At 40.8% G+C, this 61,579-nt stretch overlaps 2 protein-coding genes and 1 pseudogene across 3 annotated transcripts; 1 reads left to right on the top strand and 2 right to left on the bottom strand.

Moving 5' to 3' along the window:
• Positions 1-32,376: 32,376 nt before the first annotated feature.
• On the top strand, positions 32,377-47,350 carry LOC308700392 (uncharacterized protein). The gene is made up of 7 exons (XM_081381999.1): positions 32,377-32,653; positions 35,729-36,055; positions 36,145-36,471; positions 45,221-45,268; positions 45,414-45,494; positions 46,290-46,365; positions 46,458-47,350. Exons 1-6 carry the CDS (start codon positions 32,593-32,595, stop codon positions 46,343-46,345), a joined length of 900 nt encoding a protein of 299 aa, XP_081238125.1. The 5' UTR covers positions 32,377-32,592; the 3' UTR covers positions 46,346-46,365; positions 46,458-47,350.
• A 565-nt stretch (positions 47,351-47,915) lies between these two features.
• Positions 47,916-52,705, bottom strand: LOC308695208 (nuclear factor 7, ovary-like; annotated as a pseudogene). The gene is made up of 6 exons: positions 52,309-52,705; positions 52,135-52,230; positions 50,702-50,932; positions 50,602-50,624; positions 50,402-50,520; positions 47,916-48,415 (listed from the first exon to the last, which is right to left on the bottom strand). The product of its transcript is annotated as a nuclear factor 7, ovary-like (transcript).
• A 1,689-nt stretch (positions 52,706-54,394) lies between these two features.
• LOC308695216 (GTPase IMAP family member 8-like) lies at positions 54,395-60,340 on the bottom strand (the record flags this gene model as incomplete). Its single annotated transcript, XM_081373261.1, has 3 exons — positions 54,395-55,401; positions 57,250-57,909; positions 60,313-60,340. 3 exons carry the CDS (start codon positions 60,338-60,340, stop codon positions 54,395-54,397), a joined length of 1,695 nt encoding a protein of 564 aa, XP_081229387.1.
• Positions 60,341-61,579: the final 1,239 nt, after the last annotated feature.

Below are 61,579 nucleotides of genomic sequence, written 5' to 3' on the forward strand. Positions count from 1 at the left end.
GTCCAATATATTAACTATTCAATAAATGTGATCAATGACATGATAATCTAACGTGATATTACCATTAAAATATACAATACTGCCATGCAATGACAGTTAGTTGGCACGTAGTTGCAAAGTTACTTATTGTTCGAAGAATGTCTAAAGTGGACTATCTAAATAAAGTAGTACTAATGTTTTAGTGTACGCATGTGATTGTGGACACCAGAAACACAAGCTCAACCCAATTTAGATGCGAGGAAGAACTGAATTTTGCAGTAAAGTGCAGTAGATTGTAGATATTTTTACATTTTGGAATCATTATTATTTGCTATACTGTAAATGTTTGTAAGAATAAGACGATGCAGAGTGTGAGGGCATAAGGGCTAGCTAGCATCTTAGCTTAGCACATCATCAAAGCGTGACAATTTTTAAGATCTCACTTTATAGAATAAGTTGAGAGATTTAAATAACTTTCTGTGATTGGATGTGGCCTTGGAACAAAAAATAAGGCTATATAAGAAAATATGTTGATTAGTATTGCATCATAAATATACTCTATTGTTATTTAAATCCCCAACAGGGCTTGAAAAACACAGATAAAACATATATTGCCTTCATGTTTCTCTTTCTGCATGTTATGCAGCCATAGCTATATGATTTATGGACTTTCTGGTCTGGACTTAAAGGAGAACTTGGTAACTTTTTTAACTTAATAAAACTGTCTAGAAATCATTTGGATGGTTAAACAAACTGTTCTGGTGATATTGGTGACTTTCCCCGCTCCCCCCAGCGTTCCCAGGCGGAAAACAAACCTTGCAACTTGTGGACTACCGTCCCGGCAAGATAGAAATTTGAAGTCTCGTGAGAAGCGAGAACGAGAACGAGTGCGAAACATGAATTGCTTTACGGCAATTCGACATAAACACACACGCATGTATGATGTATTACCAGATTACCCACCTCGGTAGACATAGCTCCACACGATACAGTTGGCTTGCTCCGATCAATACAAACGCACATGAGCAGCGATAGAGAGGGGGAGGAGGCCGCCGCAAGTGAGTTTTTTATGACCGTGTTGTGAAATATACACCCTCCCACAGCTGTAGGGGGAGCTCGTGGTGAAAACATGCGACAACAAAAGGGAAAATCAGCGAAGAAGTGACTAGAGTTCGCTAGAGTTGCCGAGTTCTCCTTTAATGGAATTTATGGACTCACTCTTGGACTTTCTACGCGAGAGCGCCCTCTGGCTTCCAGTATGAATGAAACGGACATTACATGAGAATCTTTCGTGCTCCACAATGCTCACATCTCCTCATTTTGGGTAAAAATTTAATAAATATTACTCCTCTCTATAGAAATTTTACGTAAACATATGAGAATTTATCAATAGTTCTAACTAAAAACCATGAGGGACATTGTTTAGTCAAGCACTTTCATGACAACCATGCAGCAGTTTTATTCTCAATAGATGCAGATATAGTCTCATAATTCATATTAAAGGTGTGGACTCACTTGGTTTTACATTTTCATAACTGATTTGGCATCAGATTTAGACATTACAGTCACTATAATATTTCAGAATAAAATCGAGGTCAAATATTGAATCTTGAGTCTTATAACTTTTTAATGATGTAGTTTGTCGAGGTAATTACAATATTTTACATTACAACTAACAGTAACTCTGAACTAATGTAAAAATGTGAGCCAGCGTCCTCCCGCAGGTTAAAATCATATTTAATGTCATCTGATGTTGACAATCAGTATGAAAATTTCTCAAACCTCCCTTTGCTGACCATTTGTTGAAAAATAAAAACAAGAAAAATGTGTACCAATTTCATAGTGTAACTGCATATCTAAATGTGAAGAAGTGCTTAAATCTTTCTAACATGAATGTTTTTCAGCATCATGAATGAAAGAAGAATAAACACCAACCTCTTTGTTCTTCAGGATCTTCAGTGTGTTTCATTCTGCAGGGTTCTGGATCACTCATGTTCTCACTCTCCTCTTTAATAAACTCAGTCTTTACAGATTTCAGCTCCTCCTGATGCATTGTGCTCATCTTCACTTGTAGCTGATGGGAATATTCCAGCATTTATTGGAGAATTACAGTGGGAGGAGCTTCACTGACCATGTGAATGATGTAGGAGGAGCTTCACTGATGATGTGATTGATGTGGGAGGAGCTGATCTGCAAAAATCAAAGTAATCAGTTACTGAGTTTGTTTTTATACTAAATGACACATCTAAGTTATGTCTTTATCTTTACATAGAAACCAAGCTTCACTGATGATGTGATTCCTGTGGGAGGAGCTGATCTGCCTAAATAAAAATTTGTTTTAATAATAAATTACACTTCTAAGCATTTCTTTCTATCTATTCCTCATAAATTAACTGATGCTAATTCCTAAATTATATTTATTGCTAATCACTGCTTCTTCATTAAAATACAGATAGATGACTATAAAAATAATAAAAATATATAAATAGTGACCGAAAGGACAAGATCCCGGATACAAGCGGCCGAAATGAGCTTTCTCTGCAGGGTGGCTGGGCGATCCCTTAGAGATAGGGTGAGAAGCTCGGTCACTCGGGAGGAGCTCAGAGTAGAGCCGCTGCTCCTCCACATCGAGAGGGGTCAGTTGAGGTGGCTCGGGCATCTTTTCCGGATGCCTCCTGGACGCCTTCCCGGGAAGGCGTTCCGGGCATGTCCCACCGGGAGGAGACCCCGGGGAAGACCTAGGACACGCTGGAGAGACTATGTCTCCCGGCTGGCCTGGGAACGCCTCTGTGTCCCCCCGGAAGAGCTGGAGGAAGTGTCCGTGGAGAGGGAAGTCTGGGCATCCCTGCTTAGACTGCTGCCCCCGCGACCCGGCCCCGGATAAGCGGTAAAAGATGGATAGATGGATGGATATAAATAGTGTGCATTCTTCAAAATATAAATAATTGTAATAAAAATAGTTGAAAGCATAAACACAGAAATAAATGTACATATTTATAATCAACACATTACTCTCAGTCTGTTGACACCAATGAAATGAGCTTTAAGTGTCAATGTACAGGAGATCTGAAGACATCAGCATTATAAATGAGGTGAAAACAGGAACTATTGTCATGAAATAAAGAGTGTTTTCAGCAGATCTGTTAATATTGATGAGCCTCAGACTATCAACACTCATTCAACAAGCCATTCAGGATCATTAGCAGATCATCTCACTTTATTCTGAGTGTTTGCTGTTAGAAACACATTAGAGTCAGGATAGATGATAAAAGCCTATAAAACTGCATTATTAAAGATGACACTGTTATTTCTTTCAATATGACATGGATAAAACATCAATACTACGAAGACAAACACTAATGGCACTCATCTTCAACCCCTACAGCAACATAACTATGAACTGAAACATGGTTTGATTTTATGATAACTACATTCATTGTATTAAGGTAATTAGATCTCTAACACGTAACAGTTTTTACACGCAGAAACTGACAATCATCAATGACAATTAGAAGATTATCTTTGTTTAATGTTGCGAACAGCAGCTTAGCTAATTATATTCCTTTTGCTTCTGTTTTATCTCGGGATGCCCATCCTGAGGTAACTAGAGAGTACGTCAACTCCAGTCTGGAGCTCTTATGAAGACTTGAGATGCCCAACACCTGTGAAGAAACCAACTCTTGACAGGACTTCAGATGACGCTAACTCTGAGTCAACATGCACCAATGCAACGTGATCTCATGAGAATACGTGTGCATTTTTACATAAAGTGTGGTCATACCACACGTACATTTTCTTACGTTTTCATACACACTAAAATGTAAAAATAAAATGTTAAATATTTACGCATTGACCGCACTAAAATGTTATATTATGTATGGGTCAGAGTGTGAACGTGTACCATGAATTCCCATGTATTAATAGTAAAATCATGGCATTAATGTTTGATTATGACGCATTAAATTGTCATATCAATACATGTTTTCATTCGCATTTATTAAAGGCTTTACTCATTTATTAAAGTTTACTCATCTACTTAATATGAAATAATTAAATTTCGGTCGGTACGTGACTTGTGCTGCAAACTCCTTTCGGAGGATTACATAATGTTAAACAAGACTACATTTTAAAACCTTTTAAAATCGTTTAACCATTTTGTAATATTTAGTTTGCCATGAGACACAAAAGGTGTTTTCTCCTATGCAGCGACTGACAATATAACCATAACATACACCAAAACACATCAATTTTATTCATTCACTGTAATCCAGATCTTTAGAATCCATTTGATTGCAACAGTAACAGTAACAGTAGTAGTAACAAGTAACAGATCCAAATTCAGCCCTTTATCCAGCGATCTTCATCTCAATCCTCAGCAGCGACTGTTAAAGCATTCGTTATGAATTCAAATTTTAAGAATCGTGCCATCAAGAAGCGTTACGACATGGTTTACGGCAGTCATATCGAATGCCCATTGGCTCTCGCCTGCTTCGTCACAGATTGTGACACAGGAATTTTCTTAGTGTAACCGGCAGAGTAGTCGCTGTCTGGTTGAAGTTTGTCCCTCTGCAGCTACGGTAGCCCCCTGACGTCACCCAGCTAGCCGTGAGTGGCTAAACAACTCATTTGCGTCTAGGCCAGTTTCTATAAAACAGTCTGCACTGTTGGGCTTAGAGAGATTCTCTGGTGTCCAGATACATTTTCAGTCTTGTTACTGCTTGGGTATGTGGTTCTGTGCAACGAAGGTGTTTGACTGATTGCCAGACGCTTCCGGGTAATCGTGCTGTGTATTACTGAAGGTCTTGGGCAAAGCACCCGCCGGGTAGCTGTACCGCAATATCAAGAAGGATTGTGAAGACTGGCGCAAAGGGCTGTTTTTCCACTGTGTCAGTTCTTATGTCAACACTGAGGCAGATTGCTCCTGCTGCTTTGCCTTGCCTAAATTAAGTTTTATATATATCTTTTCTTTTCTTTATTGTGGTTATTTTGCCGTAGCCTCCGTCTAATGCTCTGTCTGACTGATGTGGTATTGGCTGTTCTAGTAGTGTATAGTTTTACATTCTCTAAGCACTCTGCTAGTGATAACTTTCTTGTCCTTTTCTTCCTTTTTCTAGAGTACTAGAGTAGCTGCTCACAAGAGAGGATCCTGGTTCCGTCCTCGCGCACTGCACCACGTATTGTAGTGGTAACCTGCACTTCACAATATTGATTGAATCATTGGCTTGTAGTGGTTGTGCCTGTGTGTGTGCGCGTGTGTGTGTGTGTGTGTGTGTGTGTGTGTGTGTGTGTGTGTGTGTGTGTGTGTGTGTGTGTGTGTGTGTGTGTGTGTGTGTGTGAATGCATGTGATCGTGGGCACCAGACTCCAGAGCACAGGCGGTGAACGTCACACGTATCCCGGACAGGTAACCTGCCTTGACAGTGAATCAGTATTTTCCAGTTAAATTGTTAATCGTATTGTCCCTTGTAACAGCCAATACCAGGTCTGGTCTCTCGCTTTAATACTGTGCCTCTAGTATGACGGTGTGGCTCTTTTAATTATACCATTGTACAATAAAGTTTTGTTACTGTTTTTCTACTGAAAGCACGTCTCTGTCTAGTTCATCTTTGGTGTATTTCTACGAACCTACGGCACCAGGTGGCGTAGTCAAGAACCTTTAAACCTAGATCTGGTCAAAGTTCCATAAGGTCACATTAGCAATGCTAAAATGCACATCAACCGATCACTGGTTTAGCGTTCATGTGAACACTACATTCATACTCACCAATCGGAATGAATTCAGTCCGATTGAAACAAGCATGTAAGCGATCCATCTATTTTGGACAGATTGGCTCCAAGTGAGTCAATTTTAGCGTCCATGTGTGAAATCATATCAAGCTTCATTTGCTGCATCATGTCCAAAATGTTTTGGAGAGTAATTGTCTCGTCACCATTGAGCCTCTTTCCACTCACACAAAGAGAAGGATGTGTACTACACACAATAACTAGTTGGTTTAGAGCTTAAGATTGGTTTAGTTCGCCTTCCTTGATAAACCACTAGTAAATCATTTGCACAAAAACAGTTTTTAAGCGGATACAATGACCTCAGTAAGCAAAACGTTGGGCCAGAAACTGCAGCTTGCAGCACACACTCACACCACGGCAGCCATCTTGATATCCTGTGTCTGTCATTGTATCCAGAAACAAGTATATAAGTGGCTGCTATTTTACATAAGTTTATTTATAATTGCCAGAAAGAAAGAAAGACAGAGAGGGTAGATATAAGGTTAGGAATTAAAAGTCAAGGCCTAGTTTCTTCATTCTCTGTGACCTATACCTAGCCTGGTTCTACCAGATTCTCGTACATTTCATTTGTACAGAGAGTCTGGCCTCTCTCCATTGACAAGCGTTAACTTCCTTGTAGGCGGGTACTCTGTTGAAGTTTAAAACTATTGGATCTGACCAGAGTCACTCTGGATCTGCCATAACCAATCGCTAATGTTTGGTCATGACGTAACCCTATACTCAAACTAGCGCACGACCTCAACGTCATCATTCTCAGCCACTCCCTCTGTTCGCTGATTGGACCGGTAAAAAAATGATCGGAGAAATCCAAAGAATACACCACAATCCCAGACGTAGTACTGAAGGGAAATAAAATTGAGCAGAAGTACGCAGGAGGGCGGAGCCAGGCTAACCTATACCTGCACTGGATGGCCACTTTCACATGTATTTTGTGTATTTTAAAAATACAAAATACTGTATTTGTATTTAAATAATTATTTTCACAGTATTTTGTATTTACATTTTTAAATACATTTCCATGTATTTATGCCCATCTTCGCCTGTTATGACGTGATGTTTCAGGACAGCGTGAGCTAGACGGTTAGCGAATCACAACAAAGACTGGGCCAAGCTGACCAATCAGAACCCGTCGTGTATTTCTGAGGGAGAGGCTTCTTATAACCAGGAAATCGTCAGACCGGTTTAGGAGAAGGAACACAGCGGTGCAGAATAAAGGTAAAGGTTTTTTTTTTAAATGAAGCATTTAGTTATCTGACTCCAGTATAAGTAATCTGACTCCATTAAGTGTGTGTGTCCTGTGTAACAAATGGCACAGATGTGTGTTAGAGGTGTAAGAGACACATCAGTCCTCAATCTGCATAATGACGATTCCCTGCATACATTAGCATACTGTGATGATGAAGGCCATTGTCCCTCGTTTAATTCACATGCATACTTCTAAACTGATAACTGTTGTACTAGGGCAGTAAATAGTTCTACCCATTTCACGTCAATAGTTCCTCATTTCACCTCATTTATTATGCTGATGTCTTCAGATCTCCTGTAAATTGGCACTTAAAGCTAATTTTCACTGGTCTAAGACTAAGGGTATCTGTTGGTTACAAATATGCACATTTTCTGACCATTATTCATATTTATTTTTGAATTTACAATATATCATTTGTTTTCTTTTCTGTATTTCTAGATATCTGCCTATATTTTAATTAGCGGTGGGAATCTTTCGGCACCTCACAAATCCGATCCGATTCTGAGAGTCACGATCCAATTACTTTTTTTCTTAATTAATTAGTTTACCAACTTGAAAATCTTAAAATCTTTTTTTATTTAATCACATGTGTAATTATTAGTACTTTTAAAAATAATTACAATTGAAACATTTAATTGAAATGAATAAATTTAGCTTGAAAGCATTTAATCAAGTAGTAAATAATAAAGAGGAACAAAGAAACATATTACAAGCAATAAACAAAGAGTGCTTTTAATATTTAAGATTATCTGAACGTTTTCCAGTCAAGATCTGTGAGTGATTTTTCTTTTTCTCAGCTTTACTGTTGTTTGATTATTACTATGACATCATGGACAGCAGGAGATATTCACTAATGCACTAATGAAATATAAGATGTGGTTTGTCGGTTTAATCCATTAAGACATAGGCTAACTGACTGTCTTTACACTAATTTCGCGTCAGAAATAATTTTGAGATGCAAAAACATTTCACCACTAAAGAGTCTCTCACAGCCTCAGCCGCGAGCGCTCTTCACCAAGCCCACGTCAGCATTTGAAACTGAAAGCATCCTTCTGTCAGCGATTTTTAATATATAATCCCACTTTATTCCAAAAGACATAAATGATGTCTTCGTAGAGCATTTGTAAGGAAAATACGGGCGGGCGGGCGAGACCGTGCACTGCAAGCGTAACATCAAGCAAATCGCGATGCATCGGAGTATCAATTCTTTTTTTCCACCCTTAATTTTAATGAGGAAGCAGGATAATGTTCAGGTTAGCAATAAAATAAGTTGTAAATTAGCATCAGTTACTTTACAATATACAGACAAACAGGCATAAATGCTTAGATGTGATATTTAGTACAAAAACAAACTCAGTAACTGATATGTCAGATAAGCTCCTCCCACACTGGAATTCATCATCAGTAAAGCTCCTCCCACAACAATTACATCATTAGTGAAGCTCCTCCTACATTAATTACTCAATAAATGCTGGAATATTCCCTTCAGCTGCAAGTGAAGATGAGCACAATGCATCAGGAAGAGCTGATATCTGTAAAGACTGAGTTTATTAAAGAGGACAGTGAGAACATGAGTGATCCAGAACCCTGCAGAATGAAACACACTGAAGATACTGAAGAACAAAGAGGTTGGTGTTTATTCTTCATTCATTCATGATGCTGAAGAACATTCATGTTAGAAATATTCAAGCACATCATCACATTTAGATTAACAGGTAAACTATGAAATGGTACAAAATGTTCTTGTTTGTTTTCAACAAATGGTCATTAAAGGTCATAAATATTATTTGAGCTCTTTTTGTTGTTATATTCATATCTGGTTCAACAATTTTTTTGCAACAATGTTGCCGTTATTTCAGACATTTTTCAATATAGTTATTATTATTATTATTATTTGACCAATAAACAGTTAATGCCAAACTGTATCAAGTACATGAACTTTCCAGAAAGGCTGACATGGTTGTACTCATAACTTAAGCAAACTCTGATTTAAAGTTACAGATTTTATTTTATTTCTCATAAATAACAGAAGTTATTCATATTTATTGAGATTCTTCTTCTTATAATAACCTTACAATTCGGTCAACCCTGTACAGTTTGTGTAAAAACTGAGGCAATGGATTGAGATTATTTTCTTGTCCTCCCATCATGTTGTAGCCTGGATGCCAGCCGAACTTAGCCCCGCCCACAAAATTTGTAGGTCGGGAAGTTCGGTCTGGACTCGATCCGTTGAGGAGCTATTATGCCCGAACAAAAATTGTTCGGACCATTCAAATTGTCAGGGGCGGGCTTTATACGATGATGGACAGATGAGCAACGGTAACGTAATCATCCACGTCATCAACGAGTGCTTGGGTTGAATACAAATGACTGCCGCTGGAGAATTGAGATTTCACGAGTTCACGCTTACAAATAAGTCAGATAGAATAAATCCATATTTGACGTGCTGTCCGAGGAGAGGCTCCGGGCTCGGTATTCGGACCAAACCCTAGGCTACTCCCCCCGTATTCCTGGCTGTGGAAGAACAAGCTGAGAGTGAGTGGAGGGATGCTGAAAACTGTCAAGGAATGTTAAGTGAGTTGACAGAGTGATATATGTTTCCTCTCATGCTGATAGTGTAGACATTGTGTTTGATGACAAGTTGATTGGATTGATTATGTGAACGTGCTCCTGCCGAACTTTGTTTATGAAACATCATGTGTAAATTCCGCCATCGCGTCTGTTATAGAAGATATCGAAAGCGCATTAATTTTAAAAGAGGAACAGAGAACCGCGATCAAGGCATTTGTCGATCGGAAACATGAATGAAAACTCTGTTGTTCTGATTGGTTGTAGGTCTATCCAATTGAGTGCAGAAGCATTTTCTTTCCTGGTTCGGTTGTAATCAAAGCTCAATGGACCAGTATCAGACTCACATTCTGACTAGAATCTGAGTATGACGACGTCAGGCTAATCATGCTGTAGAAAGAGCACAGATGATGTCACTTCCTTGGTGCCACAGTTTAAAGAAATGCTCTGTTTTTAAGGGAGGAGGAAAATCATGTGAGAAGTAACAGGGATGAGAAAAACATGTAGGACACAGATAATACACTATTAAAGAAAAAAATTGTTAAATTAGAACAAGTTAAAGATTGTTCTGACAGCAACATAATGACATCATAAGACACCTGACGAAAAGCATGACGCTTTTCTGGATCTTTATAAGGAAACATCCAAGCGACCAAAACAATATAAAAGTGAATGGATACATTAAATGTGCACTCTTTCTTTTTTTACATGATTGCCAATCATATATCGATTTCTAGGATTTGTACAGGCTTTATATTTTTATTTTAAAATTTGTAATGAGCAATTCATTTAATTTCTTTTTTAAGCAGATTTGTCACGTGACAGTATTAATTAAAGTTTCTTAAGTAAACTGCATCAAGCCACTCCCATAATATCAGTCACCACTCAAATGAACTGAGTAGGTTGAACATGGGCTGTTCATTTGAAAATCACTGTAAACCTGTGTGGAGAAGTCTGTGCACGCCAGTATTGACACTGCAATGGTTGTGATATTATGCTTTCATAAATTCAAGGTATAGCCAGGGCTCTAGGCAAAACATTGTTGAAGATTAAAATTGTGTTGTTTTGTGTTATTTTCAGTATTTTTATTTGTGTAATGTATTTTGTGAAGTCAGGGTGTGTCTGTACATGTGTGCTAGGAGAGGCATGGGAATGTACGTCTATTCTAAACATAGTCATCATGTGTTTCTACCTCGTAAGGAAATCTCTACCTAGAGTTCCTTTGTTAGGAGTATAACATCCAAATTGAGTGTGTTACCCGTTATATATATTATATACATTATATTTAATTTGAAGTGTCATTTTTAACCTTTAATGATAATACCAGCTGACAGTGCTCTCTGTTTACAGTATTAGTTGAGTTTCTTGAGGAAAATTAACATTCTGTACCCAATATTTATCCAAATGATTGAATATTGAATCAAGATCGGAATCAAATCACAAGATAAGTCTAGTGTGACCGGCCCTTAATAATTAAAGTTTTTCGTAAAATAAATGAAATATCAGTCTAAAAGTTGGTGTCAGAATTATGGCACTATTATATATTTTTTTTAATGTTAAAATTAGGTTAGATAATTGAGTATATTATATTTAATAGTTCTCACTACAGAAACATGGTATTTGTGCCTATTAATGCTTTGGAAAACAATAATTGGAATATCAATGTACCTCATTTATCATAAAAAATTTCAGGGATGTATAATTGATTCATAAAAATGCATAAAAGTGGTTGTAATAGTTTATAGCTGTTGCCTACTGTCTTACATCAGAGCTCACTTTTATGTCCTTTCTATTTATATTTCTCTTTTTGAAATATTATGTACTAAAAATTAATTAAAAAAAAAATTTTCTTTCTTCGCATTTCATTTCAGACCTGATGGAAGTGAAGGAGGAGAGTGAAGAACTGAGTGAAGTGAAGGAGGAGAGTGAAGAACTGAGTGAAGTGAAGGAGGAGAGTGAAGAACTGAGAGAAGTGAAGGAGGAGAGTGAAGAACTGAGTGAAGTGAAGGAGGAGAGAGAAGAACTGAGAGAAGTGAAGGAGGAGAGTGAAGAACTGAGTGAAGTGAAGGAGGAGAGTGAAGAACTGAGTGAAGTAGAGGAGGAGAGTGAAGAACTGAGTGAAGTGAAGGAGGAACATCATGTCAAACCTGGAGAAAAACCTTTGAGTCGCTCAGAGACTAAAATCACATTTTTAAAGAAAAGAAGAGCCAAGAAATCTTTCACCTGCACTCAGTGTGGAAAGAGTTGCACAAGCAAACAAAGTCTTGAGATTCACATGAGAGTTTACACTGGAGAGAAGCCGTTTACATGCAATCAATGTGGAAAGAGTTTCAGGCAATCATCATCCCTTAATGTTCACATGAGGATCCACACCGGAGAAAAGCCGTTCACATGTGATCAATGTGGCAAAACATTTCTTAGGTCATCAAACCTGAAGAAACACCTGACAGTTCATACAAAGGAGAAGCCACATTCATGTTCTGTGTGTGGAAAGAGTTTTTCACTGCTGAAATCTTTACGAAGACATCAGAAAATTCACACTGGTGTGAGAGAGTACATGTGCTTTGAGTGTGGGAAGACTTTTATTAAAGCTGAACATTTAAAACAACACCAGAGAATTCACACTGGAGAAAAACCTTACAAGTGTTCACAATGTGACAAGAGATTCAGTTATTCAGCATATCTGAAAACACATGAGAGGATCCACACTGGAGAAAAACCTTACAAGTGTTCACACTGTGACAAGAGATTTATTCAGTTAGGACATCTGAGAACACATGAGAGGATCCACACTGGAGAAAAACCTTATAAGTGTTCACACTGTGACGAGATTCAGTCGATCAGAACATCTGAAAACACATGAGAGGATCCACAGCAGAGAGAAGCTGCATACGTGTGATCCGTGTGGAAAGAGTTTCTCTTTTAAAAGTCACCTGAAGATCCATACAGTGGAGAAACCACATCACTGCAGTCTGAAATCACAGTTCATCTTTATGTGCTGAGAAACAAAAGCTGTGTCCCAATTCAGAGTGGTGCGGCGAAGGCTGTCCCAATTCGAAGGATCCTTCTAATGCGGCCCACTGTCAATGTTGCCAAGTCTGAGGTTTTCCCACAGAATTGAGCTACTTTTAAGTTGTTGCCGCAGTAAAAAAAAATTCCGCAGGTTGATTTCCACCCTTGTAAGTATGATTTCGGCACTCCAACACCCCCAAAACATCCATCAGACGCACAAATCCAGTGGAGAATTCGGCCGCCCGATGGAGAAGAGCCGATGGGTTTTTTGGGCTACTTTTGTTCTTCCTGTTACTTCCGGGCCGCGAAGGACAGAACGAGGAAACAGCAACAGCCGAGACGAACAAGGCCGAGAGGATGAGCTGATCGAGCTAGTTTGGGAGTACATGAAGTTTCAGAGAGAGACAGAGGAGAGGAGATCACGGGAGAACAGGGAGAGAATGAACGGATTGTTTTCTCTTCTTGACAGTTTAAATAAACTTTTGCTTATGTGAATTAAAATTTGTAAATTTAACAATCGTATACACTATTTTTATGCGAGTTATAGTTTACAAATGAAACAAAAAATATTGTTTATTTTTGTAATGAAAGTTATGACAATATTCTGTAATTTTCTTGTCACTGAATTTGTTCATTTGATGCTAAATAAATTGTTCTATACATTTTTACTTACAGTACTTATACAACTATTTACAAGATACGTTACGTTTAAAATACGAAAAACTAAATAAGAGTATGAAATTAAATAAAATTAACAGTATACATAAAACAGATTGTAAGAAAACATTTTTCTGTAGACTGTTATTGAGCCGGGATGAGCTGCACAATAGAGACGCTGGTAAAGCCTCTGCCGGTGGGACATCATCTGGGATCAGTGCTTATTTACACTGTCCACCAAAAGGTTTGCATGGCTGACTCAGTCGACGGCTGCCAGTCACTGAGATGTTCTCAGAAAGAGGAGGAATAAAAGAAATTAACCCGCATATTCAAAAATCAAACCATAAAATATTTGAACGTATAGCAAAACTGTCCTATGAGCTAAACTCTGCAGGACAGCGGCCCTCCAGGACCCATCCCTGATCTATAAGACATATTTTTAGTGTTTCTATTATATACTGTTCATATTTTTTTTAAAACAAAATCTAATATCATAATCTAATATCCATGTGTAAAAAGTCAGTTCCCTTTCATCAGCAGGGAACTCCGACGCCTCGTCGGGGAGTTCCCCTGACGAATTGGGATCAGGCTAGGGAGCTAATTGCCTTCGAGAGAGTGAACAACGAGCCAATGAAAGAGAAACTGAATTGGCATGCAATATTTGCATTCCGCGGCCCGCCTACCAGCGCGGGTATAAAAGGCGGAAGTAAACATGGCGCAATGCTTATCGCCTCGGAGCGAACAGGATTCAACACTGAAGTTTGCTGCTGTTTCCTTCGCCTGAGAGTTTTCAAAAAGAGTTTTTCAACGAGTCCTCTTCAAGGAAAGAGTCTTCTCTCTGCCGGTGTTACAGTTCTCATCAGCGATCGCCGCTTCCTGCTGCCAGCCATGCTAGTTTTGAGTAAATCAAAAGCCGTTTTCACGGCTGGTATTGAGTGCCCACACGGGCTTGCAGTTTCCCCGTGTGTGGCCGCGGTGGGTCCCTGTGTGCTTCGGCACGTAAAAAAAAGGGGTGTTCTCTTTTTCCCAAAAGAGCTTTTACGGGCGCCCTGCGTCTTTGTCTACGTGACAAAGATGTCATCTCGTCCGTACATTTCTGGATGCGGTAGACTTCTGTCGCAGGGTGATGGTCACAAATACTGTGTCTCGTGCTTGGGCTTAGCGCACGCAGAGGCAGCATTTGTGAACGAGTCATGTTCTCATTGTGGGAACATGACTCTGGCGGCGCTCCGCTCAAGACTAAGAATCCTTCAGCAGAAACTTGCTGAGGGTGTCCCTTCAGTCTACACCCGGTCTAGTTCGTCTGCTGGTTCAGTCCAGCGGGCGGCTACATCGGTTGTGCCTGTTGGTGAGCGAATGAGGGTTACAGTGCGGAATATCTCGCCAGGTGAAAGATCCTCACGAGGTTCCCACTCCTCAGTAGCGCCGTTGCCATCAGTGCTCCCGTTGGAGCCGCTGGAGCCGCCCCGTGCGGTTCCGGTAGTCTCCTTCGGGGCGCCACCTGACGATGCGATGTCTAGCGCTGCATCGGAGGGAGAGCGGTCATCCTCAGGTGACGACTCGGCGGGTCTACCCCCTTCGGGTGTGGTGGCTGCGGCCGAGCTGGATCCTGAGTTGGCCGCTATGCTTGCCCGGGCGGCCGCGAATGTCGGGCTCGTGTGGAACCCTCCACCGTGTCCCGAACCTTCGCGGCTTGATGATTGGTGTATCGTGGCGGCCCGCGCTTGTTCTCAGCGTCCCGCTCCGGTCCCATTCTTCCCGGAAGTGTATGAGGAGTTGACGAAGTCATGGATGGCACCTCTGACTGCCAGACATAGACCGACTCATTCTTCCTCCCTCACCACCCTGGATGGTGGAGCGGTGAAGGGATACGAGGGAATCCCCCCAGTGGAGCGATCGGTAGCGATGCAGTTGTGTCCGAAGGTTGCTTCCACTTGGCGGGGTGCCCCTTCACTCCCCTCCCGCGCCTGTAGATTCTCTTCCGGTCTGACCGCAAAGGCCTACACGCCGTGTGGAGAAGCCACTTCCGCCCTGCATGCCATGGCGTTGCTTCAGGTTCACCAGGCCAAAGCACTTCATGACGTGCAGCAGGGTGGTCCCGACCCAGGGGTGCTGCAGGAGCTGCGTGTGGCAACGGACTTCGCCCTACGGGCGACGAAAGTCACCGCACGTTCTCTGGGACGGGCGATGTCCACTTTGGTGGTCCAGGAGCGCCACCTTTGGCTTACCCTCGCGGATATGAATCTGAGGCGCTTCGGCATGTCCTGCCCAGAAAGCGGACTGCTGCTGGTCCGTCTTCTGCGGCCGAGGAACCTCAGACTGCTCGTCGCCGAGGGCGCCCTCCTGCGGCCCCCTCTGCTACTCCTCCTGGACAGCAGTGTAACGGAGAGCAGGTCATGAAGTCTGCGTGACGATTAAGTTAATGCAGTCTAATCTGCAACAACCTCTATCTTGCACAGACTGAAGCCATTCAAACATTCCAATCAACAAACAGACTTTGTTCCTCTGGAACTGTCTACAAGCAACAAATGGTCATTTTGGCTCACATGATCTGAATCTTCCTCTGATTAGTCTGGGTCCTAATCAACTTCTTGAAAACCCTATGTACAACACCTCTATTGTCTTAAGATTCGGCCACGTAGACCTAACGGCGCCTCGAATTCAGATAAATCATCGACTGCCTATCGGCAGGCACAGATCCCCCACTACTAAGTCAATAAGAAGCCTTTTGTTTATTACCCGGCAAGCATTCGTTGACCAATAAGAGCAATCTCAGAGAACCCTCCCGGGGATTTGCTCTGGACATTTATTTACATTTAACCCTGATTTACACTTCAGAAAACAACAGGACTTTGTTGACCACATGTGCTGACTGCTAATCTCATTAAAACACCCCGTGAACTCTTCAACTTGCATGAACTCTCCATACGGAGCACATACACACACACACACAGAAACTCATCGTATTCAAACCACGTGTAATCAAAAATCAATTTGTAAATGTTTAAAATGTATTTTCTTGAAGTGTGCATGCTCCCTTGTCCCAAATATTATGCTTATATAGCTTTATTCGTTTGTAATCAATTTGATGTGATTTTAATCGCAAGAAATCATAACTCAGTGTGTAATTCGACCAGAAAAGTGTCATTCTTGGTACCGTTTTGTTCCAAAAATTCCAATCGTTACGAATCTGTGACACAAAATAGCAGAAAATGTGTTATTTGACTAAATATCCGCAGTATTGATGATAAGAACGGAGTTATAATTCCACTAGCTAGTAATAAAGGGTGTATACACCTCGCGACGTCAGAAGGTTGGGACAATAAGTTGTTAAAGATTGGCCGGCATACACCAGAGGGCGTGGAGCTTGGCTCCTTCAAAATCTCGTGCATCTCTCACAAACACTGCACTCAGCCAGAGAGAGAAAGACGCCACGCCTTCCTTCCTTGGAAGCTTCGCTTCGCTTTTATTTCGTTTTATGTTCAAGTTTTACTTTCTTAAAACTACTTTACTTCAGTTGATAGTCTTCTTCAACCAACCCACGAAATCAACTTAAAGCTAAAGATCAACTTTGCTGCGTTTCCGCTTGTCTCAAGTCGCCATAGCAACCAGACGCACCCACGTGACTTTTGCTCAACACAGAGACGGACACACACAAAGGAGGGCCAGCTTCAACACGTAACATAGATTTCAAATTTGCAATCTGAAAGAAATACTGTTAACATTGTCTAAGAATTACTAGAGCTGTTGGGACTTCGTTTGTTGATGACTACACTGTTTCCTGCCTTTCTTTAACTTTGCTCTAAGCCCACACACTCTCTTCCACACACACACACGATCTTACACACACACATAGGCTGGGTTCCGAGACCAAACACACGTGCTAGAGGCGTGCTTGTACACATACACTCTCACCTCATCTTACAAATCTCACACACTCCTTGATTCATTCATTCTCACTATTATTTTGCTCTCGCTGATTCTCTCTCTTTCTCCCAATTCTCTCTTTTCCTTCTCTCTCAACCTTTTATTTTTATCTTATTGTGTTTCGTGTTACGATCGTTATATTGTTGTTTTGTTATGCATATTTACCCCTGCGTGATTTAAAGTAGTATATGTAACCGTTAGCTTGTTTGAATAAACTTTGTTAAATCATTTGAATTGAGCTTGCCTGTTTGTTTCAATTATGAGTCAATGGAAATGTAGATTTTTACCTCATAAACTCTACCATTATTTTACTATTAAAAGAAATCTAGAGTTGTCTAAAACACGGAGATAATTATTTTCTTGGTGGCCACAGGAAAAGTGTTATCTATTGGTGTTAAGGACGCTAGATTTTCGTTCAGACCTTATACATTCTGCTCGCTGGACGTACAGTTTGTATAATAAATGAACTTTATTTAAACTTCTACCTCAATTCCCCCATATTGAACTTAATCTACCCGTTTATAACAGTGGTTATTACGAGAAATCGTGTAACCACTGATATAAGCCGAGGTTTTGACCTATTCTCTATTTTTGAATAATTTAATTTATGTAAGAAACATATGCATATTCCCATTGATGAATATGACCACTGCTTTGAGCTAATTAATTCCTTAACATAAAGTCAGTGTTCTTACAGCAATCTAACCAAAAGAGGCGGGGTGCCGGTCGCAAGAGGGCTCCCCCGCCCGCTCAGCCGTCTTCGACCCCCAAGAAGAACACCAGGGGGAAGAAGCGTTCCTGAGACGGGTGACCCAGAGGACCCAACAGCTGCTCTTCAGGAGGGGGCCTCTGCTCCTCTCCTTCCCCTGGGGGAGGGCCGGGTGGAGAATCCTGTGTTTGTTTTTTCTGTTCCGCCGCCGACCAGCCGGTCGGTGGTACCCAAAACTTCATTAAAAGAGCAGTTTCTTCCTCTTCTGGGACATTCACGGTTGGGTCTGCTGAACAAGCAGTCTCTCCCGTTAGAGAGTGGGACGGCAGTGTGTGCCACCCTCGGGTCTCGCCACTCTCAGTCCCCTCTCCCCAGCTCTCAGATAGCAGTGGCGCCACCTTGGTCACGCCACTCCTGTCTGCCGCTGGGCGGGAAGGCGTCGAGGCCAGCAGCCGCCCTCGGGGCCCGCTTCTTGTCTCCTCCACTTCTCTCGCCAGGCGACAGCCCGCAGCAGAACACTCTCGGGTCTTCTCTGCCGTCTGTCCCTAGGTGGAAGCAGGTAAGTGTTGTTCAAGTACACACTCAGACCCCGCTCTCGGCCGCTACAATGCCACCGGAGCCGTGTGCCTGCCTTCCGCCTTGCTGCCCCTCCGCGGGTACGCCGGCGGTGCGGGTGGGCTCGTTGCGGCAGTTTCTCGGAGCCTGGCTAGCGCTCCCGAGGCCGTCGCACTGGCTCATTCGCACCATCCGGCTCGGCTATGCAATCCAGTTTGCGCGCCGGCCTCCCAGGTTCAGGGGCATCCACTTCACCAGTGTGCATCCAGTGGATGCTCCTGTCTTGCGGAAAGAGATCGACGCCCTGCTGGCAAAGGACGCGATCGAGCCGGTCCCTCCAGCCGATATGAGGTCAGGGTTTTACAGCCCTTACTTCATTGTACCCAAGAAAGGTGGTGGGTTACGGCCAATCCTGGACCTGCGTGTATTGAATCGGGCCCTGCACAAGCTCCCGTTCAAGATGCTCACGCAGAAACGCATTTTCGAATGCATCCGTCCCCAGGATTGGTTTGCAGCGATCAGAGAGCAAGGCGTTCGCATTCTCAACTATCTCATATGTCGCGACTCGCCTCCCACCTCCTCCTGTGGAGTCAGAAGCATCTGAGGTCGCTTCGTGCCGTTCATGTCCCCGGGGAGCTCAATCGTGTGGCCGACGAGCTTTCACGTCGGTCCCCCCTTCTGGGAGAATGGCGACTCCATCCCCAGGTGGTCCAGCTGATTTGGCGAATCTTCGGAGCCGCACAGGTAGACCTGTTTGCCTCTCCGGACACGACCCATTGCCAGTGGTATTACTCCCTGACCGGCACACAGCTGGCCCCAGGACCTACGCAAATATGCGTTTCCCCCAGTGAGCCTTCTTGCACAGACTCTGTGCAAGGTCAGGGAGGACGAGGAGCAGGTCCTTTTGGTGGCCCCGTATTGGCCAACTCGGACTTGGTTCCCAGAACTCATGCTCCTCGTGACAGCCCCTCCTTGGCCGATTCCTCTGAGGAGGGACCTACTTTCTCAGAGAAGGGGCACCCTAGTGCACCCGCGTCCAGACCTTTGGAAACTCCATGTCTGGTCCCTGGACGGGACGCGGAGTTTCTAGATGGCCTACCACAGGCAGTGGTAGATACCATCACTTCCGCTAGAGCCCCCTCTACGAGGCGCCTCTATGCTCTGAAGTGGAACCTGTTCGTCGGCTAGTGTTCTTCCCACGGGGAGAACCCACGAACTTGCCAGATCAGAGTTGTGCTCTCCTTCCTACAAGAGGGCTTGGAGCGAAGGCTGTCTCCCTCCACCCTCAAAGTGTATGTTGCTGCAATATCCGCACATCATGATGTAGTTGATGATAAGTCCGTGGGGAAGCACGACCTGGTCATCAGATTCCTCAAGGGTGCTAGGAGGTTAAATCCACCTCGCGATTTGCACCCTGTACCCTCTTGGGACTTAACTTTAGTGTTTAGAGCGCTTCAAAGTCCTCCTTTTGAGCCTTTGCTGTTTATATAGACAGGACGCAAAGCTTTAGGACCTCAGATCAGCTCTTCGTTTGTTACGGAGGCCAGCAGAAGGGGAAGGCTGTCTCCAAGCAGAGGTTAGCCCACTGGCTAGTGGATGCTATCACCAGGGCTTATGAGTCCCAGGGTGAGCCCTGCCCACCCAGGTTGCGGGCTCATTCCACTAGGAGTGTTGCAGCTTCTTGGGCTCTGGCACAAGGCGCCTCGCTAACAGACATTTGTAGAGCTGCGGGCTGGGCGACACCGAACACGTTCGCTAGGTTTTATAGCCTACATGTGGAACATATTTCCTCCCGAGTACTCGCTACGGCCAGTAATTAGAGGGAATAGGTGTGTCGGCTTGCGACGCCATTCCGTGAGCGGATACGTCTTTTGCTCCGTTGGTTACCCAGCAAACGGCTAACCTCGTTAGTTCCTCCATCATCCCCTCCGGTGCCAGGTGTTGCGGACCGCTGGCACCAGGTCTGCTACCTTCAGTAAGGAGTTGCTAGTAGACTGGGTGCCTTTTCCAGTGGTCCCTGCGGCGACCCATGATTGCCACGTGCAGTTCAGCCGTGTCTTCCCCTTGACAGACTCATTCTGTCGTCCCTGTTGAGTACGCTCCTCACTCCTCCGGACTGGGACTACCTTCAAGGACTGCCATATGTTTCACTACCCTACGTGGTTAGTACATGTGTGTATTTGAGGGCCTTCCTCTAGGCTGCCTCAGCTTCCGCAGCGTTCCCCCCCTTATTATTTTCCTTGGGGACGGGCACGCTTTCCCAGTGTTATCCAATATCCACTGATTGGGTCTTGCGGAACAGAAGTGTGATTCCCTAGCTAGCTCCCGCAAAATTTCTGGAAACTGCTGCAAGGTAGCTTAGCTGGGCGCTGGAAAGGGCCAGCACCATGGCGTTTTGGTAGGGATCCCAATTCGTCAGGGGAACTCCCCGACGAGGCGTCGGAGTTCCCTGCTGACGAAAGGGAACGTCTCGGTTACGTATGGTAACCCTCGTTCCCTGAGTCCAGGGAACGGAGACGCCTCGTCCCGTCGCCATGTTGCTGTACCTTCACGACACTGGACACTGTTCGGCTCCGAGGCGAAAAGCATTGCGCAATGTTTACTTCCGCCTTTTATACCCGCGCTGGTAGGTGGGCCGCGGAATGCAAATATTGCATGCCAATTCAGTTTCTCTTTCATTGGCTCGTTGTTAACTCTCTCGAAGGCAATTGACTCAGGGAACGAGGGTTACCATACGTAACCGAGACGTTTTTCATAAAAATTACAACATTTGCCTCTGACATGAAGTGGAGTTGAATAACAACCTAAAGTAGCCTACTTCAAAATTATACTTTAATCCAGAGTAAATGTATATTGTAACATTCCACCACTGGTTATTTGAAAAATGAAACTAACAAAATGTATTGTCACATGAACAAATTGTTGCTAGCTGTGTCCTGGGAGTTGTTCAATGGGACGGTCTGGTATGTACATAATAAAGTCTAAAGAGTATTTACTAGCCTAGCCTAGTCAAGTCAAGTCATCCTCATTTATATAGCGCTTTTAACAATGCAGATAGTTTGTTTATTTGTTGTACAGAGAACTTCGAAGCACGCAGCCTTCAAATGATTCAGCCCCTGAATTGGGGCACATCTACAGTCTCTTCTGTGTAAGTTAGTCACAGTCAAATCTCTCTTCACCTATATTTAGTGCTGTTTCACTGTGGCTGCTGTTGAATCATCCAGGTTGTAAATGAGAGTCTGATGAATGATATGATAAATAATATCTGTTAACTCAAATGTCATGTGATTCAGTCTGATTTGTCTGTTCAGACCAATGCAAAAAAAGCAAATTTACCTTCTGACAGTCCTTTTTTTTTCTGACACTGCCTGTCATGGTGAAGATAAAAATTCAAACAGTATTTTCATGTTTTCTAACAGCAGTTCAGATTTTTGTATTTGCTCTGGTGCTTATCAACAATACAGAGACGAGAGACGCTTCCAGATTCTTCCTCTGTTAATGTTAGAAAGCCGTTTGTATACTGTAACACTAGGGTACACATAAAAAAAAATTACGCATAATTGGAGCTTTATTCGCTGTCAGTTATTAACATGCCGTCTGTTCGTGAGCCACCAAGTGTCTTTTATGTAACAGCAGCGGCTCTGGTCATGTGACCAAAAGCATACATCTTATTGGTTGGTCAGGTTTTTTCACAGTGCAACGAAGAACACCTCTGTAAAAAAATTAATTAAAAAAATTGCATTAGTTACAGTTGTTGTTTTCATAAAAGTACATTTTATCTGTTTTACATGTAGAATTTGAAACCTGCATTTAACAACAAATTTATATTTTAGTCAGAGTTATTGCTATTCGTCTTCTTGATGTGCTGGAGCTCGTTCTGTAAAGTTGAACAGAGACTCACTCACTCTCAGGTTGTAAGTTATGCAATGGAAAAAACGCATCTCAAGCCAGAGTAAACAACACGGGCATATGTACAGTGCACAGGGCAGTTTAACTGTGTTAAACTGAAATATGAAATATTTATTATTCATCTCATCTCTTGGAACTTGTTTTGATTTTGTCAGAACTACTAGAAAGCATCAGGAAGGAGAGAATTGAAAGAACCAGCAGAATGAAACGTCATGATAGTGAAGAACAAAGAGGTTGGTGTTTATTCTTGATTCCTCATTTATTCATCATGATGAAGAACATGCTGTAGCTCAACAGATTTACATTGTTTCAGGTTGAGAATAAAATATAGCTGCGAGCAGCAGTTATCGGGGTTCAAGCGTTTTAATGCCTTTAAGCACATATGCGTAAAAATATATATTTTTTATTTAGCAAGCATGTATCCACTTAGATCATAGATGGAAAAAAAAAACATTTACAGCCAATACAGGCAATTTACCATAGGAAATATGTGTGTGTTTTTTTAAGCTTTTAACATTATAGTGCCACCAATGGTCAAACAAACCTTTCAGCTGTGCTGCCATTCTGGATTGCAGAAGAATAGGACACAGGAGAAGAAAGATGAACACTTAATAAACACACAATACATTGCTTATGGTTGAACTGAATCATCGAAGACCAGCAGCATTGGTCCATAAAGTTAGATTAAATGCATACAAATATTTATTGTATTTAAATATTGGAGGTTTGCGTAATATCAGAACATTTTTTGTGGCAGTGAGATGAGTAAATGCATGTTCTCATTTAGTCTAGAACTACAACAACCGTCATGTTTACACACAACGCCTCTACACAATTACTGATTTTTCTGAATATGAGGACCGGAGAGCTGCCAGTCAATAAATGGGAAAACAAAGCAACTTGCGTTACTTATTTGAAAAAGTAAGCCTGATATGTTGCTGTAAAATTAAAAGTAATGCGTTAATTTACTAGTTACTTGAAAAATTGGCAGATGGTGGCCATGTTTTTTGAGATACACCAATAAATGTCCTCAATTTTAGTTTCTAGTAATTTTTTTAAGCATTTTATTATACATAATTCTCTATATTAATTCTAATATTTTATTGCTTTTTCCTGCATTTGCAAGGAAGAATCTGCTTGCTTTTTTCTGCCATGAAGAACATTGGCTTATTAATTGAATGGGGAACTGCTGTGTTTAACCAGAAGAGACTTCTTGAATTAAGAGACATTGAAAGAGATGGTTAAATAAAGAGCAATAGGTTTAATTCAATTTTTGCGGCTCTCTTGGACTGAAGTCTATTCAAAGAGACGACTACAGAGAGAATAAGAGGAAGAGGAAGTGGCTGACGGGCTGATTTTTCCTAAGGACAATTTTGCAATACATTATGCAATAGTGTGGCAGTATGGACCAAAACTCAGACAGAGGAGAGAAGCAATGGAGCCCATTCACCACAACATAAGACCTATGAGTATGCATCAGCCCAACAATTTCAACTGAATGACAATCCACACAGAAAGACTTCCATCCCCTCCCTTGCTGCATTTTCAATAATCACTACAGAGATGTTATATTAACTTGAATCCTTTGATTACTCACTGGTCTCACATCAGTTATTTGTATTCTCTGTTAAACTAACATTCTGCATCTGCTTTCAAGAGGTATCAGTCCAGCCCTACATTGCATCTTAATGAAGGAAAGGGAAGTTCTTTTACAGAAGTGGGAGCTTGACTCCCCATTCAGTTAAAACTGGGGCTGGATTTGGCATAGTGTGGGTTATTACATCAACCAACTAGTGGTGAAGACATTAGATTATTGACTATGCAGAGTTCTCTTGCAAAAATAGGAAAATAGGGACAAGGTGTCCAAAGAGAAAATCATATCTATAAAAACAACAATAAAGGTCTCTCCTTTTGAAACTTTTTGAACTTTTGAAATAAAAAATGCTGTTATCGCCAGGGGTACGAGATAGGATTTTTTTTTTTTTTTTTTTTTTTTTTTGGCAATGGATCCAAGATTGAGAAGAGATCTTCAATAGTCTTCTATGTTGCTCATGAGCAACAACAAAAAGTTTGAAAATTGTAATTGCACAATGAATCACATCCTTGCACCAACTGTGGAGGGAGGGAGGGAGGTTGGAGGAGGAGGAGGACAATGAGCAGGAGAGGGTAGACTGAAGGCAGGAGGGACCAGGGCGGAGCAGGCTGTGTCAGCGACCAGGGCGGAGATGACGGAGGAGGAGCCATGGAGGAGGCAGGGCTGACGACTCCACGGGGCCGACTGACGGGGCGAAGCAGGTGGGAGAGGAGACCAGGGTGGAGCCGGAGAGCCGACGTGTCTAGGCGACACAGAGGTACGGCGGGACATGGCGGCGAGACCAGGTCAGAATATACGCATGCAATTTGCTCGCAATACAGGGCAAAAAGAAATTAAAATCTGTGAAGTATGGTAACAGTTACAGAAAAAGAAAACCTGTGATGATCCATTATGAACTATTTCAGTTCTCCAGGCAGCTGCATATATGAAAAAAAACACCTAACCCTAAAACAAATTCTAACAAAAGGTTTCTCAGCTATTTTTTGTAGTATTAGGTGCCCTTAATAACATACTAAAAGTTTACCAAAGTTTGACCACTAGAAAAGTGTACTTTTCAAGATGGCGTCCAAGATGGGCAGGAAACCCTTAACATGCCCTAACTCCTTCATTATTTGACCTAGTCAAGTAATCTTGAGTCCTAACTCCTTGTTTTCTGGAGCTATGAATCCATTGGACTTGTCTAAATTGCCCTGACATGATTACATACTTATGGAATACATGATTCTGTAAGATTACTGTGAGGTTTTATTTTTGTTTGGGGTGAACCAGAGATGTAAACGATTTAGCCTATGTCATGTAACTCCTACTCAGTCCTACCCTTTTTTTGCTAAAACACAGACTTGACATTCAATGTAAAAATTATTGCACCCAAAAGTAACTTAAATTGGAGTTGTATAACTTTGATCATAAACAACTCTGAAACCCCGAGCAGAGGCCTGTGTGTGAACCCTCTAAAATGGTCACCCATTTAAATTTGAATAAGGTAATACATATGTAATGCATCCTCTATAGATGTTTTTGAGTATAAAGATGGCATAATACTAAACCTCAGGTTTTGCAAAATTCAGGTAAACCTTCAGACTTGAACAGCAGTTTCTACAGATCTGCTGTCTCAGCTCCAGGGCAGGATTTGGCATCCTCGACCCGATACATAGAGGCTGTGGGTGTGGCCGATAAGAGGCAATCACTAGCGACAGTGGCGTCTGGTCTTCCCGCTGATGTTCGGGAGACCATTGATAACGCTTGTGCGCCTTCTACTAGACAGATGTACAGGTTTTTGAGTCTTTGGTTTTCGGCTCATGCAGTGGACCCAGTCAGCTGCCCGGTCAGTTCAGTGCTGGAATTCCAGCAGGATAAGCTGCAGAAGCTTCCTTCACCTCTGGGCATTAAAGCTCGCTCTACTAGGAGTATTGCGTCCTCCCAGGCTCTTTTCAAGGGAGTTGCTTTAGAGGATATTTGTGTGGCGGCAGGTTGGTTCTCTCTGCACACTTTTATTAGGTTTTACAACTTGGATTTAGATGTGGCCCCTGGTTCCCGGATTCTTTCTGTATAAACTGGTCGCCTAGGTCCTAGTTGAGTCTGGTCTGGCAAAAAAAAAAAAAAAAACAGCCCCGCTGAGGGATTCTGAATTGGCATGATTCTATACGGGCTCAGGCAATCAGCACATGCCTTCACGTGGCAGCCCTGTTTTGACTAATTTTACAGTACCACAAATGTTCTAAGGAATTTATTTTTTATTGGAATTAAAATAATGGTTATGAACCGCAGAAACCACCAATACTAGGCAAAACTATATAAGAAAGGAGAAATTACTTAAGGGAAATTGTTCTTATTTTTCACATAAATATGCTTGTAACCAATTGCTTTAATAAATAATTGTACTTGTAATCACTTATCCATCATGCAAATATGCTAATTAGAATAGTACATGGCCCAAACGTATCAGGCACCAGTATTTCTGGTCTAGGAAGAATACAAAGTAGTAATGGTCATTTTAAAGGTGCATTGCGCAATATTTCATGTTAAAAATACCCGTTTTTCTAACCCATACATGCTTAAACAATTGCCTGATGGGCTGAATGAGCCCTTCTCTGATCACTGCGATTGCCTCTATAATCCTGTACAGTAAAATAAATAAGAGGGATTCGGGACGGAATTTCAGACTGGGCGTGACGTCATGCGCGTTCACGCTCACCTGGCTATGTCTGGCAGGTTTGTGTATTCGCCGCCATTCTCCGTATCAGCGAAGACAACTCGAGCGACAAAAGACAGTAGAAGATGGATTCAAAGAGACCGGCTTGTAGTCCATTCCAAACCCCAACGCAAACTCCACGTAAGACAAAGACACATGCGTGTGGTGCATGAGCGTCCACACCTCTGGTTGCAGTTTCGCTTGTCGCCAGAGGGGGCATAGTTCTGCAAAAACTCAGAGACTTGCGCAATGCACCTTTAAGGACCTGACGGCCGCCATTTTGAAAATTTTGTATGAAGGAATGTAAAATAGTTTAAGGTGGATTACAACTGCTTACACACATTTTCAAAACTTTGCCTCTTTTTTTCAAAACTTTACACACAAATCCAAGAATTCCACACACAAAATGCAAAATGCCTCACATCTCTTGCAAAATAGTGCTTTGCGTTCAAAATATCAAAAACACACTTCAAAAGCAAACATTTGTATTATGTTGCAAACACCTTTGCCATAATATTATATTTTGGATATATCATATACACACAGTTATTCAAAACCTAAAACTCTTTTTTTTATGAGCTTCTATGTACATTTATTTACAAGACTGAAAGTAATTGGCAGAGAGAAAAATTCACGGTTAACACGAAAGCAAGATTGAAACCAAACTATTTATTTTTTTACTGTAAGTGTTTGTGGTTGCGAATACAGTATTGCACAGTCCGAATAACCTATAACCAGGGACGGATTGACAATCTGTGCGTTCTGGAAAAGTCCAGAACGGCCGTCCAACCGAGGGCCGTCGGCACAAAAAAAAAAGTCTAATAAAGCAATATGAACAGCCAACAGCAGGGGCACTAATACGATCACTTATGCTACGTGTAAAAAAACAACAACTGAGGAAGAAGAGTCGGCCTATAGCCACTGACAGAAAGTTAGTTGTATAAGGCTGCACTTTTAAATGTGCTTACATTATATTTGAATAGCAGTGGTCTCCAACGTGGTGCCTGTGAGTTTCCCGCTAAACACATTCTATAAATAGCCCCATCTTGCCGTCGCGGTTCCAGACTTCGAATAAATGGTATAATTTTGCGACCTTTTCAACTAAACGTTTCAATTTGAACTTTTGCCTCTACAAAATTACCCAACTCTCTTTGATTGTACGCTGTCATTTGCGTTGCGTATGAGAAACATCCAGGGTTCTCAAGTTTTATCAAAAGCTTGGAGTGAGATCACATGTGGTTGGGGGAGGAGCCATAATGGAGCCACGCCCCCACCTGTCCCCGCCCCCCAATTTTACCCAAATTAACCAGCACAAATTGAAATTATAACAATTGGTAAATCTGATAAATGACAGAGCAATTCATCACATCAAATATACTCTTTAATGTTATATTTCAAAATTACAAGTTATACAAAAATATAACAAATTTCTCCAAACAGTTTTTGAAAAACAAATCTTTTTGCATTTTGAATGTGTCTAGTCGAAATGGTATAATGATTTCTTGTGTGGTGGGACATTGTGAACAAATGACATATTAGAGTATTATTAAGGTGTGTGTGTGTTTGTTTGTGTGTGTTTGTGTGTGTACACAAGAGTAGGCTACACACTCCAGCTTATGAAATGTGTTTTGTGTTGTAAGTGTTTGAAAAATACAAATGCAATGTTAATGTATGGCAATGATTAATGTATGTTTTGACAGGATATATCAATATTACCCAGAGCACTCTGCTTTAATACATGTAGCCTTAATGTAACTAGAAAGATTAATACAGTATAATATATAATTTAAAATAAAATAAATACATTTAAATTTATTTAAAATAAAATGAAGAAATACATCTTCATTCCTTCCCATACCCACTAACATTTCCCTTAGTTTCAGATAACGTAAGCTAGCCAAACTGAGCCAAAGCTTCTGGCCTGGTTGCAAAGTAGTTGTAGAGTTTTTGACTGCATCAATAATAATGTATACGATGGGCTATATATTAAATGTTCTAGTCTAAAAATGTTAGACGAGCTTTCTTCCAACTTACCTTCTCCATCATTCACGAGTGTTCGCGCGATGTTGTTGGTTACCTAGTAACGAACGTACGGCGGCCGAGAATGTTCCGTCAACTTCCGTGTGTTTGCGCATCTGTGTTGCCTATTAACGAACGCAATCTGGCCGAGATACGTGCTGGCGGCAGAACACTTCACTTTGTGTGCCCGTGCCTCGTATACAACGTTATATATAAAGCTTGCAGGACAACTTGGTTGACATTGCCTTTTTAGCGTGAGAAATACACGGTGTGGCGTGTGAGCGTGTGAACTGGTTGAATTGCGTGTGTCTCACGGCCAATGCGTGAGACTTGAGAACCCTGAACATCAAATGGCAAACGCTTAAAAAGCGGAACAAAACTTGTTTGATCTGAGCAGCGCATTATCAGCTCGGCCCAAAAAACAGCAATCGTGGCCAAAGCAGTTGTGCGGGCTGACCTCGATCACGCGAACATTAGGCTATTACACAGAGCCGCGCGATCCACTGAGAAGCATTTAAATTCAGCGCAGAATTCTCTATCTCTATTATAAACCCACAGATGACTATGTGATTTTAAGCTTGTAAAAAGCCAGATGAAACAGCACTGACATTCTCAACATATTGACGCAAAAACAAACAAAAAAAAAACAGGCGAAACATTGTTCCGAGAACAAATCAGCTAGAAGACATTTCACACCAAAACTTATGAATTAACTTTAGTAAAACAAACTTTTTTTGGCAGAAATGTGCCTGTAGGATTTTCATATTAAAAATGCTGTTATATTAATATAGTCATAAATGTAATGCAGTAATGTTTTTGTTTAGAAGTTATGGCAGTTTATTTTTATTATTTTTTTAATTTATTTTTCATTTATATTTATACTAAATGTTTGGGCTACTGTTTTTGATAACACGTAGGTTTTTAGAAAATAAAAAAAAAAATCAATAAATTTCCATAATTTTTCAGGATTTTTTTTTTTTAAACGCTTGTAAGTCTGAACCAGAATAGCAAGATATTTTATTATTTCGCATATGATGGTGAAAAGTAAAAAAGCTTCACCATGTTATGTATAATAAATATTGGAGTATAACAAATAAAAATTCCTTCTAGATTATTTTATCCCTTGAGGTAGCCCTCGCACACAAAAAGGTTGGAGACCCCTGGTATATAGTAACTATATGTTTTATAATTACAAGTTTGTGTAATTTGGGGTTACTGTAGCCAGTGACATTTCATTATTTGTATTTTATGGCATTGTACATTTTTTTGTTTTTATTTGAAGGCTGAGGCTTCATTAATAAACACAACCCCAATTATCATCATTGGTTTTGAGATGTTACTTGCTGTGAATACCTTGTCTGATAGGCTACAGTATTGTGGCATATCAGGACATCCTGGCTAGTGTCTGTCGCACACGGCTAGAGGCGAATGGCCGGATGATGGGCCTATTTGGGAGAAAGTCCAGGGCTGTTTTTTAGCCCCAGTCCGTCCCTGCCTATAACTTGACCTTTGGCCTTTTATAGGCCTATTCTAAAGCCATGATTGATTGGTGTTCAGTAAAGCAATGAGTGTTTGTGTAAGGATGATAAAAATGATGTAATACTGATACATTGAATGGGTTGATATAAGTTAAAAGGTACTTAAAATGGTCCATAAAAAGGACAAAGTTAAAATACACTTATGGTCTGTAGATCGGTAATCCATTGCTTTTTGGGTAAAAGAGGCTAAAGAGATTAATAGGATAAAAAGACGATCTGTGTTTAAAATGCTGTTTTATTTAACTTCTATAACATTTTGGGGAAATGCACCTTATATTACAATATGCAGTGTTTGCTTGTTTACATAAGTTTCACTTTCTTTTTGCCGTAAGTTTAAGTACCAGTTTGTGATTGCTAATGCATATGAATATGTTCGTCCATTACAACACTGGACTTGACTGAAGCTACATCGTGTCCGTGTCGTACTTTCTATTTCCTCTTTTACAGAGGCGTAACATTTGCACACGTGAGGAGAGTGTGTGAGGATCTGATGAATTATTGTGGCATTTTGATAGGTTGTGTTTGAAAAAGGAAATTAAGATACTTCCTGTTAGATTTTTGTGAGTTACATAGAGAATTGTGTGTTGTGGTTTGCAAAAAAAGTGTCTTTGACTTAGTCAAGATTTAGTGAATGGTTCTGTTTGTATTGTGTAACAAGTAAGAATTTTATGTGAAAGCAGTTGAAAAAAAAACTTTAATAATAATCAAAAGAAAGGAGTGTTATGGCAATTAATTGTACTTCATGTAATGTATGTGCTTGCATGACAACAGCCAATAGTTTAGTGGAGAATTACTGTGTACTGTGTCCAAATGTGAGCTGAAGATGTCTTTGCAACAAAAGGTGTTACATGTATACAAGACATTCTGCAATTTCTTAGAAACAGTTCCTCTTCTTGGGTCTAGAGAATGAGAGATGTTTTTGTCTCCTTGTATGGTATAGATCTTCGTTCTGAATAACACTGATCATTTCCGCAATACTCTCGAATCTTCGGGTTCGAGTCGTACGTTCATCATGTGACATCCTCATAAACTGAGCTATGCAGTCGGTACCGGATACAGAATTGATTAGTTCAAGTCTTGAGTCTTCAGGTTTGATTCGTTCAGTCTTTTGTAACGTAACGATTCGTTCATGACCAATCGTTCGAACCAGAATCAGAACACAGGAGAATCACACATGAAATGAAACCTCTACTGGATCAGGATCAGGAAGCTGGCAGGAGTAACATGACAGAGGAGAATCAGACTGATTCAGTGGAAAAACACACTGAAAAATTGGTTTCAATGGAAAACATAAAACTTTCGCTAAACAATATTTTTAATGTCTAGGAAAATTATTTCATGACAATGTTTGGTCACCTTTATGGTGATCAGTGTTTCCTTTAGTTGGACAGTTTGACTCTTGGCTTTTTATGTGAGTTTTGTGAGTCTCTGTAACAGTGTTTACTCATACACATAATTTGTTGCAAAGGGAACCAAAAACCAACATGATAAGGTGATAATAGTTGTTTATCACCATAAAGTACAATAGTTCAATAATCATATCCCTAATAAAAAAGTGGTTAATTATTATCAATAAAATATTTCCAGCTTTCCTGCCACATTTCAGAAATTTTGAATATGGATTTTTAAATATGTTGGAGGGATTTTTTTAAACACACACACAGACATCAAGAATCAGCATATGAATCTCAACAATGGTGACACTGTGCAGTATTGAGTTTTATACCATGCTGGCTCCCAGCATGCATTGCAGCATAAAACATGTCACAATCGTGTCACAACTAAAACAAACAATTTAAATTAATTGATTTTCTTCAGCAAGAAAAATAATACTTTTTATGTTTTATGAAAATATTGTTTAGGGAAAGTTATTTCTTTTTCATTGGCTCAAGTAATAAAGTATAGATGTGAACCATTACCCTATTTTTTATTGGATGAATGAAAACATTTTTAAGACAATATATGAAGGATTTTATTTTTTCTTTTGCTTCTCCTTTGTTAGACTGTGTATTCTATACTCTTGCATAACCTTTTGTGGTTTTAATTGAGCAAGGTGACTGTGGGCTTGTGGGCTGTGCTTTTATTGTGATATTACATGTCACATTACATGTGAGCTCACTGTTGAGGTTTGGAAACGTGTTACTCAAAACTCAGTTTGACCACATCGAGCATTGATCATCTCTCATTTACACTGATGATGGCTGTGGATTCTGTTGGTAGTTCCTCTTCTCTCTTTTAGCTGGTTGCTTCATACAGTTGAGTAGAAGCTGGTGCGGATCTGGACTCTCATGCTAGACTTTATGAGTCTTTACACATGAAGTCAAGGTATTGCTGAACCATTTTTACTGATTTTACTGAGGGGCTGATGGTGTTAAACTGAAGGGAAGACTGACAGAAACAGAAAATGGCTGAAAAGAGTGATTTGTGTCTGCTGGGACTGATCATTCTCTGCTCACTTCTCACAGGTAAAAACACATTTCTACATGCTCTTTAAACTCACGAGAAAGGGTTAAATATAAATATACTTACATACAAATGTTTTACTAGAGCTGGTCTGGCATGGAGTCTGTGAATGAGTTAGTTTCAACATGCTTTATTCGTCCTCACATTCATGTTCTGATCTCACAGTCACCGTCACTTGCTGTGTACCACCTGATGTATTCTGGTGTGTGTATCACATTATATTGATAACTCAGCAGAAAAATAAAAACTTCCATTCCAATTTATTAGCAAAGCTATTTGTGTCACGAACACTTTTAACTAAAAATGTAGATTCCACAACATTTATAAAACTGAAATAGTATATTGTAAATAAAAATGTAAGTGCAATAGGTAAACATTCATAACACTGAAATAGTCAGCATGCTTAATTATCAACAATATTATTGATCTGTCTGCATTGACACCATTATATGAGAACCGAACTGAGCTGGACGATGACATCACTTTTTTCAGTCCAGCTGTATACATGAACTAAATTAATAACTAATGATTTTTACAACCTAAATGACCTTGGACAATATGGACAATGACACTATTTTCTTCTAGAGCTAAAGTAAAGCCTTAAATAAACTGTTGCATTATTTTCCTGTTATCTCTGTAAAGCTGCATTGAAACGATCTATGTTTTGTAAAAAGCGCTATATAAATAAACATGACTTGACCATCCTCTACTTTGCTTTAAACAATTTTTTTGTATTTTGATAACTCGTCTGCGAGTCGGGATCACAGCACGTGCATTCATAATATATATACACTACTGGTCAAAAGTTTTAGATCGGTTAGATTTTTAATGTTTTTAAAAAGTATCTTCTGCTCACCAAGGCTGCATTGATTTAATAAAACAAAAACAAAAAAAAAACTAATATTGTGAAATATTATGACAATTTAAAATGACTGTTTTCTATGTGAATATACAGTAAAGTGTAATTTATTCCTGTGATCAAAGCTGAATTTTCAGCATCATTACTCATGTCTTCAGTGTCACATGATCCTTCACAAATCATAGTAATATGCTGATTTTATGCTCAAAAAAAACATTCATTATTATCAATGTTGAAAACAGTTTTGTAGAATTTTTTTTCAAAATTCTTTGATGATTAGAAAGTTCAAAAGAACAGCATTTATTTAAAATAGAATATTTTCTAACATTATAAATGTCTTCTTTACTGTCACTTTTGATCAGTTTAACTCATCCTTGATGAATAAAGGTATTGATTTATTTTATTTCTTTCCCCCAAAAATAAAATAAAAATTCTTACTGACCCCAAACTTTTGAAGGGTAGTGTTTAATGTTACAAAAGCTTTAGATTTCAGATAAATGCTGTTTTTTTTTAAACTTTCTATTCATCATAGCATCATGAAATAAAAATGTAAAAACTATTTTCAACATTGATAATAATCATAAATGTTTCTTTTCATCATATTAGAATGATTTCTGAAGGATCATGTGACACACTGAAGACATGAGTAATGATGCTGAAAATTCAGCTTTGGTCACAGGAATAAATTACACTTTACGATATATTCACATAGAAAACAGATGATTTACATTGGAATAATATTTCACAATATTACTTTTTGTTTGTATTTTTAAATCAAATAAATGCAGCCTTGGTGAGCAGAAGAGACTTCTTTTAAAAACATAAAAAATCTTACCGATCTAAAACTTTTGACCGGTAGTGATAATATAATCCAGTGCAGAAAGACTAGATACCCAATATGCATTGCAGCATGAAGCTTTTGACCGTCACCATTGTTGAGATTCATTCGCTGATTCTTAATGTCTATTTGTGTCTAAATGACACATTTAAAAATTCTTCATTAATTATTATGACATTGCTGGATCTCATACTGTATAATCACAGGGCTATTATAATTTAAAATATTAAATTAATAACACCTCAGGAAGACTGCATACTAAAACTAGGTGATGATTTCATTGTTATCATCAATATCTAACCGACATTGTCTGGATGTGTTCTCGTTTGGCTTTTCCTGTCAAATGACTCTTACAAACACAGTTACAGCAGACAGAGAAAATATAATGTCTAAAAGTCTAGAGCCCAACTAAAGCAAACACTGATCACCATGATGGTAATGTCAAATGAAATAATAAGATCTCAACATCTAAACCTCTGTTAATTCTCAATAAGAGCTTCTGTAGACGTCTAACAGAAATAAAGTCAGTCTGGGGTGCGTTTCCCAAAAGCATCGTTGGCCAACTATGATCGCAATTCCCATTGAACTCTATAGGTAACAACGGAACTTGCGACCATAGTTGGCTTTGGGAAACGCACCCCTGGTTAGAAATAAGTGAAGCTGGTAATGCTGTTTGTGGAGTTGTTTAATCCTCCTCTGCTGAGATCTTCACAGATTTAATGTCTTCTTTTATTTCATCTAAGGCTGTGGCTGAAGTCAGTTGTGTGTTTGGAGAATGTTCTTATAAGAAACATCTGTTATCTGGCTGTGCACTCATACTGTAACGTTGAGGTTGAATGATAGGAGGAAGACACCACGTGCAGCAAACTTTATAAAAAAAAAACCAAAACTAGACAAACTCAGACTAGGGAAACAGGAACTAACCAAACAACTAACATACAATAACAAGAACTCACAAAGACTAAGACTAGAAACAAGTTAACAAGGGGGCGTGGCTAATTAGAAAAACAGTCAGTTGTGTGTTTGGAGAACGTTCTTATAAGAAACATCTGTTATCTGGCTGTGCACTCATACTGTGAAATAATAAAAAATAAAAACAATTATATAAAAAATAATATAAATTATTAAATTAAATGTAGTTATTTAATGTATTGTATTTTATTATTTAATATGTTTTAATTATTTATTTTAATTGATTACATTTCATTAATAAATTAAAAGATATAAACAATATCACAATAGTTAGCTGTATCAATATTTTTGCACAGTCCTGCTGAATAACTGATATTTGACACTGAGAATGTCCTGTTGTCACAGGGGTTTGTTTGTAGTTTCATTTATTAATATAATAATGATCACTCAAATGTACTTGTGTTTCAGGAACCAGTGGAGTGAATGATGATCATGTGTTCATCAGATCTGGTGAAAATGTGCGTCTGCCCTGTATTAATGCTCTTTCTGACTGCAAATCTAAAACTACATGGACCTACTCTAACAGCTTGGGATATTCAACAGCAGTTAAACTGATTGATCGAGGGATAAAGAATAAAGACACAGAGAAACATGAGAGACTGAGTCTGGAGTCTGACTGCTCTCTGAACATCAAGAACGTCACAGAAGAAGATTTAGGATTTTACAACTGCCAACAATATGTGGATGACACACAACAAGGATCTGATGCACGTGTTTTTCTGCATGTTCTTCATGGTAAGTTTATGATTATGTGGTCAATTTAAAATTCTCCCTTTAAACTCAGATGATGATTGAAGAGTCTGTGATTTGTGTCTTGTGTTCAGTTTCAGTGTCTCCATCATCTTCATCTTCATCCTCACAGACTGAGATCAGTCCAGGCCGCTCTGTGACTCTCTTTTGTCAGTTGTATTCATATATTGGATTCCCATGTGATAATTGGTTCAATTCTAAGATTCTTGAGCTGTTGTGGGTGAATCAGGCTGGTGTTGATCTGAAGACAGACTCCAGATATCATATATTATCATCAGATCACTGTAACATCACTCTGACTACAACACTCCTGAATGAAGATAACAACAGAGAGTGGAGATGTCAGCTTATTCTCAAAAATAAAGTCAAGACCTCAGTCAGATTCACTGTCAAGTATTCAGGTGAGAAAACAATCTCATGAATCAGTGTTGGAAGAATTTCTGTTAGATGTAACGATAGATAATCCTAAAGTTATCTGCAAAGCACTGACGTGAGAAAGACAGGGATGATGTACCTTTAGAAACGTGTGTGTTTGTAGTTGAGGGATCCTGTGAGAGTGTGATGTGGACTGGATTCACTGCTGTCGTTGAAGCTTGAGCTGTAAAGGATGAATGTTAGTTCAGAATCAGATGATTCATACCTGTAGTTCCCTTTCGTGGTCACTCCGAGTTACGTCGGATGACGACGATTGGGGTTTCGCTTAGAAAGCCTCTCACCTTCGAGTATATAAAACGAGCCAATGGCAATGAAATGCCATGGGTCTGCGGAATTTGCATAGCGTATCTCCGCCCACCGCAGGGGGTATATAAGGAAGTACGCTGCAATATGCAGATATGTTTTCGCTTCGGAGCCAAGTTCAGTACTTCACTCCACAAGCCTTTTGAGTGTCATCTCAAATCTCTTCGAGACGAGCGGCTCTTCAGTGTGTTTGTGTGACGGCGCTTTCCAGCGAGATCGCATTTCCTGCTGCTGATTTGTGCAGTAATCTGCCGACAGTGAGTGTGTTTCTCCCTGGGCGCTTCAGCACTCTGCTGAGCTTTTCCACTCTCTAAAAGAGCTGCACGCGGCACGTCTTTTTCAAGACGGTTCGCCCGTGTATTTTCTGGATGTGTGTGCGCACTGTGCGGTCATCTGCCTAACGGTCGCGAGCGCTGTTTTGCGTGTTGGGCTTAATCACGCTTGGCAGCGCTCGTTGATGAGTCATGTTTTCATTGCAAAAAAAGAAACTAAAAAAAAAAAAAAAAGAAAAAGAAGGGAACATGACCATCGCGATGTTTATAGATCAAGACTCAATGATCTCCATGTGAGTAGAGTCCCCTCTGCCACACCCCAATTTATCTCTTCCTCGAGAAGGGATACTTTGGCTGGTGGCCAGGGTGATCTGAGGGTTTGGTGTGGCACAACAACCGGCGAGTCAATTCCTCGGGCCACACCCCCCTCCACAGACCATGCACTCACAGCATCACAAGGTGGGCTTGATTCCTCTGGAAATGAAGTTTCGACTGCGTTGCCTCCCACGGGAGTGCCATCGTTGCCGGGACCGATCCAGAGCTGTCAGCCATGCTTTCCCGGGCAGCTGAAAGCATCGGCTGGAGTGGCCCCGCCCTCCCCCCGAGCGCTGTAAGCTTCTCCCGGACGTGCATCAGGACGCCTGCGCTGCGCGAGACTCCACGTGACTTTCGCGGCTCGCGGGTGTCCTCCGCCTTCGCTGCTTTCGATCGCACGGTGATCATGGTCTGTATGTTCCCCGTCACTATCGTGGCACGGTCATGCAGTACTGTGTGTCGCCTGCGCCTTCGATGCAGTGCTGTCCCGGGAGTTCTGTCGAACCGGCCGCAGTGGAACGCTAGTCCTTCCCTGGCCAACCCTGGCAGAACGCGGAAAATTTTAACCACGCCCCTATGCTGGGACGCTATGCCTCCCATGCCCGGCCTGGTTGTTCCGCCGCGCACACTGCTGACCTCGCTCTCGGGCGACATCGGTACCTGCGTGATCCTGGGTCAGGTGATGTCCACTATGTGGTCCAGACATGGGCTTAGCCAGGTTGATGTGGTAGGGTCTGAGAATTATTTTTCTCAGCTCCCCCATGTCCCAGGCTGAGCTCTTTGGCGGTGTGGCTTCGGCCACCTGAAGCAGACTCAGGTTCTGTACCGATGGTCATCCATCCGTGCGGTCTCCTTAGTCTTCTTCCCGCCAAGGCCCCCTCCATGCGGCTGCTCCCCTCGGGCCTTCACCAGCTCTGAGTAGGAGGAAGTCACAGGAGGGTTGCGCTGCCCGTCTCCGCCCCTTAGACTGCCACGTCAGTCTAAGCAGCACCCTTGAGGCGGGCAGCCTGGTCGGCGGTGTGGTTGAGGACTGCGCCCAACAGTCTTCGATCACTCCAGAAGCGGACTGAGGCTATGCACTGACGGTCATCCGTTGGTGTGGTCTGCTTAGTCCGCTTCCCGCCGACGCCACCTCCATGCGGCTCCTTCCCTCGAGCCTTCACCGGTCCGAGCACGAGGAGGTCGCTGGAGGCTGGCACCGCCTGTCTCTGCCCCTTAGCCGGCTAACACCTGGCTAAGCAGCACTCCTGAGATGGGCAGCTTGGAGTTAGGGCTCAGTTCTTCGGGGAGTTGGGAGCAGGACCACTCCTTCCCCCAGTGGAGGGCTGGGGGAGAATCTTGTTCTAAAGAACTGATGCTCTTTCTCTGAGCTTTAAGAGGCAGTGGATGACAGCACGCGCCGCCCACGGGCCACGCTCCTCTCATCCCCCCTCTGTCGCCAGACCCCTGCCAGAGGACGCCCCCGTGGGACGCGCACCCTCCCCTGGCCTCCTCTGGCAGGATGCGGTTTATGACCGTGCCCCCGCACAGGGCTGCTATGCCACCCTCGCCGGTGCCGGTCATTCCGCCTCGCTGCCCCACCGACGGTACGTCTGTGGTTCGTATGACCCCGCTGGTGCACTTTCTGGAGGCCTGGCTAGAGCTTCCCAGACTGTCCCGCTGGGTCGCAAGAACCATTAGATTCGGCTACGCGATTCAGTTCGCGATATCTCCTCCTATGGTCGGGGGCAATGCCCCTGTCATAAGAGCGGAGGTCGCCACCCTACTGGCGAAGGGTGCGATCGAGATTGTCCCTCCAGCCGAGATGAAGTCCGGCTTCTACAGCCCCTACTTCATTGTACCCAAGAAGTCCGGTGGGTTACGGCCAATCCTCGACCTGCGCATCTTGAACCGCTCCCTTCACAGGCTGCCGTTCAAGATGTTAACGGCCAAACACATCCTCCAGTGTGTACGGCCGCAGGATTGGTTTGCAGCGATCGACCTGAAGGACGCCTACTTCCATGTCTCCATTTTACCTCGACACAGACCGTTTCTACGGTTTGCTTTCGAGGGGCAGGCATACCAGTACGCGGTTCTCCCTTTCGGGCTAGCCCTGTCTCCTCGCGTCTTTACGAAGGTCGTCGAGGCAGCCCTTGTTCCCCTCCGGGAACACGGGGTTCGCATCCTGAACTATCTCGATGACTGGCTAATCCTAGCTCACTCTCGAGGCCAGGTTTGCGAACACAGGGACCTAGTGCTCCGGCACTTAGCTCGTCTGGGCCTTCGGGTCAACTGGGAGAAGAGCAAACTCTGCCCCGTGCAGAGGATCTCTTTTCTCGGTATGGAGATCGACTCGGTCGCCATGTGCGCGCAGCTTACGAGCGAGCGCGCGCAGTCACTGCTGACTTGTCTTCGCCAATTCGAGGGCAAGAGTGCGGTTCCACTGAAATTATTTCAGAGGCTCCTGGGGCATATGGCATCCGCAGCCGCAGTAACGCCGCTGGGATTTCTTCATATGAGACCGCTTCAGCTTTGGCTTCGCGATCGAGTCCTGAGGTGGGCATGGCAACACGGCACGCTCCAAGTCCCAGTGACTCCAGCCTGCCATCAGACCTTCACCCCGTGGACGAACCTCAATTTTCTACGGGCCGGAGTGCCCTTACAGCGAGTTTCCCGGCATGTTGTTGTATCAACAGATGCCTCCACCACGGGCTGGGGCGCCATGTGCAATGGTCATGCTGCCGCGGGCTCCTGGACAGGACCCCAGCGCCTTTGGCATGTCAATTGCCTCGAGTTGCTGGCTGTACGTCTCGCCCTGCACCGCTTCCATGCGCTGCTCAGGGGTCAGCACGTACTAGTCCGATCAGACAATACCGCAACAGTAGCGTACATCAACCAACAAGGTGGTCTACGCTCCCGCCGTATGTCGCAACTTGCTCGCCACCTCCTCATATGGAGTCAGAAGCATCTGAGGTCGCTTCGAGCCATTTATATCCCGGGACACCTGAACCAGGCGGCCGACGAGCTGTCTCGAGTTCGGCCTCTCGCTGGAGAATGGCGGCTCCATCCCCAGACGGTCCAGCTGATTTGGGATCAGTTCGGCGACGCACAGGTAGACCTGTTTGCCTCCCACGACTCGTCCCATTGCGACCTGTTTTATTCCCTGACCGAGGGCACGCTCGGCACGGATGCACTGGCGCACAGCTGGCCGCGGGGCCTACGCAAGTATGCGTTTTCCCCAGTGAGCCTTCTTGCGCAGACCTTGCGCAAGATCAGGGAGGACGAGGAGCAGGTCATTTTGGTTGCCCCATATTGGCACAACCGGACCTGGTTCTCCGAACTAGTACTCCTCGCGACAGCACCTCCCTGGCCAATTCCTCTGAGGAAGGACCTCCTTTCTCAGGGACGGGGCACCCTTTGGCACCCTCATCCCGATCTTTGGAACCTCCACGTGTGGCTCCTGGATGGGACGAGGCAGGTTTGAGTACCTTACCACCTGCGGTGGTGGCTACCATCACTTCCGCTAGAGCACCGTCCACGAGACATGCCTATGCGTTGAAGTGGAACCTCTTCGTCAACTGGTGTTCTTCTAAACGAAGAACCCACAAAATGCCCGATCAGTGTCGTGCTTTCCTTCCTGCAAGAAGGGTTGGAGTGAAGGCTGTCTCCCTCCACCCTGAAAGTGTATGTTGCCGCCATTGCCGCACATCACGAAGCAGTTGATGGTAAGTCTTTTGGGGAAGCACGACCTGATCGTCAGGTTCCTGAGGGGAGCGAGGAGACTAAATCCTCCTCGTCCTCCCCTCGTACCTTCTTGGGACCTCTCAGTGGTTCAAACTGCCATGCAGAGTGCTCCATTTGAGCCTTTACAGTCAGCGGAGCTTAAGTTCCTGTCTATGTAGACAGCGCTCCTGGTTGCATTGGCCTCCATCAAGAGGGTAGGGGACCTGCAGGCATTTTCGGTTGACGAAGCGTGCCTGGAATTCGGGCCGGCTAACTCTCACGTGATCCTGAGACCCCGGCTTGGATACGTGCCCAAGGTTCCTACCACACCCTTTCGAGAACAGGTAGTGAACCTGCAAGCGCTGCCCTTGGAGGAGGCAGACCCAGCCTTGGCACTGCTCTGTCCAGTACGCGCCCTTCGTGCTTACGTAGACAGAACGCGGTGTTTCAGGACCTCAGACCAGCTCTTTGTCTGTTATGGTGGGAAGCTGAAGGGAAAGGCTCTCTCAAAGCAAAGGTTATCTCACTGGATAGTGGATACCATTGCTTTGGCATACCAGCAGCAAGGTCGTCAATGCCCCCTTGGTGTGAAAGCCCACTCCACTCGTAGTGTGGCTTCTTCTTGGGCTCTAGCGCATGGCACCTCGCTAACAGACATTTGTAGAGCTGCAGGCTGGGCGACACCCAACACATTCGAGAGATTCTATAATCTCCGAGTAGAGCCAGTTTCTTCTCATGTACTCGCTTCAACCAGCCGGTACTAGATTCTGCTCAGGTGTCTTCGCTTGCTCGCCATTCCTCTCCACGGACGGGATACGTGCGATCATCTTCTCAGGTGAGTCTGATAAGCTCTGAGTTCCTCCAGCACTGGTTACGTCAACGCCTGAGTTATGCCAATCTGCCATAACACAGCTCTTGCGCTTGACTAGGTGCCTCCATGTGCATGGTCCCCCCTTTGGGCGACCCCCACATGTGTATTCCACTGTAAGTCTCTTTTGAGCGTGTGTCTTTCCCTTGGCAAGCCACCTTGCCACCCCTGGGGTTTAAATATTCCACCTGCGGCTGGACACCTCAGTGATACCCCATATGCATCCCTCTGGGTCATATGTGTCTCTCAAGTCCCCCCCTTAATGGTTGGGCATAATTGCATATTTCTCCTGAGATATGCTTCCCAGTGTACCTTGGTATTCCTGTGTTAAGTAGGACTCCTTCGTTCGTGCTATTCTCACAACAGGGAGCTCAGACTTACGCAGGGCACTGGATGACAGCTGAGGTGGCGTGATTAGACTGGAACCCCAATCGTCGTCATCCGACGTAACTCGTAGTGACCACGAAAGGGAACGTCTCGGTTACGGATGTAACCCTCGTTCCCTGAGTAGGGAACGGAGACGTTACGTCTTCCTGCCACTTCCGCTGTATCGCTGAAAAACGCCTGAGTTCAGTCTCGGCTCCTCAGCGAAGACATATCTGCATATTGCAGCGTACTTCCTTATATACCCCCTGCGGTGGGCGGAGATACGCTATGCAAATTCCGCAGACCCATGGCATTTCATTGCCATTGGCTCGTTTTATATACTCGAAGGTGAGAGGCTTTCTAAGCGAAACCCCAATCGTCGTCATCCGACGTAACGTCTCCGTTCCCTACTCAGGGAACGAGGTAGGGATGGGCGATATATCGCATGCGATTGTTATGCGCATCTCATCAGTAAAGCCGGTTCCTTGATTAGTAGTAAATCGCCTTCACCTGCTTTCAGATGGAGCGGCATTTACTACAAAGAGCCGTAGTTAACTGACAAGCTGAGCCAAATCACATCAATATCGCGGACGTATCGGCAGCAATAATTAATGCGATATGGCTCAGCTTGTCAGTTAACTACGGCTCTTTGTACACAGCAAAAACTCCAGTAAATTAACACTGCTGGGAGTGTATGAGTCCACACTCAAGAGTGTTAAAGTTAATGAGATAATTAAGTGATTAATTTAGTTATGATTGAACATTATTGAAGACACCTGATGTTAACAAGCAGAATCACTGAAGGAGAAAATCTCAAATTGTAAGTTACCATTGTGGTGATGGGTGTTTGCTTTAGTTGGGCTCTTGACCATTATATGTTTACTTTAGATTTTGTTTGGCTGTTGTATCTGAATTGTAACTGCCAGTTGAACAAAGAAAAAAGTGATCTGTTGCTGTTGGTTACATTATAACATTCATCATTTGAACTTGATCACTGAACTCATTAAGATCTTTCATTCTGACTTCGATTTATGTTGTTGGTTAGAGAATCTGCATAAATGGCCAGAATTTTTTATATAATTTAAAGGATTTCTTAAAAGTTTTTTTTTTTTTTTTAAATCGTTCTTTTAGGCACACACAGATGTCAAGATTCAGTCTATGCATCTCAACAATGGTGACGAGCAGAATATTCAATTAGGAAAAGTAAATTACATAGACAATTCAGATCATAATTTATTCATACCGCAATGCATGATGGGAGCCATTAATGAGTTGTGATTGGTGGCAGCCACTGCAACATGCTTTATTATTGTCACCATTGTTGAGATTCACAGGCTGATTATTGATGTCTGTGTTTTAAATGAATTTATCTAAATGTCTTTTGATCAGAACAATGTTTATTAAATATTTTGAATTATAAGTAAAGTACTGATAATCATAGGCTGAAGAATCACTAATTTGCTGCTAACAAGTTAAACCAAACTATCTCAATAAGTTTCCTTTTTCAGATCACAGCATGATTATGTCAACACATAACCAACACTATAAGATAATATTTTACTTTGTTCATTTAACTGTTATAAATCAATAACAGCAGACAAACAACAGTAAATATTAAAGTAAACATATAATGGTCTAGAGCCCAACTAAAGCAAACACCCATCACCTTAATGGTAACTTACAATTTGTGATTTTCTCCTTCAGTGATTCTGCTTGTTAACATCAGGTGTCTTCAATAATGCTCAATAGTCACTTAATTAATCACTTAATTATCTCATTAACTTTAACACTCTTGAGTGTGGACTCATATACACTCCCAGCCCCAGGAGTGTTAATTTAACACCGCTCCATCTGAAAGCAGGTGAAGGCGATTTACTACTAATCAAGGAACCGGCTTTACTGATGAGATGCGCATAACAATCGCATGCGATATATCGCCCATCCCTAGAACGAGGGTTACATCCATAACCGAGACGATTTCAATCATATTTTAATGAGTTAACAGATGTGGTTTTCTTCTAGAATCAGTCCCTAGATATATAATTGATTCCTCTGTGACGACATTAAGAGATGGAGAACTGTGTGCAAAGTAATACGTTTGTCAATGTGCTCAAGATTTTTTGGTACATTTATCACTGATAAGTCATTAGTTAATGATGAGTTAATCATTTACAAAAAAAATGACTTTATATTTATAAATTATTAATAAGTGATGTGCTAACTTTTTATAAATATCTTGTTAATTCAGTTATAAGTAAGTTATGTAAATGATTAGTTATTTATGAACTAATCATTTACAAAACATGATATTTATAAATTATTAAAAACTGGTATGCTAACGATTTACAAACGTTGTAAGTATACTTTATTATTAAACACACGTTAGACACTTTATTTCCACTCTTGGCATATTTTCTGATTTTTAATTGAAAATAAATGCCTTTTCGATCTGATATGTGATGTTAAAAATGGCGTAGAGCGAGTTCTGCAAAATAAGGATTAGACTTTGCGTCAACTTTCTGCCACTGCCTTAACCCTACACTATTGCTACTGTGGACAATCCAGCGTCTAACATCATTTTGTCTGGCCCAATCAGACATCAGTGGGCGGAGTTAGTGTAAATAGACACTTCACTGTGATTGGCTGAACTCAAAGTAGAAATGGTTTCATGTGTTTACAGGTTTACAAATGTTTTCAAACTTGCCCTGTTATAATGCTGAATGAAGACAAACCATTAAAGTACATAAATGTATAACAATCACTTTATATTGATGATCCAGAATTCAAGGTCCATCATTTCTGTGATATGAAGCTAAAGTATTATGTGATGATGATGCTGTGTATATGTGGCATTATGTGTTGAACTGAACTAACAGACGTGATCCACAGATCCAGGAGAAACTGAAGTCAGCGTGACTGCTGGATTAATATACAGAGGTACGACACGTTCATTTATACTGACAGCTTTATAACAATAAACTATCAGTCAGTCTGTAAAAGCTTCATCAATAACTGTTGATAGTTGAATACCCTTGACTTCAGTCATGTACAGTTTCTCTTCTTCCTCTCATGTTTCCTGCAGTGATTGTGACTATTGTTGAGATCGCAGTGTTTGCTGCTCCTACTGTGATTCTTCTTCAGATCATCTGTGCAAGAAGAGCTGGTGAGTTTTGAACCACACACAATATGATCATTCACACTCATCTGCAATCATAAAAAAACACACAGACACAAATTCACGGACGGGCATTACATTTTTCCAGAGGGGCACGTGTAACGGAGGCTAGTAGTTGCTGTGCGAGTAAACCTCACTCCTCTCAATAGGCGCTCTAGCGATGGACACTATAGGCTGCAGTCTTTAGCCTCCTTGTTAGAGCGCCTGACTCTCACGCTCATGAGGTAAATACGACCTCACAATGTGTCAATCAGTTTAGACATTGCCTCCGAAACTTTCGTCCGTCATTAAAAAAAAATCGGATCGGGTTCGATTTTCTGTGTTTTTCGCATCCGTAGCAAGTATTTTGAGAGGTGTTTCGACTAATCAGAGCCACTGAATGACGAATATGAAAAAACGAATACGAAAGTTTCGGACTCACTCAGTGGTCAAGAAGCTTAACAAGGTTGCGCTGTTGAGGCTCGCGCAGCCTCTTGAGGAGAAATCGAAACAAATGAGCACAGTTTTATAACAGTCTATGAAAGTAGCACACACAAAGAAACTCTGTTAACATTCTGTGGTGAAAAATAAAAATGTGGAGTTTTATATTTATAACATATGATACAGTTCAGCAACATCACACGATCAAGTGTGCTTAATACCATCACGATTGAAAATGTGACACTGATTTCATATGACAGTTCAATAAACCAGTAATACTTTCCTTTTACTGTGGTTACTGAAGTCAGTCAATGGTTCTATTTCGAATTATACGAGATGTCAGTCAATGGTTTTATTTTGCAGGGAGGAAGGACTTGCAGAACCCAGAGGAAATAGAGATGCCTGCAAAATTACAATAAAATATTATAATAAAATACTGGTAAGTGTTGAGCAAATCTGCAAGAATATTTAAAATACCAAAAACGTATTGAGGATCGTTTATTGTTTTCTTTTTCTTTTTTTTATTCTCAGAAAAAAAGAGGGGTGAAAAACTCTGAGCACCCTGAAGAAATAGTGAAACCATTAAGTTTAGATTAAAATATTTTTACAAATAAAAGGCCTGATTTATTTTCATTTATATGGATTTTATGGACATTTGCCTTCAAGGCAAATCTGTAAATTTGTTCTAGGTCATTTTCTTGTGGATTGTATATCTGACTGTTATAAATCAACAACAGCAGACAAGCAAAATCTAAAGTAAACATATAAGGGTCAAGAGCCCAACTAAAGCAAACACTATTCTCCATAATGGTAACTTACAATTTGAGATTTTCTCCTTCAGTGATTCTGCTTGTTAACATCAGGTGTCTTCAGTAATGTTCAATCATCACTAAATTAATCACTTAATTAGCTCATTAACTTTAACACTGCTTCAGTGTTCATTTAACACTCTGCTCAGAGTTTATATAATCCACACTCTCAGTGTTAATTTAACACTCTCAGTGTTAATTTAACACTGGGGGATTTTGCTGTGTAGCTGACTGTGTGTCTGTGTAGAAGCCTGTAAGAGTATGTAATTTGTTTGCATATGATGGAGCCTCTCGCTCTGCCATTAAATCTATGGTAAGCTGTGTGTCTTGTTCTGCCATTATAGAATATAGGATGACTGGGGGCCTCTAATCTTAAATAGGTTGGGGACTCTTGTTCAACTTTAAAAAAACAGACTGATTTCAGACATTTAAAAATGGAAGAATTAATAAACAATAGTGTTGCAGTGTTTGAGAATGTATGTGATGTATTTACCCCCACTTGGAGGAGAACTAAAGGAAAACTGTATGAAAAGACTGTGCTAGAACTGGTCCAGCAGTTGTTCTGCAGACCAACTCGGCTTAATTTCTTTGTAATAAATTGTATCTTCTGGCATCAAATCCCCATGACTTCGAGAGTGATTTTTTCGAGGCGACAGTAGCCACCAAGCATGCTATCAAATGGAGTATACTTTGAAAGGCTGTGCATTCCACTTGTACACATGCGCTAGCGTACGTATAATAAAATCTGTTCATCAGCCAGCACGTGGTAGTTTTATGTAACAGCAGTGGCTCTGGACATGTGATTAAGAAGTCAGCTTTTCTTTTTACATTTTTGCTAGTTTTTTGTTTTTACAATGAGGCATTTATTCTGACCAATATCTGACATTCTGTCAGATGTTGGAGCTTGACATTAAAACAAATTTTGGGTTTAGACAGTTGGAGTCCAACATCTTCCTGATGGTACATTGATATGCTGTGCCTGCTCATACAACACACATTCATACTATATGTATCTACTGAAAAGAGGATGCAATTTTGGACACCGCCACACTCAAAACACTGTCCTTTACCATTCACGTCCTACCGTTATGTTTTACCAGCAGACATAACCAATCCTCATTCTATTACACATGATGACTGCAAAAGATGAAAACAGGATCCAGACCTACAGGTGTAACGTTTATTGAATACTGACCGGAAAGATCCTCACAGGGTAACGACTGCAGAAGAATGGAAAGAGTGTGTGAATGAAGGTTGTTGTGAATGTGTGTAGATGTGTGTTAGTTACAGGATCAGAGAATGACACCGTTCCTCTGTCATAGTCCAGATTCACTCTCACACTCATTAGCCTCTGTTTTACAAGAAAGCCATACTGTTCAAATGGTGATTTGAACTGATCATATCGCACACACCAGACATCAGTGTTAAAGAAAAGGTTTCCCTTTCTCTGGTTTGATGCTGTAGTTACACCAAGACTCCAGACTAAACTCTCTTTAACCTCCACATCCCAGCAGTGTGTTCCTGAGTTAAAACCCTCTGAACCCACAACACAGTCATAACAGTCAAATCTCTCTGGATTATCAGGAGGCAGTTGTTCGTTTCTTCTCCGTTTCACACTGGTCAGATCATCAGACAGGACGAGACGTGGATTTGCAGTGTTTGGATCCAGAATCACAGGAGCTGATGAGACATAATCAGCAGATTATGAATTATGACACTCGTTCTGTTGAACAGACACATTGTCGGTGTTAGTAGTTTCATAGTAATTTTTACCATCAGTGTTTTATGGTGCATCACAGCAACTATAAACATTAAATATGTGATTCAGACATGTGTGTCCCATTAACAGAATCATCTCTCAGGAATGTAAGTATCCTGGTTCCCTGAGAAGGAAACAAGAAGATGTGTATCATGGTGTTGATGCAATAGGAATGCTCCTGCGTGCGCTGGTGTCTGAAACGTGTGAAATTACATCAATTCAATAGCCGACGAAAGGGTCAGGTTATGTAGCATGGTGCGTCAAGACCATAAAGGGGAACTGTGTCAAACGTCATCAGATTTTGATTGTCTGAAGGAAGATATACGCAGGTATGCTAAAGTATGGCAATGCAACACAGCGCCTCGTTCCCTTCTTAGGTAACCGGGTTACATACGTAACCTGAGACGTTCCCTTTAGAGGGAACTCAGTGCTGAGACATGGTTTTTAGACGTTATGGGAGTGAAATACCCAATACGCCATCCTGAAAGAATGCCTGCCCAACAAAGCTGTAAAAAGACACAAGCACAGACCTTGTGAGCCAAAAGAATGGATCAACTCAAAAGGACTTGAGCCTGGGGTTGGATCCATATACAAACTGTAAAATCGAATAAAAGTGTCCTTGCGGAGGGAGCTCTAGCATTCAGAATGGTCTCAACAACCTCAGTCGAGAGACCAGACTGTAGAAGTGGGTCCCCCTCGGGAAAAACCAGAGGGAATAGACTCTACAGAGGTGAACAGGTCCACTTCCGCTCTGCTGAACCTCCCCCTGGGCCTCAGCCTATGTCTTGACAGGATCCCAGACAGCAATATAATGTCAGCCCAGATCTGGCCCACATTTGGTACTCATGGATTCCACACGGCCCAGATGGTGCTGGTTGGGATGTCTGCTCCCACATTCGAATGCCCAGGAATGTAAAATGCCATCAATGAGAACAGTTTTCCCATGGTTCAAAGCAAGGTCTGCTGCACCAGCCTCGACTGGGGGAGTGAAAGCAGCCCACCCTGGAGGTTTATATAAGAGACAACCACTGTGTTGTCCAGCAAAGCAGGTTCTTCTGTGCTGGTTAAGTCAAAATGTCATTAGTTGAACAGACATTCATCATTAAGTCACCATTTGAGGTTCCTCAGATCAGCACACTGGCAGAACCTCAGGATAATTTTTATATCAGCTAGTTCACTGAAGAGTTTATGAAATGAGCACACAAGTTTCTGCATGATCTCTAGAGACTGTCAACTATCCCTCCAGTGACACCATTATAAGGTACTTCAAATATGTGCTGATTGGGTTCCTTGAGTACACGATATTATATCAGAGGTTCTCCAGTGATGTCAGTCTGGAGAACCCAGTCTTCATTCTTTTCATTTATACACTGTTCTGGACTTGAATTGATGAAGAAAGGAGTCAAAAAAAATCATTGTTATAACAGCAGAACCTGATTTCACCAAGTGCAACTTTTTCCTGGATCAACATCTTTGTTGATCCTGGAACAACATTCCAATCAACCAATCAGATTTGAGGGACAAGTTTACAGTTTATGTCAAGTTTAGGCTCATAACCAGGGTTAGGTGATTCTACATCAGTGTTATTCACCTGTCATTTCCCTTTGATTTTAGGGATAACTTATGGGTAGGGTTAGGTTTAAAGGTGGGAATATGGTTAGGATTAAATTTTCGGACATGAATGTTGTTCCAGGATCAACAAAATATATTGACCCAGGAACACTTCTAACTCAGCAAAATCAGGATGTGCATAAGAACATAATTGAAAATATTTACTATCAGACCTAGTATGATCTTCCCTTACTACAAACCATCAAATAATCTACTATACATGTACTGTGTCATGAAAAAACATTAACTATCCACCCATCTGTATGTGTAACATTACAGATCTTCTCTAGACTCACTATTTTGGACGATGTTCTGCATCTTCTTCCAGACTCTGAATGGCAGGTTGCCCAAGTAACGTGGCACATGAATCAAAGCTCCTGAAGGTATCTGTGGATCCGGCTGTGAGATCTGGACTCTGGAAGAACATTCAGTAGTCAGAACTGCAGTGGCTTTGGATCAGAACCAGAGAGACCAGAGACACCAGCAGATCACTCACCTTTCCATTGAGACTGGAAACTCCTGCAGAACAAACAGACCATTTATCACCAAGAACTCAATCAATGAACCAATGATCAGTCAATGATCTGAAATCAGACCTTGAGAAAGCAGACGTCATTGGCTTTCATCATCTCCTCCATGTCTTTGATTGTGTCTGAAAGAGCTGAGATGTGTGTGTTCATCTCCTCCAGCTTCTCCTTCATCATCTGCTTCTTCTGCTCCTCTTCCTCCCTCAGTGCAGTGACTGTAGCTTCTTCTTCATCTCTGAGAAACTGATGAAGCTTCTCAAACTGCTGTTTAATCTGACACTCTGTGCGCTCAGCTTGAAACTGAAATCAAATCATATTCACATCAATCATCTCAAAGGCACAACTTATTCTGGAGCAGAATGAAGCGTGAGTGGCTAAATGTGGGTTAGTTAGCTACAACTTTAACTTTCTGAAGTACTTGTACTATAGTTGTAGATGTTCTGTCTTTGTAGGGTGAAAAATCTCATCAGCCTCTCTTCACAAAGTGACAAAGTTTTAAATGGCTTATGAATAAGATACATTCATATGTAATATTTTGCTGGGTAGTAACTAATTACATGTAATATGGATTCCATAATCAGATTCCAAAAATGAAGTGCTTGTAATTAGATTATAATACTTTTTAAAATACTCGTAATCAGACTACTTTTATATTGATTACATGATTACATGTTGTGCTCACAATGGCTGTACATTATTAATAATTCATTGATTCATCAATTCATATCTTTCATATTTAAATTCCATTTATTCCAACTTTTTTGTCAGCTGAACCTCTTTGACTTAATACGTTTACTTGAAGTACCCCCTGAGATTTAGTTAGGTTAATATTACAATTAATATTAAAAGCTTTTCATTAAACTCACAAACCCCCTGCAGTTCCATCACGAACCCCAGTCTAGGAAACCCTGGCGTAATGTTATATTTAATTCACTTCATGTGTATAATTACAACGAATGGAATATATGTATTTTCTTTCTCTTTGTATTTTTATATCAATATGGTACAAGATTATCCTATTCAAATCAACATGGTAAACAAGTTAGGTGAAAAGTAATTAAAAAGTAAAAAGATTGTTACCTTAAATGTGTAATGGATTAATTTACTAACTACAATTTTTGTCATACAAATTGTAGTCGGTTACTGATTCCAAATTACAAGTAATCTGTTGAAAGCATAACAACTGAACCTTTAAGGAACATCAGTCAATAAAGCATTTTTATTAACTCTATGAACATTATAACTAAAATATTGCAACCATGTCTGAATGAAAATGCATCATATTAAACCGAATTATGTGCTGGTGCTTTAGACATTTTTGGTCATTTAGTGTTTCTGTGAACAGAGGTTTGAATAAAAAGTCTCTAAAGTTACTTATAATTATAAAATAATATTAAAATACTGATGACACATGCACGTATGAATGTCTTCAAATTGTGTATTCTCTTGAAGACATTTCTACGTACAAGTGTCATCAATATTTTTCATCCATCAATCCTCACCTTGATGTGTTGAACTGTTTCCTCAAACTCTCCTTTAATGTTTTCATCGTGTTTAAGTTTCTCCTGTAAGGACTTCAGTGCTGTATTGAGCTCTTCCTAGAATTTAAAGTGAAAATCTATAAGACACCAGATATTTCTGTAATGTGTTCAAATCCTTAAATAAATCTTTCTTACCTTATATGATGAAACCACTTTACTGATTGGTCTGACTTTATGATTGTCATGTTTCTGTGAATCAATACACACTAAACACATAGGCTGTTTGTCCTCCAGACAGAAGAGTTTGAGTTTCTCACTGTGTAAACTGCAGATCTCCTCAGATCCTGATGAACGCTTCTCCTTTCTCTCCTTCAGGAACGACTCGCACAAGTTTTTTAACACCAGATTGAATGGAGGTTCATCACTTGAGGATCTTCTCCTGCAGAAAGGACACTCCTGTGTTTTCTTGGTTCTCCAGAACTGTTGAAGACACTCTTTACAGACACTGTGGCTACATGATAAAAAAAACAGGATCCTTGAAGATTTCATGACACACGGGACAAATATAATCATCTTCAGCTGCTGAAGCCATTTTCACTATTTGAGCTCCAGCAATCTAAACTTTACTTCACTTTCTGAATGATGTTGCAAAAATTAATAACCAGAGAATCACAAAGATCTTCTTGAAAGTGTTTTTCTTCGTTCTCCACTGATCACTGATTTTTTTTTTTTTTTTTTTTTTTTTTTGAGAGTGAGTTTGACAGAAAGGAGAAATAATGAGTCAGACTCTTCCTGGTCAGTGTTGTTAGACGGTGGAGTTTATTATTAACTTTGGTTATGTTGTGAATTAGGTCAGACCGCACCTCCAGGTTAAAGTTTAACAAAATGTGAAGCATTGACTCACTCAGGTAGTGTATAATGCTCAGATCAAACTCAAATGAACTCATGAGAGAACACAAATATTGATAATAATAAAAAAAAACACACAAAAAACAGTACAGTTACATTTTGATCACTTAAAATCACATTATTTTATTTCATTATAATGAAACAGCAATAAGTGCTGAATTAATACTTATACAGGCCACTTTATTTGACTCATTCCTGTCTAAAAACAGCACTTGAAATGCCACATAAACATAAACAACTATCAAAAACTGGCCAATGTACACGAGTCCGGGTCACCAGCAGAGCAGCACCGTCAAAATATCAAGGTAATTTTGATTTTTCATGTCATGAGCCCTTTTAGATTATTCTTACTTGAGCAAAATACTACAGAATAAGCTTTTTATTTATTTATTTATTTTATATTTTCAAAACAGGAAAAGATTAAGGACAATCGGGCCTGGCTCAGTATAAAACTGATTTTCAGCAGGTTCCTGCTCTGCAGAACATATAAACCACATACACAACAAAGCTCACACACTAGACAGCTAGAGACAACAACAGACACACAAACCAAGATATTGGGCAACAGGGCTATAGAGCCGTCTCAATGGTCACAGATATACCTGTCCATTAAATGGCGAGCAAATGTTATTTTAAATAGTCTTCTTGATGTGATAGTTCTGATGTGCTGTGGGATCTCATTCCAGGTTTTAGTGAGCACATGAAAAAAAGATCTCTGTCCATAACAGTTTCTAAAAGCCGGTAAAGGCAAAAGTCCATTTGTAAAAGATCTCGTAGTGCGCTCAGACCTTGAGCTAAGTTTCGGAACCAATTCGGTTAGAGCAGTTACAGTGTGTCCATTTGAAATTTGATAAAACAAGTTTATCCCATGGCTTATTTTATAGTTCTGAAATGTCAAGGCATTACACAAAGATAGTGCAGTACAGTGGTGAGTCCAGCCTGGAAGCCTGACATGGATCTTATGAGCTCTATCTTTTACTGCATATGTATCAAAGGTGGCATACAAAAATCTGTTTTTATATACAGTATTTATGTATATGTGGCCAAAATCTTTGCATAAACATACAAAAACAGGAACCATCTGAAAGATATCTTTCAAAAAATATCTTTTAGTATGACAGAAACACCTGAAAACTGTTAATCAGCTGCTCTTTTATTTGCAACTGCCAGGAAGCAACTTTTTCCAGATTTAAAAGTTCAGTTTTATAGTTGAATCAAATTAGTTTCATAATGAATGAACTTTACACAGTAATTGAACTGAACTGAATCAACATGACTCAAATCTGAATTTGGTCAAGTATGGTCAAGTAACCTCCACTGGACTACTTGAGATGGATTGACCTCCTAGCACATTATGCTCATTATGATTTGTTTACTGAATCACACACAACTTCTGTTTGGCTAGTGTCCCTGTAGCCCTGAGTGCCAGAAAAATGGCCTTCCTACGACTGATTCCTATGCTCTGAGCCACCTTTATGGCACTCGCTCTCTCCTCATCGGTCACTCTTATCTTCCCTGTTAACTGGGCTAGATCTGATATGTATAAATCAGGAATAATATACAGACTTGTTCTGAAAATGTCAGAAAAAGATTGCTTAGCTTCTCGTCGTGACTCTTTTACTAAACGCCAGTATATTTTCTGCCATTCTGTCTGAGGGAGCCGTTTGCGCTCCCGTTTGTGTTGATTAATTTTCTCATCTAGTTTCTGCTTCTGAATCTCCTGAATGTGTTTCTCTGCTTCATCAAACATGTCATTGGTGAAGTGTGTCCCTCCATTTTGTTCCACCATCTTCTCTATTTTACTGAGCAGATCTTTAAACTGTGGGAAACTGGCAGATTTGTTGTCTAGAAAGAAGGACCTGTTTCCACAACTGTCTACAAGGTTTTTAAGATCTTGATCACCATTCTGTAGAAACTCTTCAGTGGTTTTATTTTCCTCCTCTAACTGATCTTTATGGGTGAAGAGGATCATGGTGTATTTTTCTATGTGTTCTCCAAACACTTCTTTGAGCTCCTTTATTGTGTTTTTCTCCTCCTCAGTGAATCGACCCGCTTTAATGATGATAATAAAAGCATGTGGCCCAGGAGAGGATAATGTTACACATTTAACTATTTCAGTAATAACCTCCTTTTCATCAAGTTCAGTATCATAAAGTCCAGGTGTGTCGATCACTGAGATCTCTTTACTTAACCTCACTGTAGTTTCTGACTGACACTGTTTCGTCTGAGACTTTGAACTGATGGAGGATTGAAACACGTTTTTGCCGATGATGGTGTTTCCAGTGGCACTTTTCCCGCATCCAGTTTTTCCCAGCAGAACCAGCCTGATCTGGTCCTTCCTCTCAGGAATCTGATGCTCATGTAAAACTTCACCGGAAACTACAACACAACAATTTCACTCATCTCATTAGTGTGACATGATAATTATAAAACATCCTCTTTTCTTTTAAGAACATTGATTGATTTGCATGTAAAGCAGGGTTCCTCAAATCTGGTCCTGGAGAGTTCAGTTACATCCTTTATCAAACACACCTGAACAAGGTAATCAAGTTCTTCAGAGTTACAAAAAAATACCAGATAGGTGAGTTTGATCAGGGTTTGATCTAAACTCTGCAGAACAGTGGGCTTCTGGATTTGAGGAACCCTAATGTAAGGCATTAACAGATGCTTTAAATCAGGGGGTTTCAAGCCTGTCCCGGAGGACTGCATATTTTGTATGTTTCCCTCACCTAGCACACCTGATTCAACTCATCAGCTCATTAGTAGAGACTGCGAGACCTGAAGTGAGTGTGGCAGATAAGGGAGGTTCTCCAGGACAGGTTTAATAATAATAATAATAAATTTCGCCACTAGAGGTCCCCTATTCAAAACAATGGCGTGGCCGTGAATGAGCGTGGCATCATGAGAGTTATCGTCTTCACCTCCACAGCTGATGGAAAGGAATCCAACGAGGAAGAAATCATGTTCATGGATGAGCTAATGTATTAAAGTTTTACTAATGTTACGGCGAGTAGGGGTGTAACGGCTCTCTATAAAAAAAATCTAACCGTACCGTTCTCCACCCCTGGTTCGACACGCACTTGCGTTCATCTAAAATCTGATGACACATCTATCATGTGGTTTGTTGGTAAAACAAACAGTTTCTCTAATGTATGTCGATGGGTGCACATGCTGGCTCCCCAATAATACATTACAAAAGTCATAATAAAAAAAAAGCTGGACAAAACTAAACTCTTTGTAAACTTTGTTCAATAAGAGTGTTGTATGCTCTAATATGAGCAGTCATTTACGCTGTCATATCCCGGGTGTTGATAGTGCGCGAGCAAAGGTGAGACCTGAACAATGCACGTTGCTATCAGTGATTACAGTAAACTCATTTAAGCTTTGCCAATTTAAACATTTGAGCGCAAGGCGCGAAAGAGAACTCGCACGCGCTGTGAGAAGATTTGTGTGTGTGTGTGTGCACGCACCGGAAGCGCACATGTCTCAGACAGCGCGCTAATATTGAGTACTTATGCTTGAATGGACAAATTCACACAAAAATTATGTCCAACTTGATGAGTATCCTAGCAGACTTAGAAAAAGACAACGCATGTGTATCAGTATCAGTGTACTGAATCTGTGCATTATGTCTTAAAGGGACAGTAGCCTAATATTCCTGCTGTCTGTTTTTAATGTTAATCAAACAACAAAAGACATGGAAATCAGTCACTGCTCTTGATTGAATAGCTTTTGTAACTTTGATAAGAATGAATCTTTAATTCAACACTATGCAATGTTATTTTACATTTGATTATGTGAAGTTAAAAGTTAAGTTATAACGTTATGAGTGCGTTCATTTGGTGGCTGCTATGAGAGACTTTGCAGTAATCTAGATCAATATTAGTAAAACTGGGAATTGAGGGGAACGAGGATATGGCGTCATTGGCAGGCGATGCAATGACACGGTCTGTGTCCTGGTTAAAATTGATGATTTCTTTGGATTTAAAAATTGTTGGAAACGTTTGGGATAACGCAAGTACACAAGTCAACAAAACATAGAACATAGTTCTAGTGTTTTATGGGATATCTTAACTTAAAATCTTACATGTTGTGCCTTTAAAAACCACTGCTTTAAATAATAATAGCTCATAAATATCACTGCTTTACATTTAATAAACAGGTAAGCCTAACACATCATGTATCCCTGAAGTAATTTAGAATGACAAAAATATAAAATAAACTCACACAGGACACCAGGATCATCCATGCTTGAACTTCTCCTCATTCGTTCGATGGGAAATTTCCCTCTGTTCCCCATCATTATTCGTTCAATCTTCTGCAGTAGTTCTTGTGTCTGACCATCTGATTTACTCCTGTTATTGAAACAGTGAAACCTTCCTCCACATTCCCTCACCAGTCGCTGGAGATCCACATGGTTTTCCAGATATTCATCAATGGTCTGTGGTTCATCCAGATCTTCCAGATCATCCTCACGAGTGAACAGAATCATGATGCACTTCTGAACTTCAGGACCAAATAAACTTTTAATGTAATCCAGGATCTCTTCCTCACTTTCTACAGGTTCTTCTAGAGGAACAGTGAGAAGAACTGCGCTGAGACCTTCTGAACATCGAGAAACCAGTTGCTCCTTCATCATCTCCAGCTTCTCTTTATTCAGATCTGGATCCAGTAGATCTGGACAATCAATCACATGCACCTGCTTCTCTCCAATCTGTGTTTTACCCTCACAAACTTCAGACTCATGCTTCTTCTTATGTTTGTGCACTTTAAACTTCTTTTCTCCCAGAATAGTGTTTCCAGATGAGCTTTTTCCAGAACCCTTCCTGCCCATCAGAAGAAGAAGGATCTCTGGATCATCTGGACTGGAGCAGATCTCTGACATCCCTGAAAGAGACAGAAAATATGGAGTATGGCGAATCAACTTCTCATTTAAAACTTTTTCATTTCAACAAAGCGTATTATTAATTTGCCTCTCGCTCGATAATCGTGATTAGAAGTCTGATTCAATGTCCACAAAAGGTTCTTTCGGCTAGTCCGTTTCAGTGAACCAGATAAAAAAAAATAAAAAAAAAAACTATTCAGCGCTGCACAGACTTAAGAGCTACTTGCAATAGTAAAAAACGCAAATTCCACATGCATCTGATTGACAGATAACCCACACACTCTCACATATTGTTCTGTGTATTAACTTGCATGGATTAATTTTTCACCACAAGACTAGTAATACGCGCTAACAAAGTAAATAGGGTCAATTTTGATTTCAGTTGGACTTTAATGTTCTGGGCTGCGTTTCCCGAAACCTTCTTAACGCTACGTTGTTCTTAAGTTACACCTTAAGCTGTACCTTATCGTTAATACGTGTTTCCCGAAACGTTCTTAGTTAGCTTTACCTTATCACTGTTGCAGGTCTATACGAATATAATTCTGAAGTTGTAATACGCCCAGACAGTGTTCAGTTAGGCTAATTCAAGTGTTTTCATGCAAAGAATAAAATTGTCATAACACTGATTGTTGTTATATTTTTAATTATATTATCCAAAGGTACATTAGCTGGCAAACCATTATAAGCTTAATAGTCTATTTAAAGGGAATGATTGTGGTGGGGAGTTTGCTCAAATTAAGAGATTCAAAATTCACTGTTGAAATCCTTTTTGATCCGAGCACCGTACGTAAGATGTACACTTTTATTACTGAAATGCTGGAAAGTAGGCTATTTACAAGAACAATATTTCATTGCAGCTCGACCTCAGCGAACAAAAATGGAAAAGAGAAGAAAGCACGTAAAAAAATTTAAATGGTTATTATGGCAGCAATATATAATACAACTTTAAAATATGTAGGCTAGGCTATTATAGTTTGGATTATTTTTTATATCCTAATAAATGCAATTTCAACTATTTCTGAAGTGCTTCTTTAATAAAGAACACCGCTTTCTCACATAACGCAGTGAAGTAGCCCTGCGGACAGCACCAGGTAACGCCGCACGTAAGAAGGTATATCTTAAGCAGCTTCCTAAGGTATGGTTTGGGGAACACGCCTAGCAATGGTATACCTTTAGTTAAGTTATACCTTAAGAGTCTTCGTAACGCACTTATAGACAACGTTATCAGGAAACGTAGCCCAGGTTATTTTATTTCAGTGTAGAGTTTAATTCTGTGCAAAGCATAAAGTTAAAGTAAACTGTGCACATGTATTTTTAGACACTTCATCTTGTTCCATCCAAGCAATAAATGCATGTCCACAAATAAGCCTTTGAGTTATGAGCAATGACCCATTTCAGGGGCAATGGAGCCAAAATTACAATTTCAAATCAATCAGAGCTATAGAAATGTATCTTCATTTTACAAATAAAGCTTTATATTACAAGAAGGCAACTTTCTACAACCTTTATCCCGTAGTCATGGCAAGATTGGGATCCTGCAATCTAAAAAAAAAAAAACAAGAATTGAAAAAGAATTGAAAACAACAGTGAGGAATCGATTCTTGGAATCGACTCCCATCGAATTCAGAGCTAGGAATAGGATTCAGACTCGATTCCTCTCCCTGTGGCCTTTTCCGAACTTACCGCATATCCCTATTACTGCCAGATCAAAATAACACAGCAATTTCACAACAAAGAGTCTGTGCGCTACAGTAGCCTATTTAACACAAGATTAAGAGAAAAAGAAAACCTTAATCTGCTACAAACACAAAGACACACAACAGTAAATTATTTTCAAAGCACTCAGTTAAAATACTATCTTTCAAAAGTCTGAAAACACTTAGAAATGTGTGCATCTAAAAAAAAAAAAAACTATGCCACTGTTCATCAAGGTTCAAGAATCAAATACGGTATTACACATTCTTAAAATTAAATAGTTTTAAAGTCTGATTAGGAGAAAAACTCGGATTAACAGTAGCCTACATTTATGGCGTACCATATTGTCCCCATGTCGCGTGATTCAAGGGGCGTCGCTTTACCTATACTGAAAATTACAGCGAAGTATTATCATCAGTATAGCATTACTGGAAAAACCATTGTATGAATGGAAATTACCTTATACCACTCTGGTATTTTTTATTTTTTTTTTTGACAATATTTAAGCAATAATGTCATGAGAGTTTTATTGGCTGTTTAGAACAAAACGGAATGCCAGATTCGTAAATGAATCACTGTTGGTCAAAATTATTGCAAAAATGTTTTGCAAGAGTTCAAGTATTGTAAGAGGTTTTTACATGAATTCGCTGCCGAACAACAGACATGTTTGGTTATGTGTCTAACTCTCTTGAAAACAGACGCTCTCTTACCTGAAGGTGGATCAGGTCCTGTCGCCATCTTCACTGTCTCTGACTGATCAGAAGTCTACGAAAATGCTTCATAGATATCAAATGCGATTTAAATAATAAAAATAATCTCAGTATACATTTCCAATGGTTTATAATGTCACCATATTTGAACAAAACACATTGTTGCAGAAAAATATACAGTACTCAATGGTAGGTCGTTCAGCTTTAGTTTCACTCTTGGTTTGCTCCTCCCCCTTGCAGTATCAGTGTGTGTTTTTTCATGTGGCAGATTCCTACATGTTCTTTTTCTTATACATTTTATTTTTAAATTATATAAAAGATAGAAAAAGACCCTAAAACGGTCTTTGACAATTAGTAAGGTAAGGTCGGTATTTCTTTTTACAGAATTCTACCGTTTGGTCATTATACAATGAAATGCCTGTTATTTTACAGATTTGTTGTAATTTAAAGGTCCACTATTACATTTACAGGTAACTGCTTGCATTTTGGTTTTACATAAATTTTATGTTTTTTAAAAGGACATTGTATGTATTTTTATTTTTACAGAGTAATATGTAATTTTACATAAAATTAAGTAATATTTTACAGATTCTTTCTGTAAAATTAGAAAACAAAGAAAAGAAGGTATAACTGCAGAAATCAACAGTCATTCAACAAAGTGAGTTTTTTAAGATTAAATACTAGTATTTGTACACGGTACATACAGTAGCCTATATTGAATTAATTTTTATTTTACTAGTCTCTAAACCTTGCATTTCAAATAGATGCTCATTTTAATCATCATTTCATTGTCTTATTCTCCCATAATGTCATGTATATTTTATGCCTTTTATTAATATTTTTCTAAATCTGCGTTGCTGCACATTCAGGACTTTTTGTGTATATTGTTTGACTTGAACCGGCGCTGCACAGACCGATTGGTGAATGACATCAAAATACCACAAGAGTGATTAGAGAGCAGATGCTCTGTATGCTTTGATGTCATTCACCGATCGGTCTGTGCAGCGCTGGTTCAAGCATAGACAGTAAAAGAAATGGACACAGCGACCCCATTGGATTCAACGGAGACAAAGTGAAGTCAATTAGAAACTCTTACTTCATGGGGGTCGAGCGTACTGCACAGACTCAAACTGAGCTTGATGACATAGATGTGACGTGAGCAACCCGTCTGTCTTCTAGTAGCTGTGCCGAGAGAAATCTGAATCATTTCCTTCCGAAACTTGCAGAGACGGAGAGTGTGAGTAGGAGCTGTCCATGAGCTAGGAGC

Source organism: Scardinius erythrophthalmus, assembly GCF_964197995.2.
Source record: "Scardinius erythrophthalmus genome assembly, chromosome: 1".
In the NCBI taxonomy this organism is placed as follows: domain Eukaryota; kingdom Metazoa; phylum Chordata; class Actinopteri; order Cypriniformes; family Leuciscidae; genus Scardinius; species Scardinius erythrophthalmus.

Excerpts from the sequence above, each read along its gene's own strand:
- LOC308700392 (XM_081381999.1), top strand. The coding sequence starts at position 32,593 with ATGGCTGAAAAGAGTGATTTGTGTCTGCTGGGACTGATCATTCTCTGC. Across the intron at positions 36,472-45,220 it reads ATTCACTGTCAAGTATTCAG|ATCCAGGAGAAACTGAAGTC; the intron begins GTGAGAAAACAA and ends CGTGATCCACAG. Across the intron at positions 45,269-45,413 it reads TGCTGGATTAATATACAGAG|TGATTGTGACTATTGTTGAG; the intron begins GTACGACACGTT and ends TGTTTCCTGCAG.